The sequence below is a fragment of the Citrus sinensis genome, chromosome 9, assembly GCF_022201045.2.
Source record: "Citrus sinensis cultivar Valencia sweet orange chromosome 9, DVS_A1.0, whole genome shotgun sequence".
NCBI lineage: Eukaryota > Viridiplantae > Streptophyta > Magnoliopsida > Sapindales > Rutaceae > Citrus > Citrus sinensis.
Window position 1 is genome coordinate 30,407,562 of NC_068564.1, and position 59,340 is coordinate 30,466,901.

Sequence of the window (59,340 nt, forward strand, 5' to 3'; positions counted from 1 at the left end):
CGACACCCATTTATTATTGAACATTGCATATCTATCTATCTATTTATATCCATATATTTATATAAAGTTGGGACTACAAAAGTTGATGTGACATTATCATTTCTTATTTTTGTATATTTTTTATTATCTAATAAATAGAGAAATTTAACTTTTCATCTTCTCATAATTAATTTGACTATTATTACACAATTAATATGTAATAGTTCATAAAAAAAACTCACTATCTTATTTAATTTAAACATTCTTGATCATAAATTAAGTAATAATTTATAAACATTTTTAACCACTCTTCTCCTCTGCCCCACCTTAATTTAAAAATTACAATACTCACCTCTCTTGGATTCATTGTTGAAGAAGAGAACATACTGAGAGGCTATTGTGATGCATCTTCTGCTCCTTCTCCAGGTGGCCTCGCGGTGATATATTAGTCTCAAGTTTCCAAGGTTTTAGTTTAGACAAGGTGCATCTATGACACTTCTATTTATGTGGTGTTAATTTAGCTAATGTAATTTTAAATAATTAAAAAAGTCTTTTTGGTTTTAGCTTTGCTTTATTTTCTTCATATTTTTTTGGAAGTTTTGCCTCTTAATCGAATAGAATAAATTGTTAAAAGTAAAATAAGAAAAAAAGGAGAATACTAAATTCTTTTTTCAAAATCGCGCAAAGCGCGGTTCTATTTCCTAATTTTCTTAATATTTTTGGTATCGATAGAAGACTAATGCATAGTGAAAGTTACTCAAATTTTTTTATCCTGAATTTTATTCTGAATGATGTGTCATTTATTAAATTATTGATAATTCTTTATGAGATTCAAATGAATTAATTATATTATCTCATTAACTAATTAATGAATGTTGTCATTCGAAATAATTTTTTAAAATAAAATATTTAGGATATATAGCACTAAATGATAAAACATTGATGTATAATTAAAACTTGGGAAAACCCTATTACAAAATTGACCTATGAGAGATTTTAGATAAAGTGATTGTTGTCACAAACTGATCAACATTATTGAGGGTTGTTCACTGTAATTTGTTTATTTGGTTTATAAATTGTTAGTAATGTCAAAAATTATAAGTGGAGAAAGATTTTGCTTTTTATTAGCATTTTTTTCCAATTAATTTAATTGTATTAATTTATAGTCAAGATAGTCCTTCATTATAATCTCTGTGTATATATTATCACTTTAAGAAGAATATCAAAAACCTTATCACAAAGAGTTTTCAAAATTTGTAATGTTTGAAAAATAGTTATAAAAAAAACAATAATAATCAATAATGAAACGAGACTCTTGATTATGAGTATAGCTGACAAAATGAGTCAACAAGTCGTATTCGTGTCGTGATAGTTTTGTATCGTATCAAATTTAAAGTAACCCATACACGACACATTTAATAATCGTGTCAAAATATTGAGTGTCGTGATGCAACTCATATCTGGCAAGATATTGTCCGTTTTTTTGTCTTAATAAGGCTCGCATGGTTTTGTTTATGGGGCGCGCATACACCTCAAAACACGTCTTGTCAATTAAGGTGTGAATCACTCTTTATAAACCCAAAATCTCTTCCGTGCTTTGCCGATGTGAGATTCACCTAGAGTGTTACATTAAGACCCTAATCTAATACAAAAAATGAATGGATTACCCAAAAATCCACTTAATATGTATGTATTTAACAAAATTGATATCAAATATTTGCACTACACATTTACACTGCTAAAGTTCTAAATTTATATGAAATTTTACAAATGAAACATCATGTATATGCTTATTCTTCCCAAAAGGAAAGAATATATAAGAAGAGAGAATTATATTCAATATTTACATATTGATGATGAGAATCTATAAATCAATTTATAATAGAAAATATAATCGTGTTATTAATAAGGCAAATGAATCAATAACTTTAATCGTAACTTGAAATGAAAAAATAAATTATATCTAGAGCTGACCTATTTAATAATCATATTAAACTTGATCGCCCATAATTATTTATTAATGTCATATTTATGTAGGATAATCTTATTGTTTCAAATTTTGTTAGCTCTAATTATGAGAATCGATTATGCTTTTTTTTTCCTTATTTTTCTATTTGTTGTTGTGGGGGGGGGGGGGTGAATAAAAAATTTGAAGCTACTCTGATTACGGATCCTTGAATTGAATTTTAAAAAATAATAATAATAGGCAAGAGTGTTTTAATTACTCTAAACAAAACGAAGATTAAGTAATTATTCAGTTCAATTTTCTTCATACTCTTGTCAGAGCAGAACCTTTTTGTGGGTGAAGAGCTCTGAGGATTCCATCAATCATCATGCGGAAGGGGCAGGTAGGGTAAAAAAGTAAAAAACGGTTGGTAAATTAGAAAGCGACAGCAAAGTCTAAATTATTGCCATAAAAATAAAAAATAAATAAATAAATAAATAGGACCCACAACGACATTCCTCCTTCAAAGAAAGAAAAAAAAAGTTACCATCATCATCTTTTTTTTTTTTTTTTTTTTCTTCTTTTCACCTCGGGAAGGTCAATTGTCTGTCTCGTCTCTTCAACTGACTGGGGCCCCACGACGTATGATGCTTAGTTGGAACCCCGGAACTCTCCCCTCCCGTCATCACTTAACGCCGTTAATGTCGCTGTCAAAAGTCGGTTTCACTCTCACCCTCTCTGATGCTCCCTGCCCATTTTCATGCAGTTGGGGTCTGAAAGCTGGAAGTGTAATATTAAATTTCGTTAAAAAATTATAACATTTTTTTTTTTCACTTTTTGTTTTTGTCAACTGCATTAAATAAAAAATAGAATAATGTGATATATATTATATTTTTAATTTTTAAACCGATTTTAAAGTGGGATTTTGTTAATAACAAACTATGATGTCCCCCCTTTCCCGGATTAGAGATGCTGGGGTTAAAGGAACATGTCTCTTTCGTCGGCCCACCAATCACTGCCCGCCACGTGATCCCTTTTTCTCAAATTTTAATTTAATTTAATTTTATTTATTTTCTCGTACTTGGTCCTCCACTCACTCCCCATACGTATTATTAATATCTGATAGCTTCATTTCAAATAAGAAGATAATGATTTTGGAATTATTTTGTAAACCTTTGATTTTTGTAGATAGCTTGGAATTTAAATATTAATTCTCTCAATGTAAAGTAGCTTACCTAAAATTTATTTAGTGGGTGATGTAGAATACTTTATATTTAATTCTTTTGTTAAATTTGCAGTGATTAATTCATTATACTAGAATGTCTCTAGGGGCTTGCTAAATGATTTTTAAAAAGTTTTGTCTAATTGATCACGCAAGTTCAAATTATAAAAAAAAAATATATATTAGAGAATAAAAAATTATTAAGATTTTATCTATGGTTTTGCTTTTCTAATAAGAAAAAAAACCAATGATCGATAATCTTCGATGTGTAAAAATGTTGGAGTGAATAGCAAACAAAAATTCATTTAAAAACTTTGCCAAATTTTCTATTTCAAACCTTCTTTCCCATATTTGTCACTTGTCGACTAGAGAAGAATGGTCTTGAAGTGTAAATATATTATATGTACTTTAAAAATAACCAAAAAAATATTTATTTTTTTCTTTTTTTTTATTTCACAAACAAGATCCATGCACATTACGGCTTAGAAATAATTAAAATTGTAACTTTTTTTATGCAGCAATATTTAGTGCACATACCTATATAAGTATATATAATCTATTAAAATGGTCTCTAAAAATAATTTGTATTTGATGGTAACTCTAATAATTTTAATTCTTATTGGCATTAACTTAAGAGGAATTATGTTCAATTTGTACTTGTAACTGATAGGTAGGATAATGAACTACGACCACAAATTAATATAATCAATCGAGCCATGAGATTTCATTATCTTGGCCCCATTAATGCATTATACTAATTGATGGGTGATCAATTGTACAACGAAAACACTACCAATTTTACTGAATCTAATAGCTCATTGGAGGTTTCAGTAAAACACTGATTGAATAAAATCGATAAAATTGAAGCAGCAATCAATTTTTAGCCAAATTGTTCCAAGAACAAGATATAGAAATATCATTGTCTACTCGACAAGTCTTTAATTATCTTGGTGTTATTTGTCTTGTATTTTATAATACAACTATATAGGACGAAAAAATTATATGTTGGAAACTTCATATATAAAAACGATTTTGATCATTCACTTGTCACTATAGAAAGGTCCCATGTGCAGTACCTCCGAATAGAGAATTATGAAGAAGAATTATCAAACTTACCCGCCGGGGGTGGGGCGAGATTTCTTGCGGCTTTTTAATTCGATGCCAAAAAGCTCTTCAACAATTCGATTGCAAGTGAATGAATATCTTCAACGAATCATTCTAAATCGCGACTATTCTTATATAATTGGAAGCCCCTACTTGATTTATGTTGCAGCATTTTTTTTTTTTTTTTTATCCTTTGTCTATGGTAACATGACGTTTCTAGATGTGAATTCTATGATGTACTCCTTGCTAGTTTGTTATCATTATAATACAAATCGAGTAATATTAGACTTAGAAATTCACTAATACCTTATCTTGAAGGCATTTGAAGTGAAGCCCGCAAATTTATTCTCTTCTTTCTTTTTTTTTTTCAACCAAAAAAGAGATCTACTATAATATGTTTGGTTGGAGGATGATTGGAGAGGAGATGAATGAAAGGAAAAGAAGAGGGGGAGAAAATGAGTGAAAAAGAGAATGACCAATCTCATTTTCATTGTTTGGTTAGATATGAATTTCATCTTTCTCCTATTATTTCTGTTCTCTCTTCTCATTTTCTCTTCTCTCGTGTCCTTATATTTCTTCAAATCAAACATGCTAAGATATGACATATTTTATTCTAATAATTACATGAGACACTTAAATTCCTAATACAAGAAGGTGTCAACCAACAATGAGGCCATAGAGTGGCTGAGGGGGTTGGGTACTTATTTCAACTTGGAAAATCAAATGTACTTTTGTAGACGACGAAGATGGCATCATATAATCAAATCACATGGGCGTGAAATTTTTCAATGAACCCACTCACCCCGCTCTATTCGTCGAAATGTCGCTATTAAGCCTGTTATATTCTCAGGTCCCACCACAAGTATTCATCCCGACCATTGCCACGTGTCATGGCGATACGCCAACATGGACAACATTTTACCGAAGATTAGAAAGGGCCAAGGCTGAAAAGCAATGGCCCACAGCTCACATGGATAGCGTTTTTGCATGAAAGCCCCTCAACGACAATTGTTCCCAATCACGTGACCATTTAATGTCATTTATTTATGATTTTGCAGGCCACCCCCTCCGGGGCCAAAACTTCATATCACTTGACACCCTCTATTTTATCTTATAATCGTAAACAACTCACGCCACGCCACCCAAATGCGGTATATAACAATCATAGTATTCTATTATTATTGCATTATATATATTTAACACTGAAAGGGGATTGGGGGGCCTCTTGAGAGTTTAGAATTATTATTTAATGGAGGAAATGGAATAGAATAAAGAATCGGGTTGGTTGAGGGCTTGGGCTTGATAATATCGTATGATTTAGAAGGTTCAGGGCTTCTTACAATTAAATAAATATTATTTATATTCTATTAATAATTCAACTCCTTGAAATGTGGGATGCGAGAGACACGTATCATAGTTGTCTTTTTCTGTGGCTTACGTGCTGAATTATGCTGATGCCCGCGCATGTCGCAAAATGCTAAGCAATGGAGGGTGGGTGGACTGGATGACGCCCCATTAATGCTCTCAATCAACTATAAAGCAGTTCGCGTTTTTTAACTTTTTCTTAACTGACCTTTGTTTAATTGACATTTAACTACTAAAAAAATTTCATCACATTTTATGTTCCATTTTTTAAATGTTTGAGCGGAGACGGGAACACCACCTACTAAATAAACACCATTCCTTGCCTCGCCATCGCTTCTATTATACTATTCAATTCAAATGCAGGAGACTGTCAAGAGTCAAGCTTATTCACAGATCTTGTCATAAGAAATAACTGGTCTCATAATTTGCATCCGTGGTTTGAAAAGAAAAAGAAGAATAATAAATTAAAGAACACATGATAGATATAGGTAGTAATATGATGGGGGGGGTGGGGGGGGGGGGGTTAACAATGCAATGTGCAATGCTATTATTTATTTGCATGGGAGAAGAACCTGAAGCTGCCAGAAAATAGTGGACTATCTCTCTTCAACTTATTTAATATGCCCATCATGCTTCTGAAAACAGTAATGTCCGCTTCATCATTCAGCCTTGCTGCGCTGTGACAATTAACCAAGCGGCATTTATGCATAGTACATGTAACAAATTGATACTGCACTTCAAATATGTGTGCCAATTTATTATTCTCCTAGCCTAATATTGGTATTATGCAATTCTAGATCTGCCATTTCAAAAATTCCCTGTATACCAAAAAAGCTCTACGTAAATGTTATTTGTACCCTACGCAGGGAAAACCAACTAACCTTCTTCTCAAGAAATCATACCCTAATTGCAACTTTCCTTCTTCTTGTTACTTTCGAATTCATGGAACTGTAGAAGCAATGAGTTGCTGACGACAAAGATAGAGCTCAGGGCCATTAGCCCACCTGTATGAATACAAGCATCATTGTAATATATGAGTCTGTTTATGATAACCAGGGCAAGAATATTTATTTAAAGTAGGACCCATTATAAATTTAGGTGACTTGGCTTTTCTTTGAAATGAAGAGTGCTTCAAATGGTAATGAGAAATATAATATGGTTTTACTCGCCTGAAAGTGAAGGTGTCATGGCAAATTCATATTGAGGAAGTAATGCTCCTGCTGCAATGGGGATGGCCACAACATTGTATGCTACTGCCCACGACAAATTCTGATACACTTTTGCCATTGTTGCCTTTGCAAGATCCAGTGCGTCTACGACCTACAAGGAAGCTATCTCTGTAGGAATCTTGACATGGAAAATATCGAGCTGGGAAAAAAATTATGCACTTCTAAATGGTGTCGCATAAAAAAACCTGATAAATGTGGTCTTCCCCAAGTTTTTCTTCCATGAAAATTCTAATTCTATAGAACCAAACCTATAACCTGAGAAACTAACTCTCAACAACAGCACTAAAATGTTAATGAACTTTGTACTTTCACTAGCAAATGATAAATTTGTACCAGGAAAAAAATCTAATGAAACCGATTGGACAGGCAATGAATCTGTCCGAGACAATTATTCTAAAATCTAATTGCCCTTATTTTGCAATTGGAAGCACTTTTCTCATTTAAATCTTTTCATGAAAATTAAATAAAATTCTAACACATTTCCAGTTTCAATCCTCACTAACATCCATGAAATCTTATCCCAGTACCTTCAACCAATCATCAATAGAAATTGTCATGCAAGTAGATGATGGTGAATGCTCTCTCTCTCTCTTTCACTCTATATCACACGTTATTGTCATCATGAAGAATACTTATTATGCAAGTAATTGACAAGAAGATAATTTTCAATCACAATGGTTGGCCAAGTGAAATTGTAAATATGATTTTTATGCCCTGCAAAGCACATAACATGGTTCAACCTTGACCCAAACGAAAAGTAGACATCAAAGCTCAGCTAAAGAATGTTCAACACCACTGAAAAATGAAAATACTCATACATACAATATCATACATCTAGGACTCCATTGTATCGCCAAAGTTGGAATCTGCATAAATTAATCAAGAATGATAAAAATTGTAACATTCAAAGGAAACATACTTGTGAGAGTTTGTTCCCGAGAAGTATAATGGATGCTGCTGTTGATGCAGCATTTTCTTGTGCTTCAATCTGCAGTGCAATTCCAACATCCGCAAGAGCCAAAGATGGTGCATCATTTATGCCATCACCAACCTTCCAAAAGGAAGAGAGAGAGAGAGAGAGAGAGAGAGAGAGAGAAGTATTAGCATAACAATATATCCAAAACCATAAGTGTAATTCTTTATACGTTTGTTGCTTGGACAATAGTGTCATTTAACACTTTCTAAGCTCATGTTCATAAGAATGGCTGGACACCTAAACAAAAATGGAAACTCTGCTTCAAAGCCATTTTGGTCGCATCCATGACCATTTGACGCAACAGTATGATGATATCAGTCACCAATTTAATGACCAAATAGTTTCTAAAACAATGTTTCCATTAAAATGATAAAAGACCCAGATTCTCAAAGGAAGAACCCAGCAGGATATAAATTAAATGCATCATCTGAGAGGAAAATCAAATGCACTACTAAGCTAAATAGGTAAGTCCATATCAGTTTATCTATGTTGATATGAAATGCTATGAGGAATAAGAGAATCAGTACCATTGCAACATGATGTCCTGATGTTTGAAGAGTTGATATAACCTCAGACTTTTGCTGCGGAGTCAAGGAAGAGTTGATATATTCTTTTCCTATTCCAACTTCCTTGGCTGTTGCTGCAACTGCCTCTTCCCTGTCTCCTGATAGAAGGAGAGTTTTGATACCCTTCTGCTGGAGACTTCCGACCAAAACAACAAGATATGCACATAAGGCTCGGAAATCACATGATAACAATTGGAAACAGACAATTTTATCAGCAGATACCATACAAAGCATATAGTAGCAGGGTCACTTCCGTAATTGAAAATTAGTCACGACGATGAATAGTTCAGCATCATAAGTTAATAACATACTAAGGGGAAGCAAGTTACCTTCTCACAGTATGTTCAGCATCATGGCGCAAACTATCAGATATTGCAATAGCACCAATAATACCTTCTCCTTCACGTCCAACATAGACTACTGATTTTGAATAGTTTGATGGTGATGCCAATTCTGATGACTGATGCGTTACAGCATGTTCCAGATGCTGTACATCAGAATGGTCTCCTTGCTTCTGAAAACGTTCATAAACCCATTCCAAAGTACCAACTGCAACTAAGCGTCCATCAACTTCCCCTAAGATTCCAAAACCTGGTTCTGCTAACTGCCCTCTTGTGATAGGGCTGGTTAAATTCAATGACTCTGCTTTATTTACAATAGCCTTTGCAATTGGATGTGTTGCTGTTTTCTCTACTGCTGCAGCAATTTTAAGAATTTCTGATTCGTCGTAAACAAAAGAGGCCACATTAAAAACGGCAGGTTTCCCTTCTGTGAGTGTTCCTGTCTGAAAGTCGGAAATAAAAAAAAAAAGAGGTCAGAACTTAAGAGTTAAGACTTCCATTAGCATAATTTAGTAAGTCTTGAATTACCTTGTCTAAAGCAAGATAATCTATTCTGGCCAATCGTTCTAATACATCTCCTCCCCTTATAAGAAGTCCTTGTTTTGCTCCTGGTCATTGTGAATACAACAAAAGTCAACTTAGAGCTTTCTGATCAGTACAGAATCCTGGAAATTGAATATCTAAAAGCAAGTGTTCTAACGACATAACAAAAATGTTGACTGTGATTTATTTTTATTTTCCACATTTAATAACTGCAACCAGTGGGTGATTTATACCCTGATTTATGGCAATGAACTAAACAAGCTTGTAGTAGATAAATTGTTTACTATATGAAAACACCAAAAGTCCCATATGATATTTCGAGCATCCAATAGAAAAAGATTCCTACAAATCATCATTTACCAATTGAATGACCAAAGATATCACTGGAAATAACAAGTGGATGCAAATAGAAAACTCACTGAATTCTTTTAAACTTTAAATCAACAACACTAATATGAAAGGAAGTTGGTCCCAAAACATGAAGCTAACATGTCAAGGGGCAAGGGGAATACATGAGGAAGTTGTGGTTAAAATATGCATGATATCAGCAGTACGAGTCTCTTGTAGACTAGTGAATATCATGTGCAATCAAACTCAAGAGATTAACAAGTCAGATGACGTACCAAGGGAGGTGCCAACTAAGATTGCAGTGGGTGTGGCAAGGCCCAGGGCACATGGGCATGAAACTACCTGGAATAGCAAATCAATGCCATGAGCTGCAAGTATTGGTCAAAAGATAATTAAAGAAATTCCCCAATTGACAGTACACTCAGCATTACTTACCAATACATCCACAGATAATTTCAAGCTCAAAAGCAAAGGATTCCCATTTGGCCCAGCCATATCACTGAGCAAAACATCTGGAAAAATTTGAGACCCAATGTAGTACCTGAACATGGAAGAAAGAAAGTCTAAGAAGCAGTGGTGAACACAATTAAATTAAGCGGTTCTGCAATTTCAGCATTCATTAGGATAAATATTTATCATTTTTAGGTCATCATTCACTGCACCATATCACAAGTTCCATCTGTTTGGCTTGGCAAACAAAAGTTTCCATTCAGTTTCTGAAAACATTAAAAGATTAGAGGTACCTTTAAGAATGTTCAACTTGCATGGCTCTAATGATGATGAAAAGATTTTACAGTTTCTGATCACAAAAAAAAAAAGAAAAAAAAGAATGCTGATACAGGTAGAGAAGCAAACCCCTACCAAAATGCAAACGTTGCTGCTGATAGAGTCATTACACTGTATACAAATGGCCCAGCTATTGCATCTGCAAGTCTTTGAATGGGTGCTTCACGGCCTTGAGCCTCCTCAACCTAAGGGTCAGGGCAAAAAGTTTAACATACAGTAGGAAACATTTCATTTCCTGTCGACATTCTAGGGTAAAAAATTCTTACTTGTTACCAACCATCAAATGCAGACACACTTGGAACATAGCAAATTTAAAATTTTCAACAACTCCTACAAGACAGTCTAGACTTTCTTACATGCCATTGTTATGAACTTTTTCACCTATTTTAGTTTTTAGGTTTTAAAGAATGTTCTCTCTAGAAAAGGGTGCCAAATAGTTCATTACTAATAAAGCTGATTACGATATTAGAACAAGGAGTCTCTTAAATTGCATATGCAAACTCCAAGGAGCAAGACTAGTATATTTGAATTCTACACAGGCAAAATCCAATAAAAGAAGAAAAAAATGTCTGTGTGTGTATAAGGACTCATTCAAATGATAAAAGTTTAATGTAAACTTGTTTTGGACCAAGTATCGGATGTAATAAAGCATAATATATGATCATTCTACAAAAATGAATTTAAAAATAATAATAATTTAGAGTCATTGGAGAAATATGTTTTACTAACCATGCTCACAATTTTGGATATCATTGAGTTGGAACCAGTTGAACATGCTTCAATCCTTAAAGGTCCATCCTGAAATAGATTAAAATGATTGACTAATTGGAAAACAACACGAGTACCACGCATCAAAGGAAAAGTGCTGCAGAAATTCAATTTCATAAGGATTTACTACTGCATGCAAGAGTATGTGGACTAAGCTTGAAATCGTCAGCACCATTTGGAAAGAAGATAACTTTAGTACAAAATAGAGTGTCTGTCTTGATCTCTCCTCTGATAATAACTTTAACTACTCGAGGTTTATGTGAAAATTGTAAAAATATGTTGATATCTCAAGGATATAATATAAGCAAAGAAATAAAATTCCCACCCCAAACAAAGCGAAAGGTCTGGGAAATGATAAAGATCCAATTTCTCCTAAACATACCCAGTTTATTGTTCCAGCTGATACAGTGAAGCCTTCTTCTTTAAATACAGGAAGCGATTCTCCCGACAGCATGGATTCATCAACAACACTTCTTCCCGCAAGAACCCTGCCCTGTAGAAGGAAATTTTTATTTTAGCAGATTTTCAATGAGCAAACAACTAAGTTTTACATGTAGTGATAGCACAATAAAAATCTTAAATTTCACATTGGCATTCAGTTGAAACACTAAGCTATGCAGGCTAGTTCTAGTGTGTTAATAGTGCACCATATACAAATTACATGACTAAAATTTCAAAACTGGGAACTCTGTTAACAATCAGAAACACTTACGTCCACAGGAATGGTTTCTCCAGGCAAAACTAACACAGAGTCTCCAACACGAATATCATCAGTTGGGACCTCAACACAAATTGCATCGGAGCAAAGCACATTATCAGCAGAGGAGCCACTTTCTGATGAAGTAATTACAAGTCTTGACTGAGTGGATACTAGTGACTGCAATAAAAAAACTCATGGTAAATCCAAGAGAGAAATTGTATGATAGAATCTTGTAATAGATACAAGTTATTAAGAATACTACAGAATAAATTGAACTAAATTGCATCAATTATATTTAGCATCTTCAAATTCCAGAAGCTGACAGAAAACAAAAAGAGTTACTGCATATTGGGTGACAAAAGTTCCTGATTTCAACTAAAAATGCAGAAAGTAATGAAGTCGAAAATGCTTCAAAGAGTACATGGAAGTCTAGCAGCAGCAAAAAGGAACTAGAACTGTCATTATTCTATTCAAATCCAGTGGGACACTGGAAGAATAAAATCTTCCCTGTTTCAATTTCAGCCAAGGATTTTCTGAATTCAGAGTTATCAAGATTATCTTAGCGTGAATGAGTGGCAGTATCCTGGTTTGAACCAATATATGTGAAAAGATGTACACATGGTCACCAATCAAGCAATTTTGAAGCTTCTACGTAGAATGGCAGGTATGAGCACTACGTGGCGATTCATGCATGGACATCAATATGAATCAATAGCAACCTAGCACTAATATAAAACTTCAGATGAAGGCACATTAATATAACCTGCAACTAAACCTGATTTTAAAGAAGAAGCACTCAAGTAGCGCCATGTTTTCTCCATTAAACTTTAGATTTGAAGTTTGTTGTAACTTACTAAAAGTTCATTCATGTCGCTAGATGCCCTGATCCTTGCCCTTTCTTCCAAAGAACGCCCTAGCAGCACGAAGCCAAGAAGCATGACCTGAATACTAAAAAACAAGATTCTTCCATTAGAATCTCAAGGAAAAACATTCTAAGTTTCAATGATTGCCTTTAGGTTAGAATTAATCACTAAAAGATAAATCATTATTACATGAAAAATAAGAAATTTTGCTCCAATATGAACAAACTAAAATAATTATCAGATAAAATTACTGGAAAGACTAAAAGTCAAGCAAGTAACCGGTTCCTCAAAAAATGATGCATCCCAATCAAGCTCAGGTTTCAGAAGTGACACCTACAAGAACAAAGAAATTAAAAATATCATCCAGGGGAATTTTACAGATCTTGCCATCCAGAAAAAAACTAACCAAAGGGTCTCACCAAACTAATGAGAAAAGCAACAATGCTTCCGAATCCCACAAGAGAATTCATATTAGGCGATCCTTTTCTGAACGCCCTTAAACCATCAGATAGCAGGTCTGCAATATATTTATATTTAATTTAAATCGAAAGGGCCTCATGAATTGATTTTATGATTTTTCGCATTGCACTAGAGAGCCAATCGTTAACCAGTTTTATAAGCTAAAAAGGGGTCTGCAATATATTTATATTTAATTTAAATCGAAAGGGCCTCATGAATTGATTTTATGATTTTTCGCATTGCACTAGAGAGCCAATCGTTGACCAGTTTTATAAGCTAAAAAGGGCCTTTTTTTTTTAACTCTGTTAAATCCTCTAGATTTAAAACATTATACATAAAGGATAAAACAGATTAATCAACTACATTAAGGAAGCTGAAGAGTGCTAAATAGAAAATGTGGATAGCAACTAACCTCTCCCAGGTCCGATTAAAGCCCCTAACGCAAATCCACCTTTCACATATGAATTATCTAGCAGCTCCCACAACGGCCCTGACAAACTCACAACAAATCAATTTACAGTTTAATAAATTAATTACTTAACTAACACACTAATCATCCATCATCATTCATTTGATTTAAAACAGAGGGTAAGTTTCATTGACGCCAAAAACAACTGAAGTTTGAAATTAAAAAATTTCGTCCCAAAATTTATCAAAAATCTCAAAAGTATACCATGAGCAATGTGAATCCCCAATGAATGCGAAATATGAGAGGCATGAGATCCACAACACAAGGCCACCAAAGTCCAAGCAAGCGCCACACGATTCCTACTTTTCACTAGCAAATCCTCTCTCTTCTTCGCCAACTCCTTCCATTTCTTCACGTTCTCCGCCACTCCTGTTCCCGAAACTCTCCTCTTCGCCTCAAATCCACACTCCATCAGCCTCTTCCCCAAGCTCTCGGCTACATTATTCACAACCTCTTCACTCTCCTCAACAACTTCCGTCCTTAGTTTGATTGCAGCCGTCTCGGTCAACATGTTGACCGCCACCGAGTCGACGCGGTCATCGGCCGTGAGGACTGACTTGACTCGCGCCACGCAGCCGCCACACATCATGCCGCTAACGTCGAGGAGGACCGTAGAGTCCACTCGTCGTTTCGGAAGCTCAAACGGGGCATTTTGCGGTTGAGTTCTGGTCTCCAGAGAGTTCGATACGGCGGGAACTCTGCGCCTCCGGCGTCGTTTTGGACGAGAAGCGATGTCAACTCGGTCGAAGTGGAACTTTTTAGTGTAACGATAAGTGAAGACAAGGTTCGGGTATGGCGATAGAGAGAGTCTTAGTAAATCAGTCGCCATTGAAGCGCCAGGAATTGGAGAAAATCGAGGATTAGGATGCTGACGATGATCGTTAAAACTTAAAACTAACAAGAGGTCGTCGTTGAAATGTCAACGTGTTATAATCTCTAGTTTGACACGTCAGTTCACTATATCCTTGGCCTTGTGTCCGTAAGCGGAAAAACGGGCCCAATAGCTTTTGCGGCCGAAAGACGGCGGGAGTGCAAGCTGTACCAAATCACACACTGCCAAGTGGCTAAATGTTACGAGTTCTTTCAAATGTCGAAACGCTGCGTTTCTGATAAAATATCTCTCTCCTAATCGCGAACATATCTTGTGCGTTATCTTGTAGACTCTCGCTCCAGTGTCTTTAGCCGTGCAGGAAAATTAAAAAAATGGCTTCCAATGAGTCGTCCGCAGAGAACGCGGAATGTAGAGATAAGAAAATCGTTTCAAGTTGCATGCTACTGTCTTCGGCATTTTCACAAACACCATTTGTGCAGCCATTTTTTAAACCATTGTTGGCGAGAAACACGGTTCCAGTAGCATCACCAAATATCATTCGGGACCTTCAGAATTCTGTTATTTCTATCACTGATAAAGTTTCGAAATTTCTTAACTCATTAGCCTCCCATAACCCACTTATCCAGAAATTCCTCTCTTTGTCTGCCGAATTCCACAGTTTCTGCCACCAGGTAAAGTGAAATTTGTAACCCAGTTCTCATCTTACCTTAGATTGAAGAGCTTTATGGGAAATAATTTAGAAGTTTACTGCATACACATACAGGTTCGTTGCAGGAACAACGTGAAGATGAACCCTTTAGGGAATCACAACTTCGCTGCTGTTTTGCCGGGTGACTCAGTGGGAGGACTGGTGGTGGCTAATGGAATCATGAGTTTCCTCAACATATATAACACCCTGTTGATAGTCAGGCTTGTTTTGACATGGTTCCCTAACTCTCCTCCTGCCATTGTTAGTCCTCTCAGGTACAGTTATAAAGTTTTTGGTAAATAAATTGATTGCTCAATTTCCCTTCGTTTGGATATGATTCATTCATAATAAGAACGTTATGTTATGTTTTTCTTCAGCACATTGTGTGACCCATACTTGAACATATTTCGAGGAATTATCCCACCGCTGGGAGGGACATTGGACCTCTCTCCGATTCTGGCATTCTTGGTTCTGAATGCCATTACTAGCGCTGCTGCTGCACTTCCTTGTGAACTTCCAGTTACTGGACTAGCTAGTCAACAGGCTGCTTCACCTGCTTCCATTCCAGTGTCTACTAACCTTACTACACCACAAAAGAAATGGATAAGAAGGCTGTCTAACAACAGAGGAAAAGTGCTCTGATGGTGCTGATTAGGCTGTTACCCCGGCACTCTGCTACGAATACCTAGTGTGTATGAAAAAATGTAGAAAATTTTCTGGAATCATTGAGGCTATTACCATCTGCATTTGTTGCCAAACATATGATGGAATCATGAATCACTTTGCAGTTCGAATTTATTTGTTGTTTCTACATTAATGAAAGTCCTGAATTCTTGCATTATCTCGAAACCAAATGGTCTTGTTCCCTGATTGAATGATACTTTTTCTAAGGAATGTGTTAATTTATAGCAGTGTTCTTTTCTCCATTATTTTATGCACATAAGTTGTTTAACTTTAGTGGGTACTACGTGTGACATTGAATGGCCTTACTGTTGTCACTTTCTTTAAAAAATTAGGTAACTTTAGGCATATATTCTTCTAATCAGTTAGAAATATATGGAACATGATGATAATGAAAGCGTTTGGAGAATTCATGAGACGCAGGGAGCATCAGATTCCAGACAATTACAAAACCAGCATCAAATCAAATATTTATTCAGCTGATGGAGAATAGTCTATCCTTCCTCAGCAATATTCCCATCCATCCAATCAAACACTAAAAGCTTCATGAAGAAGCAGCCAACTCTTGATTTTCCACAACAAAACATTATCTCAAAGTTTCTCAAAGGATTCCCCCAGATATTATGGGTTAGAAAAGAGTGCTTTTTTGATATTTGATCAAGTGATTCCAGCCATCTGATATTAGAATATTTGATAAACAGTAATGTGATTGGTTAAAGCAAAATGTCTGCATAAATTCTGGGTTTAGTTCACTGCAATAAAGGTTGGTTTCTGCTGAGAATTGTTTTCCAGAATGGAGCCAATAACTACATACAGGATCAGGAGGTCTTCCTCATATGGGAGGTTGGTGGCTATAATCTTGACAGTCTTGGCTGTGTTTTCACCTCTCTATATTGATCGGAGACGAGAAAGTGATTTGGAACTTGAAGAACAACCAATCAATTTTGCTTTCTTGTTGCCTCTGTTGCTCTTGGTATTGATTCTGGCCATCACTTTGTCACTCTGTTTTGATCAGAGCTTTTCGAGGTTTGATCCTTACTGGATACACAGAGTTGGAGGTTCTTCTGGTGGTATAATCATAATTCTTATAATTCTTGCTTTAGTTTTAAAGTGTAAAGCTTCCACGAACTACTGAGACGCTTGGCTGAAATTTGAAAAGGAAGATGATACAGTGGCTTATCAAGATACTTTTGGGGTTACAAGTTTTCATTTCAAGCGGTTTAGAGTTGGAGATAGATTCAACTGTTGATAATTTAGAGGTCAAGATAGCTTCTGTTTCCTTGTAATTATCATTCAAGCTTTTTCTTGAGTTCTAAATTTTGTCTTATGAAAAAAAAAAAAAAATCTCCTTGCATTTTAAATTGCTGGATAGTCGAATGAAAAAAAAAATAAAAATTGCCAGATAGTTCTTGTTAGAATTGTGGTTCTGTTTGTCATGGGTGTGAGAAGCAAAGAGTGAGCAGTTTTAGTGAGCAAGAGTTGCTTATAACTAGAACAGAGCATAGCTTCATGACTTCTTTCTGGTGATTGATATTGTGAGGAGCTGAGACCCTCCGTTGCCACCATGTCAGAGCCGGAAAAGAATGACCAAGGTTAGCCATAGCATCTGCAATCACATTACCATTTTTCTTAATTTGTGATAAGACTCGCTTCAGCCTACCATCTTACACCTTCAGCCCTCAGTCCTATCATCACTAGTACTAACAATTCAATATAAACTGATGAATTAGATATAATTGAACTTCGCAAAGTTTATCACCTCAAAAATGAAGAAAAAAATGACAGCACTGGATTCCATCCATTCTATTTGAGTTGATTATGGAAATTATTCAAAATTTCATCCATTCTATTTAATATTCTAATTCATCACACCTGTACAAGGATACCATGAAAGAAGTAATCAAAAGAATCAGCCGGTTAATGGGGTTGAGCAAGGGACTCAGAGTTGGATGCTTTATCTTATTTGAATCGCTGAGCAAAAAACAAGGGGTTCTTTTGCATTTCAGTGTTGTATATGCCAAAAATGAAGTTTTGCCGTGAGAAAATAAAAAATGGCTTTCCCTTTACACCGGGGACTGGGAGTGTCAAGTTATAGTCAAGTGTCAGAGTGATCGATCTTGATTGATCAACAATCATAGTCAATAGTATCATGGAGTATGTTGTGGTTCAAGCACTTGGATATGCTTTAATGCGGGTGTCAACGGCAATCCAATAATCTGCACCATCGAGTTTGAGTGGCCATTCAGAAACACATTTGTAATCTGTGGAAGAAAAACACAGAAAATATACGAAAATAAGCATCCAAATGTGTTGTTATGGATCCCAGACTGTGTTGCTAATTATAAGTGTTTGGGGTTAGAGGGATATGATCCAAATCAGCATCCTGATTCCTCAATATTAAATCTTTCTAATGATGATATGAATAGTTGAACAGCAACAAACAAGGTTCTAATAATGTATCAAGCCATGAAAAACGCCAGACGAAATGAAATACCATATAAACATAACAGACATAGGATTTATTGTATGATTCCCAGATGTAGTGCCAGAACTGAAGACCATAGGTACATTGTGTTACTGGTAACAGTACAGGAGATTAATTGAGAAGCTATAATATGTGTAAGTCTGTTTCACTGCAGGTAATTCCACTTTTAACAAGTAGCAAGGAGATATGCAAGTGATTTTATAAAACTGTTCCCCTGCCCTTGGAATGCCAAGACCAAAAATAATCAAATACTCCCTACAAAAAGTAGCCAGGAGATATGCGATTGAATATTGTAGTACTGTGCCCATTAGAGAGAACAATGCGTCAATAGCAGGTCTTCTTCGCAGGTAAAAACTAAGTTTAGGACTTGCATACCTGTGAACATCCAAAGAGCTTGAGCAGCCTTAGTAATGAGCAGTTGTCAACAATAAACCCTAGTGCCTCATCTTTTATAAAGCGGCACCAAGATAGATCCAGACTTAACAAGTTCCTTGAACATTTAGCTAGTGACAAGGCGGTGTTCAGGCCAACCTGCCATAAGTTCTCATTAGTTATATAGTTAAGAGATAGGCTCCTATTCTACAGGTTCATTGAGCAAGAAAATGTTTTTTTTTTTTTTTTGGTTCAGTTAGAAAACAAAAAGTAAAAACCAAAATAAGATCATGAATGTCAATGTCTCACCCCACGGACATGATTCAGTGAAAGTTCAGTTAGTGAATCTCCAGAGACTTCGAGGAATGCAGCTAAGGCTTCGTCACTGCAGTAATTAGAAATTTCAAATTTCAATAGTTGCATCTATCGTATAAAGTTAGAAAGCAGATTTTTAATATTAGTATTAGCTTTCCCAGTGTTCCACTAGATAAAGAAGAGAGATGATTATTAGTTTAATGAAATTAGCAAACTAGGTTTAGTGCTTAAAGGTCCTCAACAACTGATTTCTTACAAACATGCCACAATGTATGCCATGCATAACTTGTAAGCTACTCAAACTATCATATATACATGAACCAACCGACGCACAAGTCTGTTCCATCTCCTTTAGTGCACATGTGAATGATAGATACTGCAACAATCAAAGACAGCTACTATTCTACATGCTTTCTACCATATAGTTGAGAAGTAAAAATTAATCCAATGCTTGGGACATAAATGGAACAAAAAACCATAAATCATTGTGCTAATGAATATGGAAGGCAACCTGAAATTGTTGCGGCAAAGTTTAAGGCTGCAAATTGATCGGCAACCGTCAGCCAGATATTGCATAGTTGCATCTGTTAGGTTATCCAAGTGAGAAAGATCAAGGGCGCATAATCTTGAACATTTTTTTCCCACGAACTTAAGAGCTCTATCAGTCAATTGCCTGCATCCATCCACAGGCACCTTTATGAAAAAGTAGAAATATACCGAAGGCAAAGCTGCTATGAGTAGAGTAAGCAGGACTCACCCACAGTTTGCTAAAACAAGCTGTCTCATATTTAAGCAATGTGCTCTGACAATTTCAGTGACAAAATAATCATCAACCGTCTCAATTCCGGCAACCGACAACACTTCCAGACAATTGAGTTTCCTCAGTGCAGGTAACATAGACACGGCATCAATGTTTTGGCAATGATCTATATACAGCACTCTCAAAGTAGATTTCAAATGTTTAACTAGAAGATTGATGCCTTCATTTGTGAGAAGGGAGCACTGGCTTAGATTTACCGACTGTAGTGCAGAGGCACATCTGGCAAGCTTGCTTAGCCCAAAATCAGTCAATTGATATGCACCGGTCAGAGATATGGTGGTAAGGGCAGGAAGGCTAAAGTTTTGCGTGACAATGGTGTTTGTAATGTCATTTTCTGTCAGAATCCGTCCACAAAGGTCAAGTTGTAGCACCTGCATCAAGAACCCAGTGAAACATTAAAAAAACAATTAACAAACAGGATTTAACTAAAAAAAATTTAAGCTCAGAAAAATCATCCACCAGTGTTCAAAAGCACATCTCTTAGCAAATGATGATGCAGGTTTATTGAGTTTGAATCATTCTCGATACATTCACACACTAATAAAGCTGGAAGCTGAAGCCAATGTTTCAATTGAAATAATGCACAAGCAGTCGTGCTAGCAACGATTCTTTCTTTTATATATTTCAAAATTTATCACCGAAGTCAAATTTACAAAAGCAAACTCCTGGGGCTTCGCACGAACCTTTTGTCACAGTTTATTAATCATCTATCGTAGAGTTTCAAGAATGATGGCCAACACTGTCCTTGGTTCTTAAGGGAAAAATAAAAAGAAAAGTAATGTAATACACGTTGAAGTAATGAGTAAAAATCACTCACAATCAAGTTCTTTTTGTCGCAAGCACCAAAGATTCTGGTGAAATCGTCTGTATTGATCTCGGAACAGTCATTCAAACGTATCTCAGTAGGGGAGCCACTTGCAAGGAGCTCAAGAAAGCGAGCATTCATTTTCCGTTTCTTCCGAACAATCTGACTAAGCTTATGCCTCAAAAAATCCGGAACAAGTTCTAATGACACAATCGCCTCTGCATTCCTTGCAAGAATTTTCAGACTAAGATCCATCAATGAAGGAACACAACATTGCCTCACCTCGACCTTATTCTTAGCAGGCATCCATTTCAATTCTTGCACCAAATTCCTCTTCTTGATCATCACCATTGCTTCATAAAAAGGACCACCCCCAAAATCTTGTGATTCGTCTTCAGCTTCTTTTAACACCCCCTTCTTGTTTCCTTTGTTGAATGAGTCATCTTCTTGAGGATGTGCAAGCCTGCGAGCACAATATCTTGCAACCTCATAATGCCTTCTTTTTGCTTCTCTGAACCGTCTCTCCCTCCACTCCCTTGTTCTTTGAAATTCATTCATCTGGGTACCTTCTTTCTCAAGATTAGAATCTGACTCCTCATTAGTTGCAATTAAGCTCAACGTCGTCCAATTCAATAACGCTAAATCGTCTTCAATGTCAAATATTATTTCAGTTGGTGAACTTTCGTTTTCGATTTTGGCCTCACCCTTTTCCTCAGTTGAGTATCTCTTTCTTTTACTTGAAGAACCACTTCCTTCTTCGCTTTCTTCATCTGAGAGTGTCTCCATACCTTTGAAATAGGCTTCTACGCAGTGAACCGCGTAGTCTTTTTCCTCATTTTCTGTTTGTTCCTCGGGAAAATTAGCCCCCGACTGAAACCCTAATTTACTATGACGCTCATCTGGTGGATTATTCAAATTAAGATTCAATGTTCCAGGCCTTCTCTGACCCATTTCCTCGTTTTTATTATCGTCGGTCAATTCACTGCCTCCAAGATTCTCATCATTTTCCCGTGAAACAGTTTTCTTGGGAAAATCCATTTTCATAATCTTCACCTAATCCGAAATCCCTCCTCAGTTTACCTAACGCTTTTTCCGTGCTCCGGAAGTTATGTACTTCCCGCTAAAAAAAACTGAATATTGCTGGGTTTGTTGCTTAAGGTATTATTTGAACTAAATAAAATTAAATAAACAAATTCCGAATAAATCTTTCTTGAACGTAATCCAGCTTCTTTCATATGCGCGCCACGTCACGGTGAATATTAGTTTACCTTGTAATCCCTGCCGTGAGATTGTGTGAATAAGTAGACAATTCACGAAGTATTGAATACATGATCCAAAGCTAAAAGTAAATTTTTTTTTTAATATATATATATTGGAGAATTAAAGGTTAATATTAATAAACATAGCTCAAAAACTCTATTGGGACTTGAAGTCGGGCCCAATGTATCCATTTGATTGTAACAAAATTGATGAATTATAATTTAAAATTTGAAATAATAAGTAAATAAATATTTCATATTCTTATGAAAATACGAACTCTTATCCTAAAACATGAGGTGAATAGATGCCGAATTATCTCAAACATTTATAATAACAATGTAGTTGATGGGTTCATATTACATTATAAAGTCCATTGAGTCCTATTATCACGCTAGCTATTGGGAAATCTTCTAGGCACTTAATTTTCTTTTTCTTTTTTAATTTTTAGTTGTAAGCATGCGTTACATTATTTAGCTATCTCTTGGTTTATGATCATCTCGTGAGTTTAAAGGCTCATTACGTCGGTATCAATAAAATTTCAGTCAAAATTTGCTTAAAAGCAAAAAAAAAAAAAAAGGTAAAATAAAAATAATAATAATACGAAAGGGTGCCTAACTATGAGATTCACTTATGCAATGAAATAGCTGGAGAAAATGAAGTAATCAGCCAATTTGGAAAAATAAATAATCAGCAAATTAAACATTATTTATCAGGCTTAATACATGTAATATATATTCTATTCATCTTCTAATTAGTGCACGAAACATGACGCAAGAAGTTGAAGCTTGAAGCAGAGCCTTGTGCTCGTCAGGTTTTACGGCAGGTGCTGGTCCCAAACGGAGCCTCAACAAAGCTTCTTCATCATCATCATCAACGACGACAACAATTATTTTCTTTCCTTTCTCTTCTTCAGTGAATCTTCTACTCCTTTTACTCACAGAAGAACCGCTTCCCACTTCAAAACCCCGCAAGCCTTTTGCAGCACTTTCTTTATTATTGTTTTCTTTGACAGTCTCATCATCATCTGCCGCTGGCGCTGGCGGGTAATTGAGATCGATAACAAGTTTTGGCTTCTCTTTCTCATCAGAAGAAGCAGCAGCAACAGGGTTTTGAGTCTGAGCCATGTTGATGATGGAGGGATTAGGAGAAAATTAATTAAACGCAGGGTTGAAAGCTTGAGTTTTTATTCTTGGAGTAAGAAATAATTGTATATGATATTTGGTTTGTTGGTTCAACTTCAATACTGCCGCATTTACGAATATTTATTGCAAAAATCGCATTACAATATAAGATAATTGGCTGGGCTGCCAAAACCAAACCAAAGTGATTTTATTAGATTTGGAGAGAGAATAAAGCCTTTCCTTATTGGGTTCCCGCGTTAAAAGTCAAACTATAGTCAATTGGATTTATACTTTTCCTAATTTCACTCAAATTCTTTTTAAAGATACCGTGGCGGACAAGTATGAACAAAGCCTAAACTTTCCTTGAATTTGAATTTGTATGAGTAATTAAAAATACAATTGCCAGTTATCAAGTAAATATAATTAAAATTAAGATCGTACAAGATACATGAGGTTAAGGCCAGCTCACATGATGAAATTATTTATATAGTGCTTTATTGGGTATGTGGTGATTAGTTTAAAAAGTGTAATAAAAATTAATAATAAGTGTTATGGTAGCAGATGTATAGTTTAACAACCTCCTCCAAAATAACATTGTTAAACTCATACAAACTTTATTACTTTAAATAGGTTTTACCTTTACTCTATCATAGAAACAGGTTGGATCTGTGCTCTACTCTAAAATGATATTTTCCTTCCTAAAATATAAATTTGAGAATCGAGAATTTATTTTAAGATTTTGTTATAATGAGCATTATTGATTAAAATATTTTAAAGACATCATTTATTACTTTTTAAAAAATGCACAGAATAATCTTAGAAAACAAATATTGTCACCGGAGGAACTAATACAAAAGAAAAGAATTGCGTGAATTTCATATTCAACAGTCAATTGAAAAAACAAACAAAAAAATTACAGAGGCCAAGAAAAGGACTACGATAGAACAAAAGACACCGAGAAAAAAAAAAAAACACAAGTGGACAACAATTTAAAGAGGCTATTGGCAGCACGATCAGAGACCAAATGCATAAGAAACTGCAATCAAAGATATAATGGCATACGGCCACAAACCATGGGGCTGAGACAAACCAACTGCAGCACTGCATTCATCATTAGCGCCACTGAAACATCCCGGCTTTGATATTTTAGCGACACCATCCTCAAAAACAAAGCTGGAATTGTGCTTGCCATTGCTGAACAGGACACACCAGAAATAGGGAGCCCCGCCGTCAGTGCCACTCACAGCAGCCCCGACTTCAGTATGGTTCTTACTGTATAGAATATCTAAGCTCTTTTCATTTTTCATCAAGATATCTGAAAAAGCTTCAGAAGCATGAACATATCGGGACTGGCAGCCTAGCAAACGTCCAGTGATTTGAGTGAGGGACGAGGAAAGAACACCGCAATTGGGAGCAAATGTGTCGGCAAACTCAGAAGCAGCAGGTCTTTTGGCCTTTGGACCGCCCACATCATCGCAATGACCTTCATATGCTTTTATGTACTGCAAAGCTATGCAGGCCAGGCCCGGGTTATCATGGAGCGATGATTCCTTGTGTGCAGTTCTGTTGCTGTTCAGCACAGCCACCAACTCATCCGCAGGGTTGTTGGTTACTTTTACTGTATTTGTTATTCATAATGTCATAGATGAGAATGTGACCAGCAAAAAGATAGAAAAATAATAGGGTTGTGCTGTCCTGTGATATTGGACTGGGGATAAATGGTTACACGCCATCAACTTATTATTGAGAACATAAATACATAGAGCAATGATTCTAGAAATTATAACAAAACCAGCACCCTCATGGGCATCCATCCATTCAGAAGACCGCACTTTCAAACTTCCCTCATTTTATTACATTCTGTTTTCACACTAGGAATTATTCTGTCAATAGTAACCCTTTTTAGGATTGCAAAGTTCCTAACCTGATCATGGAAACTGAACCCTAGCTTGTCGTGTACTAAGTGGATCAGTGCAATACCCAAATGGAGCTGGATGCAAACAAAACACTAACTCAATGAACCTAAGGTGGTCCATTGAACTTCCTGCTACGCAGAACAAAACAGTGGGGGATCTTGATACAAATTACAATGCAAATGATGCTTCAACTGTCCTGGTAGTATCTCTTTCTTCTAACTTTCTAAAACAAACAAAATTTCATTAACCACAATTCTTGTGGACCTTGAATTTTGCATTAGTACACAAGAAACTTGCTATTAAAATGGTGATTAGTGACTAGCAAAAGATAGGTGTTGGGAAAGACCACAAACCAACAATACTGGTTGTTTGTTGATTTGCTTTGCGGTTTTATAATTTTTGTAGTAATGAATAGTAATAGCAAAGAAGGAAACAAATGATCTATCTTCTTATCTCTCTCTCTCTCTCTCTTTTTCTTTTTTAAAGGTTTGGATGGGGATGAGAAACCTCACAGCTAAACATTAACGCTTGCCGTCTATAATTACAAGAACTCATATGACCACGAGCACAGAGTGTATTCAAGGCCACCTCCAGGGGCTTATTTCTTCTTTTTCTTTAGTTGTGTATCTTGCTTAATCAAGAAGTGGTCATTAAATCCTTCCTTAAAAAATTACCATGATCAAGTTTTTCCTTTTGAACTTATCATCACAAACACACATTCAAATCTTGATACCTATTCCGCCCTCTCATCATTTTAAAGGAAATGCGACAAATTTGCACCTTCTACCATCCTTCACTTACTTCTTGAGTTAAACTACTCACAGATTTCATGCCTTCACTGTTTTAATCTCCAAAGTCCAAAGCTCAATTGAATCAACATATTTAGGGTATGTTTGTAATTTTTGTGCTTCTGCTTAATTTTAGTTTTGAAAGCACAACAAGCTAAAATGTCTGACAACTTCTCATCTTTACTTTCATTCCACAGTAGCCATGTAAGTACTAAAAGCCACAACTTCTCAAATCTCAAACAGAGCCTTAAAAGCTAAATCAGGTTGACTTTCTATTTTCCCCCTTCTCTATTTCTATTCCCTGAACAACAAAGGGACAAATCTAAGATTCAACTCAAATCTATCAGCAACTCAAAAATCATAAATGAAAAAAAAAAGTGAGATAGTAAAATTAGTTATTAGCGAGTAAGATATCTGCTAAAATCTGAACACACAATCTAAAAAATAAAGAATGCAGAGACTTTGAGCAATTATCTAAAACCGGAGTACAAGCTGCATTTCAAAAACAAAGGCAGAGATTTAATTCCAGACAGATCAAGCGAACATTATTAATCAAAGTGAGGAAGGAGAGGCTTACTTTGAGTATTAGCAGATACTAAAAGCAATGGAGCTAAAATGAACAATAAGGCCGTGGCCGCCATTGTTGCTTGCTTCCTCTTCTTTTAGTTTATTTTGAAATTCAGCAGAATTCCAAAAGTTGCAGAGATTCTAAAGGGATCGGAGAAGACGAAGCAGCAACTGAACTGCGAAGCCAGTGAAATGTCCGCTTCAATGCGGTTCGGTTGCTTTACAACTGTTAAATTTGTTTTATTTTTGTTATTATTAATTATTCTTGGATATTAGTAATTGCCGACATTGCCATTTGCCACCGACCGGTTTCTCGGGTTTGTCCCCAAGGCACGAGCTCCTTCTGCAGTTACCGTTATACCCTTTTATTGATAATGACACGTTAACCGCCAGAAATACTTCAATAAAATTCAAAATTATTCACGGAGAGACACACCCCTTCGTTATTAGATGTCAACATCGTACAAGTCAGCAAGGGCAATATTGTACACATGCGAGAAAATACACGTGGCGTTGACACAAGGCTAACTAAGAGGCTTTGCTTCGTACAGTAGCACATTTCAATGCTCTATTAATTTTGTATTAGACAATAATAATGTTTTGTTCTTCCAACGGGGTAAATGTGTAATTTCGTAGCCGCTTACCTCTTCGGGCGCTAAGACAGACAGTCAGACAGAATAGAACGAGAAGCAAACGGATAAGCTTTGGTTTCAGAGCTCTCTCATTGGCGTCTGTCGGAATGGCGACACTTAACGCCCCTGCGCACTTTAGCACTAGCCCCTGTACTTACTCAACCATCCCCCGCTACCTTTCCCCGAATTGCACGACGAAAACGAACAGGTCGCAACGAGTGAGGTGCGCACTGTCCCCCTCCAACTGGCGGGAAAGCCGACGACGATTGGTCTCCTTCTCTCTCGCCCTTTCACAGTTGCTCTTCCTTCCCAACACCAACAGTAGGCCTCATTCCGTTTGGATCAAATGATTTTTTTGTCTTGGTCATTATTTTATTCCTTAGCTATCATTTTTCGTTTTTATTACAATTGTATGCCACATCAGTAACAGTAAGCTTAATATTATCGCATTGTGATTCTACTTTCTAGTAGGAGCTTATGGTATCAATAGCTAAGTTAAGATGGTTGTGACTTGAATAGTTGATTGATTGGATTTATGTGTGTTTTTGTCTATGCAGATGCTACAGCGGGCAGCCTTTGGGATAAATATGTTAAAAAGTAAGATTTTGCTTTTGCGTGGTCTAAGACCAATCGTTTGTGGCCAAGATTTTGTATTACAACTAATGTTATGTTATGTTTTGTTGAGTTTGTATATTTTACAGGAAAAAGCTTGATCCTTTAGAGGTTTATATACCCCCTGTTATATTGACACAGTTACAGATTAAGGACTTAGGTAATTGCTTTCCGTGTTGATTCTATCCAATGTTTCTCCCACTCTGTAATTACGACTTATAATTGAATGTGACATGTTCACTACCTTCTTTCATTTCTTACTATTGGTTGGTAGTGTATCCCATCTTTTTCTGTTGATTGATTTCTTGAGTATCTATGACGCTGACTTCGTTGACCCATGAGAATCTCTGAGGAAACGATTTCTTATTCAGATCTTCAGCCAGGTTAATGATCAAAATGAATATTTTGGTTGCACAATTTGAAGAAATAATTGAGGATGAGTTCATACTTGCTTAAGTTGGATTACTTTTCGTGTTGTTTGGAGTAGAATACTTCTAGAAACTAGAAATTGATTTTGGGTTTCCTTTTGTTTATGAATTGGTTGATATAGTTTGACTTCATATTATCGCCATCAAGTGACATAAATATATATATATATTTTTTTTGCCCCCACTTTTTTCAATTACCTTATAGCTTCTTAACTCACCCAGCCTAAATGAATTAATACCCCTTCCAAGGTTGATGTTGAGAGAAATGAAACCCAGTTCACTCAGATGTTTGTGCTCGGTGTTGATGCACTTAAGATGAGTTCTTATCATGTTTATTATATCTCTCTTCAGCAACCCACTTCTAAAATCTTGTTGTTGCTCTGCATGATTTGTTATCATTTTAATATATCGACTTCTAGTCTGTTCCTTCAAAATGCTGGTTTACACAAGAAACGTGGTTTCAACTGACATCTGGACACTAGCACACACAGAGTGAGAATATAGAGTGGTGTAGTACTTATGTTTTATCTTTTCTCTATTATAGAGAAAACTTTGGATGTTGATAAACCAGAATATGCTAACTGCCGGTCTCTACTACGTTCTGGTCCAGCTGCTTCTCTACGTGTAAATATCCGAGCAGTAAGTTGAAGCTTTCTAGTGAAGTTGAAAACTTTCATATTTCCATGTGTCTTCTGAACTATTTCCATCTCCATACTCCTTGAATGAAACTCTTTCATTGTCTCAAGCTCTCAGCTTAGGGAATACCGTATACTGAAATAATTGAAAAACAACACTTCTTCAATCTTTTCAAAATAAACTATGAGCACATGAAGCCATCTATTATTAGTGCATTCTTTTCATGACCTTTAAAAATTTCTTTTTGTGGTTATATTATGGTTATTTTCATCGTAAGGCTATGTTGGAATCAAATGACCAAAGCATCACTCTGCGTTCACATTTCTGTTTCCTTTACAGCAGTATTTGAGTAAATGAGTTCCTGAGGTTTGGAAATTTTCTTCGGAACTTCAGGTAGCACAATATGCTTCAGATGCTGGAAATGGTAAAATGGCTTCCGATGATGTTGATCAATGTCTCAGGTATATAAATTCATCACAACCTCACTGCTAATTTTGAGGCCCTTGATATTTGGAGATATGTGCAGTTTTTGTTATTCAGTGGATTCATGATTTGCTCTGTACTAAAGTATTCCCAATTGCGCATCTTAGGAGCTATTTACCTAGAAAATAACCTCATGGTTGTCTGTGGGGTAACACTCATTACTGAATGGGTGTGGCATAGTGTCACAAGCTACGGCTTGTTTGAGGATTTAGAGGGTTCAGCCAGCTAGCATGATAGCGTTTTGATAATCTGTCCAGGCAGTTGATATTTAGGTACCATTTAGATTCTACGGAAAAGACGCCGTATTGTTAGAAACACCTCAGATTTTGTGTGGGATATGGGAAAAGACAAGTCCCTGTAGCCAATGTTAACATACTGTTACAAATTACAAGTTCTGCAACAAGAGAGTTAAACTCCTATTGACCCAATTTATTTACATATTTTGAAGAGCCTTGGAAGATCTTGATTCTTTGTTTCTGCGTGCTTCAAGAAATGAAGGCAAAACCTCTATCAAAACAATGAAGGCCAAGATTGATACTGCTCTTAATGCACTGGACAGGTAACACTTAGCTTGTACTTCTGTAGAAGCTTGTTTCAATGATATTGTTTGCAAACCCAAAATAGCGAAAGATTATAAATAAATTAAGTTTCATATTATTGTCAGTTATTTTCTGTTAGCTATAGAAAATTTTATTCTTATTAAAGCAAGTCAAGTAGGCTTCATTTTGTATAATAAGCTTCCCTCCACAGCCTTCTCCAGACTGTCCCTGCTGATGTGTTAACTAAAGGAAAGGCCATAGCTGATGCATATAGAAGTGCAGATGACGACACGGAAGCTCAAGTTTCAGACCCAGAAATCAAACAGTTGGAATCAATATTATGAATTTTATGCACTTTCACGTCTTCCCCTCCAGTGGTATTCTGTGGATTTTTCTAACTTGAAATGATGTTTTGTTATTGCAATTCATATTCATCTTGCTTTAGAATGAATGGTATTCTCACTGATCTGCCATCATGGATGATAGTCCACTTTCTTTGCTTGTGTATTGAATAATGAGATTCTTAGGATCTTGTAATGCATGTATTAGTAATAGTTATTTTATGCACATGTTTATATACTCTGGACAATTACGATCGTAAAATGCAGAAACTCGGATCAGGAGTCCAATTGGGATTTTATAAATGAAAAGGACACCAATATCTCAAATTTAAGATGTTACCAACCAGATAAACCGTTAGAACTTTTAACTTATAAATGAGCAAGAAACATAAAAACTTAATATAAGTTTAGCAATGAGGAATGCGTAAAGGTGAAGACAGAAAGATTAAAACAAACAATGATAAATTAACATAGAAACAGCATTTTATTGTGTTGTTACACAAAGACAGCCACATCAGGTACAAATAAAAATATACCCAAACAAAAACTGGCGTGAAAGATGACCATTTACAATGACATTAAAAGCAGATAATGGCAAGAATACCCTGCAGAAAGAAAATAACCACTTAAGCCAACGATAATTTTTAAAAAAACAAAGAGCAAAATTTTCTGTTGTATCATGAAGTGGTCAGGCTGCTGAAGATGCGCTTCAAACTAGGGCACGCTGCACGTAACCTGCCCATGCTCGTTGAGCATATCTGTTGCAGACAAGAAGAAAAAAAATAAGGAATATTGTTATTTCAGATACAATTTTCCATTTTTAAAGGAAAAAATAGAAGAAAAGAAAGGTAACAAATTTTTATTTCAGATATAATTTTCCACTTTTTGAGAAAAAAAAAATTGAAAGAAAAAGGGCAACAAATGAAACAGACAAAGACCCATGCATTTTCAGTAGTAGACAACAAACATTAACTGATAGATATCACCATTGCAAGCGAAGTAAACAGTACGGGGGTACTCACCTTCGGACAAAACCGGACATCCAGAGTCTCAAGCATGCCACACTGAGTGATTGCACTTTCAACCCCTTCTTCATCAATGTTACAGGACTAATCAAGGCAAGAAAATAGCAAACAGTGTTAGATGGGTGCAGCAGGGTGGTATTCACTACACTGAATTGCAACGAATGTTAAAAAATATTAATGATAATGCAACATTTTGACAGTAACTGGAAAACAGGGCATGCCACTTCCATGTGAAGAGAAAAAGCCGACAACAAAACAGAGACACAAGAAGAATATATAGCATACAAATCCATATCTGGCCCAAGTAACAAAAAGTAAATGAACTAAAACAATAAATTCCTTGATAATTTTTGAAGTAGCTAACACTCTGTTTAGTATAGTTTTTCAAGTAAAACTTATTTAATTAGAACTTTTGTTAGTAGAGCTTTTATCCAAAAAATTTTAATTGTTTAGTTGTCAATAAGAATTTTTATTAAAAATTATAAAATTATAGAAGTTTTTTAAAGTCTTGTTATGAAAAGAATAAAATGAAATTATCAAATAAGTAGAGGATATTTTAAATATTTTAACATTTAAAAAAAACTTTTCAACATCTACTCTCAAAAGCCCAAAGTTTGAGCTTTTGCTAGTAGAGGCAAAACAACAAAAAAAATTTTAATAAGAGCTTATGGGATTAAAAAAGCATTTATGACCATTTAATAAGTCATACCAAACAGGTACTAAAGCCCCAAGAGACAAAACTAGAGTAGATCATCTAGTATGATAGTGCAAGATCCATCAGAGACAACTTTGCAAAATTCAACAATATTTTCATGAGCAGCAAACCAGCCAATGGATACTGGTTTTTGGTGGGGTGGGGGGTGTGCAGGGGCGGGCGGCGCGGACGCTAAACTAATGATTCAGCATATATAAATGTTATTCAAGCAGCTAAGCAATATTATACATCTGCAGGAACTCAAGAAGTCCAAAAAAAGAAAAATAAATTAAATAAATGATTTCCATAACTGAAGGCAATTTGGCATACCTGAAGAAATAGACTAGTCAATTTTGGGCAATCAAGCTTCAATGTTTCCAAAGAGCAGCAATTGCTGAACACAGAAACTTAAAATTATTAGCATACCAAAGAGCTCAGAAATGAAAAATAGCCCCAAACAAATCAAGAGAAACAATGTGCATACCTCAAATTAAGAAAGCACAAATTGAAACAAGCAACATCAACTTCCTTCAAGTTGGCAGATAGAGATAGATTTAAAGATGACAAGTGAAAACAGCGGGCCTGGGGTGGGATGAAAACTTTCCTAATATTCGGACAACCGACACAGTTGAGATTCTGCAGTAGGCGGTTGGGCTGGTCAATTGACTCGTGAATGTTCTCATGAGGAAAAATTCCACAGGAGTTATATACAGAGGGTGACTCAAAAGGCTGGCAGCCACTAGAACCCCAATTCAGGTCATGCATATTGCCACAACCATTCAAGCTAACATGAGTGAGGTGTGTACAGTAAGCAAGAAGCTCCTCTATAGCTGACTGACAAAGAGTCCCATAAGACAAGTCTAATTCCTGGAGAGCTGGCAGAGAACCTTTCTTGTAAAGAGACTCCAATGACGTGTTAGTGAGATACTTGCAAGCTTGTAATTTCAACACCTTGAAGAAGAAAAGAAAGATTAGAGAGATAAAAACCAAGCAAAGGGCAGAGCAAGAAACATAGAATCTTCGACATAGGCAAGATAACTAAGTACCATTCTCTAGAAAATGTATTGCACAATAAACATTGGTGATATAATATGAAATAGCACACCGAGTATAGGTAGTACAATTATGCATAATCTGAAACTAAAACTACCTTTAGTTGCAAACAAGACTCAAAAACAGGCTCCAAATTCGTCAAGAAAGTGTATGATAAATCAAGCATTGTCAAATTTTGAAGCGACCGCAAGGAGTAAAGTCCATCAGGACCAATAGACTGGCAAGACATCAATATTAATGACTCAATCAGTGGGCATGAAGTAGTAGTTGCAGACAAGCAGTCATCCTTGAGTTGACTGCACATAAAAATAAACAAGATGTCAGACATAGAAGGGACAAAAGGGTGCTAAAAAAATAGTGATGCGACACACCTGCAAAAGGAAGCATCAAGTGATGTTAAAAGAGGACAATTGATGTACGCGTCAGATAAGACACCACACCCTTTCAACTCAAGCACCACCATATGCAGTGCTTCAATACCGAGTGTGCTCAACTTCGGGCATATTCCCAGGTTGAGAGACTGAAGAGCGACCTGAACAAAAGATAGGGGTTTAGAGAATCATAAATGGAGTGATTGGAGCAATAAAATATTTAAATCATACACCAGTCACAACATAAAGGACTAAACTTCAAACTGAGGCTATGTTTGAGAGCTAGGATTAAGTTTAGGATTGGATTAATTTTGGAATTTTAATCATTTAACCTATGTTTTGCTAGATTCACTTTGAATTAGATTAGGGGACTAAATCTGAATTCAGTCCTAAAATCATGGGATTAGGAATCCCGATTTACACATGGGTTTACTTAGGATTAATTTTAAAAACAAACATCTATTTAATTAACTATTACTTGTATATCTAATGCAGTATTTGATTTAATATTCACTATATTAAAATTAATCATGAAAATTATTAATACCAGTAATTGGTTGCTTTTATGTATATTATTTGCTAACTTTTTGATAAAATAAAATATATTTAAAATATGTGATAAAAAATTAAATTAAATATTTAAGTAGTTTTTAACTTAATTAATTTAATCTAATCTAATTTATATTTGTTTATTATAATTATGACAACCTAATAACTAATTTTCTGTATATTTAATTTTTTATTAATTATCTTTTAAATTAATTTTAATAATTATTTTATTATTAAATATTCATGAATAGTTCATATTTATATTAAAATGTCAATTTAAATGCCATTTAATTTCATTCACATCTAATATAACATAGTCCAATCCAATATTGTACCAAACATAAGACATTATTATATAATCTAGTCTAATCCAATCGAATCGATTCCAGTCCAATCTAATCCTACTTGCCTAACATAGCTTGAAGGTACAACCCCAGAAATTTATCACAAGTACTTGAGCAACAAAGGAAACTAAGCAATCATTCTCACTTACTGGAACAAATGACGCACTTTCAATATGATCGCAGCCATCTAAACAAACTTTCTCAAGAATGGGACATTTGAGTTCAAGAGCTGTGATAGCACGGCAACCAACAAGAGATAGACTGACTAAAGAAGTACTACAGAACCGCACCACCGTCAAGCCCTGGCCAAGTAAGAATAACAAGTAATTACAGTCTCACAATCAATCAATAAGAAACCTAGAATGCCACACAAACCAAAATCTACTAAATGTTCAATGCCTCTTTTATCCACCCAATCTTCAGATCTCTCCCGCTTATACCCCTTTCTCATTCTTGATGTAACAATGCTTCCCATCATAAGAGCAAGGTTCCTCACACTTTCCCCATTTAAATCACAAGTTACAAAAAAAAAAACAACCAGAACCCAATGCTTCGACATGGAAAGCTTTTTGAATACATCAAACACATAGAACAGTAATACCATCAAGATCATTATCTTCACATGGGTAACTTTTCTAAAGAGAAGTCATTGTGACAAAAAGAATATCATGAACATCTTGAAGTTACAAACACATATCATCATGCATGCACTTTAAAAAAATCAGTAAACCAATAAATGAATAACCAAACTCACAAACCTCACAATTGTCGAGAACCAAAGACTTTAGCATAGGGCATCCACCGCCATCACTAAAAACTTCACAAACAGAATTTGTCAAAGATTCACAATCTGTAAGGTCCACTTCTTGCAGACACTGGCATTGCAATGCCAGTGATGTCAAGTTTTCCTGCTTCTGCAGCGACAATTTCTGCATGTCCGTAAAACAACTCAGTATTCTATCAATGAATATAGACTAAAGAATGGACAAGAAATAGATCTAATGACTCATTTACAAGGGACATACTTGAAGAGAATTTGAAGTAATGTTAATTCGGTGGAGAGCAGCACAGTTAGACACCATTATTGATGATAGCATCATTGCTCGCAAATTCAAGTCAGCAAATCTGTAGAATACAGAAACTTATAAGTTAAAGACAAAAGGAGAAGGGGGAAAAAAGTGCTGCTAGCCAAAATATTAAGGCAATCATTTGGGCTGGGAAGGGATAAAAGATAAATTAGATGGAGCAGAAAAATATACTTGCGACAATGTACTAGTCTTATATTCTGCAAGCGAGGAAGCTCCAAGGAAACTGAAGTCAATAGGTTGCAATTATCAAGCTCCAGAACCTGGAGAATAGTTCACATCAGTTCTGACAAGTTGAATGCAATGACTAGAGGCTACAGAGTCATCCAGGAAACTCCAACAATAAAGCACGAGTATTCAAACCTCCAACATATAACTATGAGATATTGCAGCCATTGAAGCTGAAGTGATACCCTCACAGCTGTGCAGCTGAAGAACTGTTAACATTGGAAGCCTAACAGACTTCGAAAGGCAAAAACAAGGACGAGTGTCAAATAAAGTATTTCCATTTACCACAAAAAAAAACAATAGACGTTTAAAATACAAAAACTGACCTCAAGTGATATGTTCGGGCAGTACGATGAATTGAGAATGCGAAGATTAGCACAACTAAGGGCAATCTCACGTAGTGACTCATCGCTCACACATGAACAATTCGACATATCTAAAGATTCTAGTTGAGGGCATGAAGTTGCTGCTAAACGAATTGCTGCATCTGAGAGCTTGTGGCAAGAGGCTATGTCAAGGAGATGCAGAAGTGGACAATTAAGCACCGCCTGAGCCATGTTGCTGCGTTTCAAGGACAGATGTTCGAGTTGTGGACACCTATGGAAGATCATATTTTAGCACAAAAGTTCACAAGATAGAGAGGAAAAGATAGGTTACAGAAACACGACAATGCTTCACCTGATGGATACACGCATCACTCGGCACTTTGTTATTTCAAGACGACGCAATTGATCATGGTTTATGGGTATCTCCTGGACACCATTACCAAGCGTAGCATCATTGACATTCAAACTCTTCAACATACTGCAATCTGCTAAGGCATGAAAAAAAGCATCCCCTAGTTGACCTCTCCCCAAAGTTAAAGCTTCGAGATTTCTGACAATCAAAAAACAAAGATATAGATAAACAAATAGCCAAGACACCAATGTTCACTTAACCAGAAAACTATTTTTAAGTTCATCAAAACAGTTACCTCAACAAAGAGACTGCTTTCATGACAAGTAAATGGATAGCAGGAGCACCATATATGTTCACTTCAGTGGCATTTGGATATCTCTGACAAACATCCTCAACTGAACATGCAATGGTAGATGAGCATTCAGTTTCCAAACTTACAATAGACCACGCGCGTGTGTGCAACAAGAATTCTCATAACCAAGCTAAGTTTATTAAATATTCAATATTGAACAAAACCGTTCAAGAAGTTAAATAAAACGTCATATTTTATCAGAAAATAACTAGAGAAACGACAATCAGTTTACATAACAAACAATAAAAACCGTCCTCCATGCTGCACCTGAACTATGCGTCCCTCCTATCAATAAGCATTTCAATTACTGGTTTCCATGTAACCCCATCGCTCCCAAACACAGGTAGAACAAAAACCACATTGTTGATAATGCAAAAAGCAATCAATATCCACAGATTTATCATTTTTCTTGTACATAATAGCAGCCCAAAATAATCTGCCCTCTCCTTATGAGATTATCCACCATCAGAAACTTCATAAAGCTGTATTCTAACTAAAAAAGATGCCTTAGCCTGAACCCATAGACACATGCACTTGTTTTTGGAAAACATCCCCTAAATTACCTCTTAATGCACGGAACCAAATTCTCAAGATAATAACCCCTTTTTCTCAGATAACCACCACATTGTTTTTTATCTCACCCAATCCTTTCATCTTTTTAGGAGTATATAGAAGGTCAAAAGAAGATTCCAAAGACCCCATCATGCAAGCAATAACCATGTCTGCTCTGAAAATTGCTAATTCCAGAATAGAACACTTAAGAGACCACCACATGTAATTTTTTACAAATCCAAAATGCCTTCTTATCATCTGCAATAGCCAATAATTCAAGGAAAATATTTCTCAACAAAATTTAATCTCAAATGTCCTGGAAATAACAAACTTTGGGCCACTTCCTATCGAAGAAACTAAATATATTCGGGAGGAAAGAAAAAATCAACTCCATTAAGCATCTGAAAGCCACCCATATAAAGAATCTTCAAGCTGCCCACTGAAAGTTGAACCCTCATACACATCATTGCCCTATCTATCACATATCACCACAACTATTTACAATACAGAGTTTTCTTGTTTCACTTTTTGTTTATGTGGCTTAGCCTTATTTTAGTCTAAATAAATAAAAGAAAACTACTAAAATATTAGGGAAAATGGAGAAACTCATCTTAAAATAAAGAGCATACCTACTTGCACCAACTTACACCTATGGACAAATCCACAACCACCACGTCACCACCATGAACCAAGTCAAGTAAAGCACCGCAGCATTTTGCCAAGTGCATGGTCACTGGCACCATTCCCAATCACTAACATGGCTATGTGCAATTCTACATCCAATATAAACATCTTCCTATACCAACCAAGACAATAGAGTTTGATGTTCCCTAAACCCATGAGACGATATCGAGACTCCACTTGCTAAAAGCAGTATTCTTTATGGATGTACTTGTTCCGACTTTAAGAATTTTATATTACATTCCTCCAATTCAATAGCAAATTGCTTCAACCAAAGGAGAGGAGGAGGGAATGTGGAATGAAAAAGAAATGATGATATATCAGAAGCAATTATCTAAAATTTAGTTACAAATTACATATTCATTGTTTGTCATTTGTAATAATAGCAAAAATGTAATTTCAGTATTCCTGATCCTGGAATATTGTTTCAACTATCAAAAAGAAAATATTCTCAGATCTTAAAAATAGAAAATAGTCTTCTTCTTCTCTTTTAACAACTAAAATTTCTTATATAAATTTTGGAAAAATTAACAAGATATCCTTTACCTGTTGCACCGAACAAATATGGACCTACGTATAATTTGATAACTCTGATTCTTTAAGTCTTGTGGGTCTAATACTATCCTTGAATACTACATACATGCTCTATTTGCAGTTTTACAGCACCCAGACCCCATACAATATAGAAACAATAAGAAAGAATGTAATCAGAGCAATTTACTGGGGTGCAGCAAGTGAACTCACATTGTTCCACAGATATCTTCCGATTTTCAAAATTTAAACATCTCCAAAAATCCTCATGAGCACTAGCTGCTCTCCACTGCCTACAAACAATAGCAGCTCGACAAAGATCAACGTAGTCCAAGAAAGAAAAAACCTGGGAAGAAATGGGGGGGGGGGGGTCAAGAATAAAACCACATAAACAATACAAAAATATGATAAGGGGAAGATCATAGACTGGATAAAGGATGGTACCATATGCAGTAAGTCATCTGTAAGATCCATCCGGATTTCCAAATCTTCTGTTTTTGGAGTACCATTATCATCTCCACCGTCATTTCCACCAGAAGCATCAAAGGGGTTCCCATCACCACCACTATTCCACGTAAAATAATTGCAAAATATCTCACCAGTACCCGGAACTGAAGACCCCTGACTAACATTGTAGTCTCCACCAGCTAATGAACTAGAAGCCCCAGCATCTGAGGACCCAGTAGTCACATAATGACCCCTGGGGAAAATAACACTTCCCGTCATAAATCTCATGAAAATTCTAATTAATTATTTCACTCTTAAACATAAAATAACTAATGACAGCTAAGGTCTGCGACAGAACAAACTCACGTAGAAGCAGAGTACACTTTCGCACGCTTATGCTGCGAATCTTCGACGGCCAACGCCTTACTTCCAGCACTGCAGCTACCACCACTGCTCTCTCCGTCGAACCGCCTTGTCCCGCGAATCACCGGGCCCCGCCTGCTGGCATGCCTCCTCGCAGAAGGCACTGACGCGTCAACATTTGTGTTCTCTCCAGACATCGTGGAGTACACGTCGTCCAAAATCGCCTGCGGCATAATCTCAAAAGGAAGAATGCCCGTATTATTGCTAGTACTAGCATTACGCCGCCCTAATTGCATAGCTACATCTCCGCTGACATTTCCAATATTGCCCTCGGACTCGTCTTCAATTGCGGAAATACCCTCCTTCATTTTGTTACTGTTACTATTTTCCGGTCGTTGCTCTTCTTCTTCGTCGTCGTCGGTGAAGCATAAGCAGCACCAAATCTTCATGCACTTGAAGATAATAAAAAGGAGAGACTTTTAAGAACAAAAACAAACCCTAGTTCATGATCTAAAAATGCATTGGACCAAAAACCTCTAATTTGGAGTCAGATTGGAGTGATTGTGGAGGTTTTTGTGGAACCCTAATTTAGAATTTTGGGGGAAAAAAAAATATTTTACGGAAAATTGACAGATGAATCGATGAATATATATATATATCTACATGCATATGTCCATGTATTGAGAGAGAAATAGTGTTTGGATCTGGTCGGATCTTGCGACTTGATTGTTTTGTGGATGCTTTCTTTTTCTTTTATTTTTTCTTTTATTCTTTTAGGGTGTGAGCGTCGGAGAAAATAAATAAATAAAAGGGATCGGCTGTAGTTATGCTGTTATGGTTGTAATTGTATGCAATTGCTAAATATTTTAAATTCTTAAAAAATAAATTATAGATTTTTGTGAATTTCAGTTATTTTTCCGAGAGCAAAACGGTATCGTTTAGAGGGTTTTTTTTTTTTCCCCTGTGGATCATAATTTTCCCGCTGGCTTGCTGTCATTAGGTGCGATGAAAATGCCACAATGGAAAGAAGCAATTTCCCGAGCAGTAGTTAAGTCTTAATTTGGATCTTAACTGATCTGATATTCACCTATTATATAATAGTTAAAAAAATTTATAAATTATAAAATACATCATTTAATAAGTGGGTGATACATGGTATTGAAATTTAAGTTGAACTCAAATATTGAGATCCCTAATATTATTGATAATCTCTCTAAAAATTTCTCCGACCTTTTTTTAACTAAACTTTTTATTTTTCTTCTTTTAAAAACAAATGATTATATAAAGGAAGATTATTAATTGTCCACTCGAAAGTTATCATATTATTAAAAATACTATAAAATTTTGAATTTATTCAAATTTGCACATAATGTATGCTATTTGTGTCAACAATCCTCCAAAAAAAAATATAATTATCTTTATAAAATGATAAGACGAAACAAAATACAAAATATAATGGTAGTTATTTTGTAATGACAATTATGCCTTTTTAATGGACAATTGGTACGCATTATAAATTGCAGATGGAAAATTAAACAAATTCAAGTTTTTGATTTTGTATTATTTTTTATATAACAAGATAAATATTTTTTAGTAAATTGCTAATCTTTTCTCTTATATAGATAATAAAATGAAAATGAATAAAAAATTACTCATTACTAATATTATTCTATTAAGTCATTTATTTCTTTTTTTAAGTAGTTAGATCAAGAGAAAGTTCTAGTTATTAAACATATGATGATGGTATTACAATTTAGTTTGTAATTTCATTAACACTGCATTGTAATTATGCTGTAATATTAGCGGTTAAGCACCCGGGTCTTTGGAATAATTAAGCTTTAATTAGTGTGTTTTGTTAATCCCCAGGCTTTCTCTCTCTCACGCGGAGCCAACAGCAACTGTGTTAGAAGAAGTTTGATAAGATTGCGTTTTCAACATTTACTTTACCATCGGGCTGGCCCCACTTTTTCAGTGCTTGCTTCCTTCTGCAGCAGAGCGCTTAAAATTACCGTACTGGATGATAAAAGTAGAAAGTAAGTAGATCCAACGGACGAGATTGCTTCGTCAGAGCGATTTTACGAAAAGAGGCAGAGACTTTAATCAAAGACGACAGGTGGTCCACGGTCATCACTGTCGCCGGGACCACTGAACCGCTGCAGAAACAGTACATAACACAACAAATATGTTGGGCTGTTGCTTATAAGTATTTAAGTACCCCGACTGAAGCCCCCCCTGCGGTGTTTTTATTATTTGGTCTGTAAAAAGGTAAAATTATTTGAAACGAAAGCGGGCCCCGTTATTTATTAATCAGAGACTTTGGTTTTTTTTTTTTTTTTTAAATCTGAATAGATCGGAATTATGAATAGATTTGAATGTCTAAATTTAAATAATATGTTTATTTTTTATTTGAATTTAAAAAAATAATTATTAAGTTTTTTTTTTTAACTTAAAAAATTAAAAAATATGTATTTTTATATTTGTATTCTTATTAAATTTAAATATCAAATAAATAATATATTAAATATCATAATATTTTAATATTTATAAGTAAAACTATATTCAAGTGAATACATAATGATTTTGGAATTTTAATATATAAAATACCATAAATTTCAAATTTTATCGTATATAATATAAAAAGAAAAAAACTAATAAGATGCTCAAAACAGTTGATTTGTCATTTCATCTCGAAGTTGTCGCATGTAATTTTGATCTTCAATAGTTGAGGAGTTGATACCAAAGTGAGGAGGAATTTCATGGCGACTAAAAAAAAATGATGAGATTATTATGTGAGGTAAATGATTATGGGTGAGTTTTGGGATAGACATAAAAAGTAAATTATAAAGCAGTAATATTTTTTACATTAGAAAGTAATTGACTTAATTCAGATGTCTCTATTAAGTAAAAAGTCAAAAAAAATGACTTATTTTATTAAGTCAAAATTATCTAAAAATCACATTAAGTTATAAAAATAAATATCTCTAATTAACTTAATTAATTAAGTTAAATTACTTTAAATTATTAAGTTAAAAAACAAAACATAGTCAAAGCGAAAAAGTTACCCCCCATTCACTGTTGCCTCCCAGTCGAAGTCTTGCTCTGTTGGTACTTGGTAGGGTTTTATAATTGCAGCTGCCTTCCCAGCTGTCACAATCGAACTCTTCCCCTTTTTCCATTTTTTTATTTGTGTGTTCACATTTACTTATGAGTGACTATTGAGCATTGAGGAGGCAGGTATATATATGTAAAGAATAATAATAACTAATTTTCTTAGATACTATTTCAATTATTAATCTTAATTTATCTTGTAATTAGTTGACATTGTTTATGTAAACGAGATTAATCCCTCTTCAATAGATTACCAACTTCGTATCACTGATTTAGTCCTTGATTTGTGTTTATTGACTTTAATCGTATCGAATGTGTAGTTATAAAACATTTCAACTTTCAATTAGATGTTCAAAGAAAGAAAATTTTGATAAGAAAATTGAAGAATACAAATAAAATAAATGGTGTTCTATAAATGTTGAATAAAATGGTGACAATTAGACTTGATAAATTATTGGTAGTTAGTTATTTAGATTAAACAAAAAAAAAAAGAGAGAGACCTTTTATCCAAATCATCCATCTAATTCTAATTTTCAAATTAATTTAATGGACTTAAACGAGTCACATTTTTTTTTTAATTGAGGTACATGAAATGTCATTTTCTTACTTATGCTTATTGAGATTTATGAAATGCTATTTTTAAAAACTGACAAAGGACAATATTGCTACAAAAGACTGCTAATTCTCGGGAAAAAAAATTAAAAATGCTACTAATATAAACAGTTATTGTAAATTTGATATCTAAATAGATACCTTAAACCACATAAAAAAAAAAAAATCAACGTTTGAACATTCCTGTTTATTAAAGTTTTCGTTGCTTGCGAATTACGACCCAAGTGGGATAATTAAATTTATCTTTAAATTTTTAATAATTGTGTTTTTTAATTAACCCACGACTTTTGATAATTAAGAATGATTAACCAATGGCATTAAGGAACAATTGACTTGAAGTCAAGGTCACCGGCTTCCCTGAGGGGAATCATGTAGGTCCCATCGATTGAATCGATGGTCATAAAAAGATTTGGAAAAATCGATCGGCCCATCAAATTCTTGACAATGTCTCTTGCAAATGGCCGACCGTTGACCCCCTTTTTCCAAGTATGGTTATATGTAAATTACCAAAAGCCATAAATATCATTGACTTGGTGGAATTCATTTACACATTCAGTTTATACATTGATAATATAATTGAGAAATTTTTGAAATGCAATTTGTAAGATTAACTAAATGGTGTACAAGGGCAATACATTCACTTTTTTTTTTGTTGATTTTATAATCAAATCGTTAAATTCACCCCATGATTTCCAAAATTATAAAATTTTATAATTGGAGGGGTAATTCTTACGATAACAAACATAAGTTATATAACAAAAAAAAAAAATCAAAAGATGGTGTTTTTTTTTTTATAATATATGAATATAAGTAGCATTTGTTTGTTTTTATAAATAAGAAACATCTTAAATATGGTCATTTGACATTTATGTCCTTGCAAATCAAAATAAAAAAATAAATTAGATTTTATAGAAATATTTTTAGAATATAATATTTATTTCTCATTCAGAATTTTTCTATTTAGATAAAAATAAATAAAAGTTTACCTTTTCTATTTAAATCTAAATGTGTGAAAATCAAATATAAGTTGTAAAAAAAATTTTTAAAAAAGATTTGAAATTGAAAGAATTTCATACTTCAGATGTTTAAAATACTAAAATACAACTCCTATGTGTATTATTGTGCAATATGTAATTAGACAATCGATGGCCCAAGATGAAAAACCTTACAAAGATCTCCGAGCATCATAATTGGGTCACCACAGCTGCCAATGGGCCTTGGGGCTAAAATTGTGAGATTAGGCATAAAGCTGATATGTGAGCTCACTTTCGGGCCATCTTTGTAATTAAAACGGGTTTGAAAATATATTTATTTGGGGACTTCATCTAAACACCGTTTGTCCGTCTTCTATTGAAATTTATATTCAAGGACAAGCACAATTATAACGAACTTCATCCATATTTTCTCTCTCTTCCGTCTCTATTGCTTGTTTTTCTCCATGTTGTTGCAAAGTGCAAACACTTTAGAATTATCATTAACTATTTTCTTGATTTTGTCAATTTATGGCTCTAATATATTCAATTGGTTTGTAAAACTTTAAAATAACACATTTCTCATTTTCTTTTTTCACTTGAATTAATTACATTTATTCTTGGCAAGCTAGTGTTTTTTTACGTTTGTGGAGAGAGAAAGTTTGAAGAGAAGAATAGGGATAGCAATGCTTTAAAAATTTTATTAGCTGTGAAACTATTTATGCGAAGGGTGAGATAAGAAAGGCCGTATTTTTTTTTTTTTCTAAAGAAGAATTTTTAAAGCGAGAAAACAGCTAAAAATTAAAGACAACAAAAAATTAGTTTAGAGAGAAAGGACATTTTTGGTGTTAAAAGAAGTATAATTGAAAAAAGAGTTTTAAAAGAATAATAAAGGGGTGTTAAAAGCGCTTCTCTTTTATTTAAATGGAAGGTGGATGGCTGCCATTAGGACGCTAGTTTGTCTCACCTCACTAGGTACTCGATAATGTGTATCTCTCCTCTCACAACTGTTGGTAATAGTAGATAAACCTCTCTAAATAGTAATGAGAGTAAAATGTATATTTTCTCAGGCATAAAAGTCTCGTACTTAAGAAGTATATATATATTTTTAACTATATTTGTTAGGTCTTTAAATTGTGCTATATGTGTATGAATTTGCCCCTATGAATTTTAAAATCTCTCTCATACTTGTACTTCAGTTATGTCACTGCCACCATGCCTAACTTCACAACTAAAATGAAGAGTTTGAAGTTTCTAAATGAGGAAGAAAAGACTATCCCATTCCTTTTTCATGAAGAGTAGGCCTTCCTACACCCTCAAAGTTCCTCATAAAATCCCTCTCTTATTCAAGCTATCTAAATAACCAATGATAGATTAATTTATTACTAGTTTTGAATGAAAATTTAATTAAATATTTAAATAAAATATTATTTAAAAAAATTATTTACACCCACCCCATTTCATAATTTATTTTTAATTTTTAATTTTAATTAAAATATATTTTTTAAAAGAAAATAACAAGAGTTTTGAGTTATGGAAATATAAATAATATTATAAATATTTAAAGATTTTAAGATTTGTATGTATAATATAATAAAAACTTAAAATATAAACATTTTCTTTGGATGATTTTTTTATGGCTAGATGGTTACTTTTATTATACGAGTTTGTATTTTATAAATTAAATATGGGGTATTTTAAAAAATAAAATTAAAGGGATGCATTATAAGGATTTTAGTTAGAAGCTCCACTCTTTCATGAATCGCTACATTTCATTGCTTAAGCCCACAAAACGAACCTGGTCCATCCGCAGCGTAATGCTAAATAAAATAAAAGTGGTGCTTTTAACACCCTTACAATATCCTGATATAATTAATCCCTCTTCTACTAAAATTTCTTTAAATGACCAACACTAATATAAATAATCCCAATTATTTCCTACCTCCTTTTCTTTTTCTTCTTGATTAATTATTTTTAATGATGAGAAACTAATATTTTTTAGTTTTATAGTAGGGATGGCAATGGATTAGATCTGACCCAAGATCCACGTGATCCAAATCCAATCGGATCGGATTTGGGTCAGCTTAAAATGAATTTGCATTGGATTTGGATATTGATGTACGGATCTAAGACGGATTTGGAACAGGTCTGGATCTATTATAATAATTAAATCCATATCCATATCCACCCATCTTTTAATTTTATTTTATTTTAAAAGTTTCTTAAAAATTGTGGAATTATACTGATAATAAATTTTATTCATAGCATATTAGTGGTATTTAGTTTTGTAAATTTAAAGGTCAGTCAGCCCCAAAGCATGTACATGCAATAGTCAAATTGCAAGCTAAGTAATATAACATGACAATTTATTTCATTATATTGGCCAAATAATTTTTAATGAATATAGTTATTCATATATTTAGTCAAATATGATCATAATAAAAATAAAAAATACTGAATATAAATCATATTTAATTTATATGTCATTATCTAATGTTGTAGAAATGAGGGTGGGTGTGTCATGGATATTAGAATGATAAATGAGACAGTAGAATATTAGATTGATCTTACTCCTACAATTACTTTTGAAGGATATTTTACTATCTTTCTTATTTATTGTTTTAGTGTAAAAGTATAAGCTACAATATTTATTATATTTTTGAGAACAAATATATAATTTATTGCTATCAATACATTTTAGCCTTCAATTTTCATTCTAAAAAATTATCACTTTTTTATTGCTGAGTTTCAGAATTCATGACGGATATAAAACAGATTTGGATTTTTATTTTTTTTTCGGATTTGGACCAGATATAAATATTTATTCTTTTTTAGATTTGGATATGGAGCAAAAAATATAAATTTATGCCGGATATGGAGCAGATACAGATTTTAATTTTTATTATGGATCTGAATCTGGAATAGAGTAGATCCAACCCATATCTGCCCCATTACCATGCCTCCCCATCATGAGGTCATGGACATAGGCAAAACATTTTAAAGCCCATTCCATCTAAGTTTTAGCATGCTTTTAAAGAGTCTTGACCTATTATCAATAACATGGGCTTTGATTGGGCTTCTTACCAATAGAGGAGTGTTAAAAGCCTCTCTCATGAAACAAATCTCCAAGCCAGCAACTATGACTAGCCCAGCCCATTCGCTTAGCTTAAAGCCAAACGTATGTACTAGTAGACCTTTGGCCTAGGTGGGGGGAACACTCCCCCATAAAAGTAATTTTAGGGGTTCAATTTTCTTCTTTAGTTATGAAATAATTAAGTGAAGTGACTGTGATGTAGGTGTCCCTCGTTTCTCGAATGTTAGAAAAGATAAAATCTGGACAATGATGTATAAGATATAATGTAAATGTATGTTGCTACTTACTAACTAACACACACACACACACACACAACTACTCAGCAACAATTTCTTTTTTTTTTTTTTTTGGGTTGTATCCATGACATTTAATTACAAGATATACTAGTATCTAATGAATTACAAAATAGGACCGTTGATCTTTCCATATAGATAAGTTTGATTAGCTACATCACCACAAGAAGACCAGTGATTCACTTTTTTGCTGTTCTAAAAGATTATTTAGTTAATTAATAAGGATATTTGATGATATATACTGCTTACTCACCCCTTGTAATTGGATGAAGTATTAGTCTTATTTCTATCTCATGTGATGGTGACACTCAACTAGGAAGCCCTCACAAGCGCTTCTTCGATAAGTTTCTTTTCATTTCAGCCAAAATGATTTGGCATGCATGGCCCTCATTGTCAGGACAGTTGCAGCTAGAAAAATAGAGAGGGGCCGTATATATAACTTTTGACGGAACTTTATTATCATTATTATTTAGGAATTGAAGCTGGCTACTGGCTAGCTTACTAAGGCTGTAAGGCACAAACATAATGGCAAATAATCATGGCTACAACTGTAAAGGCCTGCTAAAATTTAAACCATTTTTGTAATTATGCTCAAGTGGCCTGCCCCTAGTCGTTATTTGCCTTGGATTTTCGGACAATGACGCTGGCGACCAAGATCTTGTTCTGTCTCCTGCTGAAGGGAATCGAATTTATTTATTTATTTACCACAGAAATCCATTGATAATTCTATGTGCATGGTATATATAAATGGATAAGATGATTTGATCGCTTGCTTCAATAAGAGTATAAAATCACTAGTTGTTTAGCTTTTTACGACGTGCATGGATCTTATTCTTCTTCTTCTTGTAAGACAAAACGGTTCACATGCTATGTATGTCAATTTTCAAAAAGCTTGTACTCAAAAGAGAGGATAATAAAAAATTATCCATTCTAGGATTCCTAAATTTTGACCTCCTCGAACTTAATTCATAGAATCAAGAAACTTAAAGTTCTCTTAATACTAAAAGTAAAATGAGCGACGTATGACGCGAATAGATTTCGTTCATATAACTTTAATTCAAAGAATAACTACAATAGAATCTTGCCTGGTATATCACTTTTACCGCCCCCATTCATTGAAAAGCTTCAAATTTTCAAACTATTTCATCGCTGCTTCTTCATACATCCCTTCCTGTTCCTTAATATGTAAAATGCTTTGTATACTTATAATTTTTGAGAAACAACTACCAAAAAAAAAATAAAAAAATTTGATAGTGTAACAAGAAAAGAAATAAAAATAAAAATAAGAAAACGTTACATGTAAGTATAACTTTGTTACTTTAATAATTTGTCGGGATCACTTTACACAAAATCTTCAGTATTTGTCGAGTTCAGTGCCTCGGACAGTCCTAGTACTAGTTGCTAGATTGTGAAGAGATCGAAATGGTTGGTGATCAATTAAATAATTGGGGCAATTGGAGATTAAATAGCATTTAATAATTCAACATGATCTCCGCCGGGAAAACACGTCCGCGCAGTGCATGACACGTTTTCCAAAGAAATAACTTTAACGCATCCCATACATAGGAATAGGAGGAGAGACTGCATGGGGGTTGAAACAGTGAGACTATTTAGTGATTGGTTGGTCCATCTTACCAAAAATCATGATCTTATAATTGTCCTTCCAAAGCTGCTGCTGCTCTCCGGACCCCACTTCATTTTTATCTATTCTCTACTTTTTAGGAGGAAAAAAAAAAACAAAAGAGGGAGAGAGAAAAAAGAAAGCAAAAGAAAAAAGTTAAAAATTGGGGTGGATTTGATTTTTGCATGAAGCCAAATAGACGACACCACCCAAGATTAATGAAAATTTGAACTAATTAGCTAAAGCCAAAAAAAGAAAGAGGGGGGGGGGGGGGGGGAGAAAAAGAAGAAAAAAAGTGATGGCTTTTGTAGTTTAGATGATAATCTTTTTTTGCATGAAAAGCGAATCTGATGAGACCTAACTCCAAAACCCTAATTGTCCAAAAAGATTTGACTCTATATGCAGCAACTTTAATTTGAAGTCAAATAAATCTCGAACTGAGACGTCAATCGAGCACTATATATGTATAAGATCATCTTAGATAAGACATCAATTGAGCGGTCGAAATTGATTGGCTTATGGGCGCCAGTTTTGCTAGATAGCATGATAAAGACAAGCATGATTAAATTAAGCAATACTGACACTGATGTAAAAGATTTGTATAGATAAGCTAAGGAGCATGATAGTTAGGTTGCTACAGTCATCATATCATATGTGACCATACATTAATCATGGTCAAATCATTGATCATTTCAGGTAATCTTTTCAACTTAGAATCATGCACATAAAAAGGATAAAAAAGTTTTGGCTGAAAAGATGTGCCTTTACATTGCTCCAATTATATTCAGCTGATAACTGGAATGAGCACATGGCCGAGCTGCAATTAAACCCCAACAACAGTATAATAGATGCCAAGAAAAATTACATTTGATCATCATTCTTAGCAGCATAAGGAACAATAATACACTTTTTTTTTTTTTTTTTTATTTTGCACACTTAGGGTTCATTACTAATCCTTGAAAATATTTTCTGTCCGGGGGCAAGAATGTGTTTTGGATCAAAAGCCTTCTTGCTGTCTCTAAATCTCGTCCATCGATCTCCAAAATGACATTTCCATTCCTCTTCTGATTTGTAGTGAGGGAAGAACAGCTTGAAATCGAATCCCCTGTCTTTACAGTACTGAACGATCCCTCGGTTTTGGTCAACTAATTTCTTAATTGAAGCGCCGTCCTCGTGTGGAGGAGGGAATCGGAGCAAGGCCACGAGGTAAAAGATTTCCTCCTCCGGTATCATCACTGAAGTACGATCATCCCACCTAATTACATAGCAAGAGAACAATTAATTAATTCATTAATTACATCGATGCGCATAAAAAGAAAGGCAGAATATTCCATATAGACCATTTACAAATATTATTGAAGCATCAACCAAGTAAGACTTTTGACTACATCTAAGTCTAACTACTCATTTTGTGAGGTATTTTCAAGTGGAATTTTTTTTTTTTTTTTAAAAAAAAGGAATTAAAATTTAATTGCTCAAATCTATCTGTTTTCCCATCAAATTTCTAAATGCGACGACTCTTATTGACCAGTTTTTTGCAACGGAAGTACATATTCCACATTTATGTGCACACAGCCCAACAAGACCGTGCCCACTAAAAGGACAAATTCGTCCATGAGGAAAAATCGTTGCTGGAGCCCAGACAAATTATGGTGTCATTATAGCTTGGTTGGCGAATAAATATCCTTGTCGTTTCCAAAATGACAGACTGACCATGAAAGTTACCTCACCCAAAATCTCATTTTCCACAAAAAGGAAAAATCCAAATGACGTAATTGCCCTCTTCACCACTTTCAAAACACAGATACGGCTATCTTAATTCCCAAAATACCCCTCCATACGCAATCCATATCACAAGCCTGTTTCTTCTTCACTTATATAAGTACACAGTTAGGTCCATTTAAATATTTATCAGGAAAAAAAGAAAAGAAAAGAAAAGAAAAGAAAAAAAAGGTCCGTGAAATATAATAATATGGTGAAAAAATGGAAAACAGAAATTATCATCCCGTGGGCCCCACCATATCTTTGTCCCACAACTCCACAAGTACACTCCCCTTTCTACGTTTTGCTTATACGCTAAACACAGCCACAGCCCACGGCTGCACCATACACCTAACATGACGTAAACAGAAACTTATTTATGTACTGAGGGTCTTTTTAATTCTGTACAGCAAGCTGCAGGTTATAGTTGGTGCTACAGCCAGTTATTTAATATGTAGGGCATGGTATGACTATGAGGAGAAAAAAATGAAAACAAAAAGATGGCATGTGGGTCCCGTAATCAGGAGTAAACAACATTTGACCTACTTTCAAAATCTTAACCACCGGGATTTTAAATTGCTCAGCTATTTAGTCAGCATTATTAGATTGAAAGGGTCAGGTGATTCAATAATTTTTACATCTGGGCCAAGCGTATGCGGGTCCAATGGGACCCACAGGCCTAATACGTGTCGAGATAGTAGGCACTTGGTCCAAAACCTCGGTCGATCAATGTAATTTAATCACACGTGACAGAAATGCGGAGAACGATAACAGCAAGAAGCAAGCCAATTAAGACGACGGGGGCCACTTAATGCATATAAAACGGGCTTAGGAGGTGTACTTACTTGCTTCGCAGCAGAGGGTACACAAGCATGGGGCCATTGATCCCATCCTTCAAGATCTCGTTGAACACCACACGATTAAATTCTGCGAGGTTTGATTTTGATACGAACATGTTTAACCAAGGGTGAGGAGAGTCCCACATCCCGTTGGCCCTTGCATGTTCCTCAACTTGCTTTACACGCAATAAAAAGTCCACGTAGCTCACGTCCACTTGGAAGTTCAGTTTGCTGACAAATCCTAGCCGTTCAAGTAATCTGTCCACAACCTACACAAAGAACAAAGTAAAAGTATCACCAAAATTAGGGGCAGTTCAGGTCATTTAGAAATGTAAGATAACACTGTTCAATTGATTTACAGATTCCAGATAGTAAAGGGCTTATTGGACATTTGATCGAGGTGTGGACCGTATCGCATCAGCAAAATCTCAATGATCAGCACCCAGCACCTATAGGTGTAGCATTACTATATTAACCTTGACGCGAACCTTATATCCCAAAAGCGAACCCCCGTAGAAACGTACGTTTCAGAAAAATACAGTGGCCCCCACAATGTCATTATCGTAATTATCTGGAGAAGGATAGGCGTTTTCCATATCTTTTCTGTGTCAGAAAATCCAATGGAAGATATACATTATAATGTATGGTCAGTTTCAAGTCACGAACTATATAAGTCCCTCTCTTAAAATTTATTTTAAATTTATTTGGTGATATGAATAATGGAGGACGAGAATAAGCCGTCGTCCCTCGCTTAGCGTAGGACACATGTCCCTGAAATCTGAGTCTTTTGACTTTTTCACTGTCCGCCGGGACAATTCGTTGCGGGACCCATGAGCTAAATCCATGGTCAACATCTTCAAAGGAGACGCACTTAGCATCCACCTAGGTGAAAAATCAGTGATTATTGGACACAACATGGCCCACCGCCACTCAAATTCTTCCGGACGCCCGCTGTGTGTGTGTGCGTGTGCAGAATTGGTTGTGAATTTTTGATCGAGGAAATAAACGAAGATAAAGCATGAGTTTCTTTTTAATGCAATGAGATGCGATGCAGGAGATTGTTCCTAGGAGTTGGTAAATTTTAGTTACCGCATCAACAGCTGAGCGAGGGTCACTGTTATTGTAATGAAGTGCCACTTCAAGGCAGTATAGTACTGAGCCGGCGGTTTGAGGTAAGTGAGCAGGGTCGAAAACTTGAGCCGGGTCCAGGGGTACCGAAGGCCAGCCATTGACCGTGTCATCACTGTTCACGAACACGAAACCTTCCACGTAATCGAACGACTCACGCTCCTCCTTCAGACTCACCAGCAACTCAGCATCCCGAGTGAACTCGTCAAACTCGGCATAAACTAGCCTTATCCATCTCACCTAATTACAATAGCAATATATTATATATAAAGAACCCCTAGAGAACCAAATTACGTAGCGTAAACGTGTCGTTCATGCACTAAAATTCTGGTAAACAAGCATCAGACAAGTTAATGAGAAATCTAAAGAACTAATAATAATAATAATAATAATCAAAATCCTCACCTTGTCCGGTGCTGACTGTAGCAAAACCCTAGCTCTGGTAATGATACCGAACTGGCCAAGGCCTCCAAGCACATTAAAAAACAATTCAGGTTGTCGACTTTCTGAGCAAGTTACCATGTCGCCATTTCCCGTTACGACGTCTAACTGCGCAACGTTTGATATTTGCGGGCCGTAGCGGAAGGCCTGGCCACTAACTCCGGCGTTAGATAACGTTCCGCCCACCGTTAAACGCAGGTAATCCGTCCACGATCTTGGAGCCAGACCGAAGTCCTCAACGCACCGTTTTAGCACATCTTCCCATAATGCCCCTCCGGAGACATCCAGATAGGTGGAGCCCTTAACCTTTACTATCTCGAAGTGGCTGTCTCCAGTGGACCCCATATCTATGACGAGACCTCGGTCAGCCATCGCCTGGCCGTTAATCGAGTGGCCGTTGCCTCTCGCCGCCACCGTCAGATTCGATTGCAGATGCGCAGCTTTGATTACGACGGCCACGTCATCGGCGCCAGATGGTCTGATTACAGCCAGAGGCTTGTATGAATACATTCCGCCGAAATCTTTGTCAGCTGAACCGTTTGTGGCCCCGACTCCGAAGTCGATGCTGCCTTTGAGCCCAAGACTCTTGCATATGGTCGAAACGTCGTCGTTTTCGGCTCTCGACTCGGCGTCGTTCTCGGGCACAAATCTCCCCAAGCAAGCTATCATCTTCGCCGGTAACCGGTTTTATCGCAAAAGAAGCTTATTTTCTTTTGATCAATAAAAGAAGCTTATTTTCTGTTTGTGGTGTTTGTGTTGGTGACAGTTGGGGACTTGGGGCGTTAAATAGGGGAATTTGGGGTCATTTTTGTAAAAAAATAAACAAATACAAAGAATTCATATTAAGTAATTAATTAATTGTATAAAATAAAATAAAATAAAATAAAAAATGGTGACGTGAGCCTAAGTTTCAATAACTCTGTTGACGCTGTGATCCTCACAACATCCTCTGTCTGCCACTCCGGCGTATTTATTATTTTCCGATTTTCAGTTTTCTTTTATAGCCTCTGGTTTTTCACGAGTGCCTCTATTTAATCCAAAATTGATTTATAAAAGTATTTGACTTGTATTTTTTTCTTATTATTAATGATGTCAAAATTATATAAATAAACAATCCTTCGGCTTATTTATTTTCAGGTTACAAATGAATTTGACTTTTTTTAATATATAATTATAATACTAATCATCATAATTACCATAATCATTATTTTAACAAGAATGAATGTCAAATGACTTATTTTTCTAAAAAAAAAACCTAATTTACTAATTGATTCATAACATAACTCCTTCGAAACGTTGGGTATACTTTGTTATTATTTTATTCCAACCTTCGATGACTTCAAAATAAATTAATGTTTAAGTATATTGTTGATGAAGTTATTACCCCTAAAATGAGTTATTGAGAAATGTAATAAAGTTGTCATTTAGTTCATTTTAAGAGAATATTTATTAAATTGTGTGTAAAGCATCAATATTAAAATGTGAGTCGTAAATGAGTGTTGTCTAGAGCTCTATCAACATATATTGCAGATTGCCAACACAACACTTTCTCCTCTTCATATGAAAAATTGAGGCAAATATTTACTTATGAATTATTTATACGACTAGTTTTGAGAGAAAGGTGTGTGAATGGCCGCAGCAAAATTTTATTTGGAGCCATTACCAAAAGTTTTGCTTTGCACGCAGCAAAGCAAATGGCCGCTCACGTGACATTTTACCTTCCGTATGGTTGACCATGCTCAATTTTATTTATTTATTTTTTCCTTTTAACTTACTTCCAACCTTAAATCCCTTATAATATCTTAAGTAAGGAAGAAGGTATTTAAAGATAAGACGAGCATATATTCACAAATGAACTAAAATATATATTAATTGATTCATGTAGATCTAACGAAGTCTCTATTGCAAAACTTGAGTTCTTTTTAATTTTCTTATGTAGTGGGTTTCAAGTCACAATTCATGTGAAATGAAAAGCTCTAAATATTTAAAAAGTAAAAAAAAAAAAAAACATAGAAGAAAGTTTGATAAATACCAATAGTTGTCAAATAAAATTACTCATCATCACTTTTATGGTTATAAAAAATAATTAATTGTCCGCCAAAGCCAAGCTATAGGTGTTTGCCTTAGCATCTTTGCAACTTTCCCTCTGCCCGACTTCCCCCATCCAAAAGTTTAAAAAAAAATAATAATAATAATTAAAATGGTGTCTAATAACAGCTTAAGATTTTAATTGTTGAATTAACTAGCAACTAAGTATTTTTATTTAAGAGAGCTTAAGGAATTTTAAGGCAACATGCTCACCAACTTATCATATGACAAAATTATTAATAATTCAAGCTCTCCTCCGGCGTGATTGGTTGACCAAAGTGGAGCATATCTACCTAGAAGCCAATGAAGCAGCGGATTTCCTATCTTCGTATAGTTTTTCTTTCCCTTTAGGTTTATATTGTTTTCAATCTATTCCTCCAAATATGCTTAGCATATTGCTTAATGATGTTCATGGGGTTGCACAATCCCGATTAGTGTTGCCTTAGCTCTCTTAAGAGCCCTTTAATGATCCAAAAAAAAAAAAGCTTAAGGAATCTTAATTCTAATTGTAAATTAATTGACTAGATAATTTTTTTGCTGACTTTAATATTAATTTTGATTGGAATGATCACCGTTGACAATGTGACCACGATTTGAATACCCCGGCCGTCCGGATGATTAATACAAACTAAAAGTCACAACCCCATTCCCTAAATAATATTAAAATAATGCTATTAGTTTAATTTTAAAAGTGTAGTTTGTGTATTTTTTAGAAATTCTAATAAGTTTTTAAAAAAATAATTGTTATCATTTCGTGATTTTATATTTGTTTGTATATGCTGCGACTCCACTAGGAAATAATTTCTGAGACGGACAAAAGAAGTAGAGGACAATAAAGAAATTGGACAGAAGAGGTCCACATCCCCTATAGTTGTTGAGCTGCTTGGGATGTTCTAAATACTTGATTTTTATATACCTGATTAATTTAATATAAGACTTGTTATAAGTCAACATACATAAATACTCAGAAATAGTTTTAAGTCAACACATTTTAAATGATTTCCAAAGCTTCTTCAACACCTGAACTAACATAGTTGTATAGAGCTACACAAGAAAACAATTAAATATATAAATAAATGTGAGATTCATAGAATTGAGAACCCAGGAGTTATACTAAACAAGTTTATCTCTGTTGGTCAATTATTATTATTATTATTTAATTTTATTGTAATAGTTTGATGTGATTATGTGGTTGAATTAAAGGTTATTAAAATATAATATTAACAACTAAGGTGGCGTTTATTTTTTAACTTAATGACTTAAAGTGACTTAACTTAATTAATTAAGTTAATTAGAAGTGTTTGTTTTTATAATTTAATGAGATTTTTTAGATAATTTTGACTTAATAAAATAAGCCAATTTTTTTGGCTTTTTACTTAATAGAGAAATCTGAATTAACTCAATTACTTGCTAATGTCAAAAATATCCTTATTTTATAATTTATTTTTCATGTCTATCCCAAACTCACCCATAGACATTTACCCCACATAAAAATATCCTTATTTTTTCTTTCTTATATTATATGCGATAAAATTTAAAATTTATGGTATTTTATATATTAAAATTCCAAAATAATTATGTATTCACTTGAATATAGTTTTACTTATAAATGTTAAAATATTGTGGTATTTAATATATTATTTATTTGACATTCAAATTTAATAAGGATACAAATGTAAAAATACATATTTTTAGCTTTTTAAGTTGAAAAAAAATAACTTAATACTTATTTTTTGAGATTCAGACGAAAAAACAAACATATTATTCAGATTCAGACATTCAGATCTATTCAGATTTCAGACAAAAAAACAAACGCCACCTAAGTAAGTGGCTTTGTGGGAATTGAGAAGGACTTCTAACTTCCCTCTAACATCCTTAAATGACACTTTATTAAAGTAAGATGTATATTAAAATATAAAAAATATGTATGTATTTTAATACATTAAAAATTGTGTATTTTTTCTTTATATCTATTAATGTATCGAAATCTATTTTTTTGTCATTAATGTATTAAAGTCCATTTTTTTTTAGAATTTATAAAAGTGTTTTAAGCCTCTTAAATCCCACGATTTATGCATTTTTCAATCTTTCTATATATTTCTATTGATTTTCTTATTATGATGATGTATATTTCGAATATGGGTGAATCACATTTGCATTTTCTCAAGAAAGGACGCAGTTTGTCTATTTCTTTTTTTTTTTTTTTTGATTAATAAAGGGCTCTGAAAAGAGCTAAGGCAACACTAAACGGGAGTGTGCAACCCCAGAAACATCATTGTTTAATATGCTAAGCATATTTGAAGGGAGAGATTGAAAGCAATGTAAACCTAAAGGAAAGGATAAGTTGTAGGTAGCCAGGAAGTCTGCTAACAAATGGATAGCTTGCTTACGGCCTTTTGAATGACTGAAATATCCTTTGTATTATTAATAACCAAAGTCATTTTTAATGCTGGAAATTTGGATGTTTCAATTAAAATTACTCAATACGAATAAGGGATATGTTCCATACAACTTGAGCAATTATGTTCTTATTTGTGAGAACATAATACCTCAAGTACCTGAACATTATATTACCCATAATACTTTTCAACATGAACATCGGCGGTTTGCCGGCTACATTTGGCTCGAGTGATGGTGGGGTAGACCAGTGGTCCATAGAGAGATTTTATACTGGGGTTGGGTCAGATTTCATAGAGATCCCAACGTTTTGTTGAATTTCAAAAGATTAATAAGTTTTTTCCTGAAACATCATCGATAGACTGTTTATGAAAATTTTACCCATCAATGATCCATCAATAATTGTTTTGTCAAAAATTAGGCCCTTTTGGTGTTTGTAGAAGACGTTTCATTTTTATTTCAATATTTAGAAGCTAACCAAAATTGTCGTGGACTCTAACATCTCGCCATTTTTATCCAAAACACAAGATGGTATGTCATGATCTGGAATCTTCAGAAATTTTCTGACCCTTATGAGAATGTTTAATTCACTACCATGGCAATCTGCTGACATAGAAACAAGCAAGTTGTATATTCTATTGTATGGGTACTACTGGATTTAAAAAAAAAAAAAAGAGATAGGAGAATCCGAGGCATGTATCATACCTTAAAAGCACAAAATAGATATATCAAATAAATGCCAAAGATATGGATAACTTTTGCAGCTATACGCAAAGAAAATAAAATTAAAAATAGGAAAAGAGAAATGGCGATCTAAACTATAGGAAAGAGAGTTGTTTTTTTTTTTTTTTTTGTTTGGTAGCTTTTTTTTCTTATAAAAGGAGTTGTTTACACCCTAATCGATAGTTTACGTGTTATTTAATTAAGCAAAGATTAATCTACTTGTCATTTTTCTTCTTTATAGGTTGCCTTTGCTTTCTTTTTATTCTTTTAGGGTAAAGTTGTAGGTTACCTTATTTGTAATCTCATTTATTTTTATATTGTATTGAAGAGTACTTCCGTCATAAGAAAGATTGGCTAATTAATTCAGTTAGGATTAATTTGAATTTTGGGATTAAGTAAGGATGTAGAGGAAGTACTTATCCAGAAAATATTGTCATTTGGCTGTTTTATCAAAATATGTGCTTCGATTTAATTTGACTTTCGTTGGAGACGGGACTGCGGAGGAAATTAGAAATAGGGTTTCTTCTAGATGTAAATAATTAAGAGTAAGGGTAATGATTTTTGGATTGTTTGTATCACAACAAGCACTTGGCTGCTGGGAATCACTTCTTGTAAAACAACTTGTATTTTATTTCTTTTCAGGTGAAAAATAATATTAAATCGATGTGTTTTCTGACTGCCTATGAACACTTTTGACGCTACAAAAGGGTTGTACTTTTACTCTTTAATTAGGAGAATGTAATAATCTAAACAGGTAAAAAGGGTCATTAATTAAATTCTAATGTTCCTTTCACACGCATTATAAAATTCAAATGCAATCTCAGGTCTTGATTCGAAACTGGTCTCTGCTAGCTGCTTGCGTGATTTGTTTTGCTTAATTATAAATCTTTGTTGTAGATTTGCAATTGATTTTGTGATTGAAAAATCAAAATGTCACCTGCATTCCAACAAACGCCACCATTTTTACTGTACTTCTCTCACACTCCAATTGAATCAATTTTTACTTCTTATGCTTTGATTGAGACTTGTTCAAAGGCGGCACTTTTTTTTTTTTTTTTTTCTTTTTAAACTCTATCTGATGCCGCAGTTTTCCACTATTGATGTAGACCTGCAATATGTTGTTTTCCTGTTAGACTCCTCATAAATGATAACCCTAGATTTGCTTATTTTGATGATCATGGTCATTAAATTAAAATTTCTTTTCTTGGATGTGCTTATTTGAATGGGAGATCGAAGTTGTTCTTATCACCTTGGATGCTTACTTATTCTCTCTTTCTTCTAATAGTTTTTATTATCATTGCACACGATAATATATCGATCAGTTTTT

At 34.6% G+C, this 59,340-nt stretch overlaps 8 protein-coding genes across 12 annotated transcripts; 3 read left to right on the forward strand and 5 right to left on the reverse strand.

The window, feature by feature from the left end:
• Positions 1-5,983: 5,983 nt before the first annotated feature.
• LOC102619303 (copper-transporting ATPase PAA2, chloroplastic) lies at positions 5,984-14,581 on the reverse strand. 3 transcript variants are annotated; one of them, XM_025097343.2, is made up of 18 exons: positions 13,868-14,575; positions 13,607-13,684; positions 13,155-13,252; positions 13,015-13,068; positions 12,727-12,813; positions 11,885-12,049; positions 11,555-11,665; positions 11,134-11,202; positions 10,480-10,589; positions 10,054-10,159; positions 9,894-9,960; positions 9,256-9,335; positions 8,716-9,170; positions 8,348-8,522; positions 7,764-7,895; positions 6,785-6,935; positions 6,497-6,619; positions 5,984-6,287 (listed from the first exon to the last, which is right to left on the reverse strand). In XM_025097343.2, the coding sequence occupies exons 1-17, from the start codon at positions 14,490-14,492 to the stop codon at positions 6,519-6,521; spliced, it is 2,664 nt and encodes an 887-aa protein (XP_024953111.1). In that variant the 5' UTR covers positions 14,493-14,575; the 3' UTR covers positions 5,984-6,287; positions 6,497-6,518. The 3 variants fall into 3 exon arrangements, with proteins under 3 accessions (XP_024953111.1, XP_024953110.1, XP_006474502.1); XM_025097342.2 differs by having other exon boundaries at positions 5,984-6,292; XM_006474439.2 differs by lacking the exons at positions 5,984-6,287; positions 6,497-6,619; positions 6,785-6,935 and having other exon boundaries at positions 8,348-8,556; positions 13,868-14,581.
• A 234-nt stretch (positions 14,582-14,815) lies between these two features.
• LOC102618998 (hypothetical protein) lies at positions 14,816-16,024 on the forward strand. The gene is made up of 3 exons (XM_006474435.4): positions 14,816-15,166; positions 15,259-15,458; positions 15,561-16,024. The coding sequence occupies exons 1-3, from the start codon at positions 14,867-14,869 to the stop codon at positions 15,823-15,825; spliced, it is 765 nt and encodes a 254-aa protein (XP_006474498.1). The 5' UTR covers positions 14,816-14,866; the 3' UTR covers positions 15,826-16,024.
• Positions 16,025-16,162: 138 nt separating this feature from the next.
• Positions 16,163-17,315, forward strand: LOC102618700 (uncharacterized). The gene has a single exon (XM_006474434.4). The coding sequence runs from the start codon at positions 16,658-16,660 to the stop codon at positions 16,997-16,999; it is 342 nt and encodes a 113-aa protein (XP_006474497.1). The 5' UTR covers positions 16,163-16,657; the 3' UTR covers positions 17,000-17,315.
• Positions 17,316-17,337: 22 nt separating this feature from the next.
• Positions 17,338-21,798, reverse strand: LOC102618421 (uncharacterized). Its single transcript, XM_006474433.3, has 6 exons — positions 20,674-21,798; positions 19,794-20,227; positions 19,548-19,709; positions 19,031-19,106; positions 18,725-18,880; positions 17,338-18,125 (listed from the first exon to the last, which is right to left on the reverse strand). The coding sequence occupies exons 1-6, from the start codon at positions 21,703-21,705 to the stop codon at positions 18,012-18,014; spliced, it is 1,974 nt and encodes a 657-aa protein (XP_006474496.2). The 5' UTR covers positions 21,706-21,798; the 3' UTR covers positions 17,338-18,011.
• A 2,090-nt stretch (positions 21,799-23,888) lies between these two features.
• Positions 23,889-26,559, reverse strand: LOC102617951 (uncharacterized). 2 transcript variants are annotated; one of them, XM_006474431.4, is made up of 2 exons: positions 26,324-26,559; positions 23,889-24,660 (listed from the first exon to the last, which is right to left on the reverse strand). In XM_006474431.4, the coding sequence occupies exons 1-2, from the start codon at positions 26,385-26,387 to the stop codon at positions 24,056-24,058; spliced, it is 669 nt and encodes a 222-aa protein (XP_006474494.1). In that variant the 5' UTR covers positions 26,388-26,559; the 3' UTR covers positions 23,889-24,055. The 2 variants fall into 2 exon arrangements, with proteins under 2 accessions (XP_006474494.1, XP_015384519.1); XM_015529033.3 differs by lacking the exon at positions 26,324-26,559 and adding an exon at positions 24,802-26,303.
• A 380-nt stretch (positions 26,560-26,939) lies between these two features.
• On the forward strand, positions 26,940-30,222 carry LOC102617470 (uncharacterized). Of its 2 annotated transcripts, none has more exons than XM_006474430.4 (7): positions 26,940-27,266; positions 27,503-27,542; positions 27,647-27,717; positions 28,530-28,624; positions 29,015-29,082; positions 29,553-29,663; positions 29,865-30,222. In XM_006474430.4, the coding sequence occupies exons 1-7, from the start codon at positions 27,053-27,055 to the stop codon at positions 29,884-29,886; spliced, it is 621 nt and encodes a 206-aa protein (XP_006474493.1). In that variant the 5' UTR covers positions 26,940-27,052; the 3' UTR covers positions 29,887-30,222. The 2 variants fall into 2 exon arrangements, with proteins under 2 accessions (XP_006474493.1, XP_006474492.1); XM_006474429.4 differs by having other exon boundaries at positions 26,946-27,266; positions 29,855-30,222.
• Positions 30,223-30,429: 207 nt separating this feature from the next.
• On the reverse strand, positions 30,430-39,747 carry LOC102617182 (F-box/LRR-repeat protein 15). The gene is made up of 17 exons (XM_006474428.2): positions 38,941-39,747; positions 38,572-38,827; positions 38,341-38,473; positions 36,307-36,406; positions 36,012-36,209; positions 35,660-35,930; positions 35,469-35,567; positions 35,280-35,368; positions 35,046-35,145; positions 34,779-34,949; positions 34,170-34,322; positions 33,128-33,288; positions 32,854-33,052; positions 32,188-32,654; positions 32,034-32,097; positions 31,007-31,093; positions 30,430-30,742 (listed from the first exon to the last, which is right to left on the reverse strand). Exons 1-17 carry the CDS (start codon positions 39,384-39,386, stop codon positions 30,662-30,664), a joined length of 3,075 nt encoding a protein of 1,024 aa, XP_006474491.1. The 5' UTR covers positions 39,387-39,747; the 3' UTR covers positions 30,430-30,661.
• A 9,631-nt stretch (positions 39,748-49,378) lies between these two features.
• On the reverse strand, positions 49,379-53,579 carry LOC102616868 (cytokinin dehydrogenase 7). Its single transcript, XM_006474427.4, has 4 exons — positions 52,770-53,579; positions 52,326-52,604; positions 51,243-51,505; positions 49,379-49,891 (listed from the first exon to the last, which is right to left on the reverse strand). The coding sequence occupies exons 1-4, from the start codon at positions 53,472-53,474 to the stop codon at positions 49,573-49,575; spliced, it is 1,566 nt and encodes a 521-aa protein (XP_006474490.1). The 5' UTR covers positions 53,475-53,579; the 3' UTR covers positions 49,379-49,572.
• Between the last annotated feature and the right edge of the window lie 5,761 nt (positions 53,580-59,340).

Coding starts and splice junctions, on each gene's coding strand:
- LOC102618998 (XM_006474435.4), top strand. CDS start 14,867: ATGGCTTCCAATGAGTCGTCCGCAGAGAACGCGGAATGTAGAGATAAG. Junction 15,167..15,258: donor TCCACAGTTTCTGCCACCAG/GTAAAGTGAAAT, acceptor ATACACATACAG/GTTCGTTGCAGGAACAACGT. Junction 15,459..15,560: donor GCCATTGTTAGTCCTCTCAG/GTACAGTTATAA, acceptor GTTTTTCTTCAG/CACATTGTGTGACCCATACT.
- LOC102618700 (XM_006474434.4), top strand. CDS start 16,658: ATGGAGCCAATAACTACATACAGGATCAGGAGGTCTTCCTCATATGGG.
- LOC102617470 (XM_006474429.4), top strand. CDS start 27,053: ATGGCGACACTTAACGCCCCTGCGCACTTTAGCACTAGCCCCTGTACT. Junction 27,267..27,502: donor CTTCCTTCCCAACACCAACA/GTAGGCCTCATT, acceptor TTGTCTATGCAG/ATGCTACAGCGGGCAGCCTT. Junction 29,083..29,552: donor GATGTTGATCAATGTCTCAG/GTATATAAATTC, acceptor CATATTTTGAAG/AGCCTTGGAAGATCTTGATT.
- LOC102617951 (XM_006474431.4), bottom strand. CDS start 26,387: ATGGCGGCCACGGCCTTATTGTTCATTTTAGCTCCATTGCTTTTAGTA. Junction 24,661..26,323: donor AGTATCTGCTAATACTCAAA/GTAAGCCTCTCC, acceptor TAACAAATACAG/TAAAAGTAACCAACAACCCT.
- LOC102619303 (XM_025097343.2), bottom strand. CDS start 14,492: ATGGCGACTGATTTACTAAGACTCTCTCTATCGCCATACCCGAACCTT. Junction 10,160..10,479: donor GCAGCAACGTTTGCATTTTG/GTAGGGGTTTGC, acceptor TTCCATGTTCAG/GTACTACATTGGGTCTCAAA. Junction 9,336..9,893: donor CTTAGTTGGCACCTCCCTTG/GTACGTCATCTG, acceptor CACAATGACCAG/GAGCAAAACAAGGACTTCTT.
- LOC102617182 (XM_006474428.2), bottom strand. CDS start 39,386: ATGAAGATTTGGTGCTGCTTATGCTTCACCGACGACGACGAAGAAGAA. Junction 35,146..35,279: donor AGACTAGTACATTGTCGCAA/GTATATTTTTCT, acceptor TGTATTCTACAG/ATTTGCTGACTTGAATTTGC. Junction 33,289..34,169: donor AAAGTGCGTCATTTGTTCCA/GTAAGTGAGAAT, acceptor TCTTTTGTTCAG/GTCGCTCTTCAGTCTCTCAA.
- LOC102618421 (XM_006474433.3), bottom strand. CDS start 21,705: ATGAAAATGGATTTTCCCAAGAAAACTGTTTCACGGGAAAATGATGAG. Junction 20,228..20,673: donor GCGACAAAAAGAACTTGATT/GTGAGTGATTTT, acceptor TTCTTGATGCAG/GTGCTACAACTTGACCTTTG. Junction 18,126..18,724: donor AGCTCTTTGGATGTTCACAG/GTATGCAAGTCC, acceptor TTTCTTCCACAG/ATTACAAATGTGTTTCTGAA.
- LOC102616868 (XM_006474427.4), bottom strand. CDS start 53,474: ATGATAGCTTGCTTGGGGAGATTTGTGCCCGAGAACGACGCCGAGTCG. Junction 52,605..52,769: donor TACAGTCAGCACCGGACAAG/GTGAGGATTTTG, acceptor TATTGTAATTAG/GTGAGATGGATAAGGCTAGT. Junction 49,892..51,242: donor TACCCTCTGCTGCGAAGCAA/GTAAGTACACCT, acceptor CTATGTAATTAG/GTGGGATGATCGTACTTCAG.